Below are 56,240 nucleotides of genomic sequence, written 5' to 3'. Positions count from 1 at the left end.
AGTTTCTTTCCCCCTCTCTCTCTCTCTACCTTCTTTCTCTCTCAAACTTTCCCTCTTTCTCTCTCAATCTCTCCTTCCCAATTTCTATTTCATTTTCCCTGTCAGCGTTTCTTCTTTCGGTGCCTTAGAAATGACCACAAAAATAATTTTCATCTCAACTGCCCTCAGAAAAAAAAAAAACCGGAAAAAAAATCACAACTGTTTGATTTCAAATAATTATGTCAACTTTACTTCATGAGCACTTATTCTGTGGAAGACGATTTTAGCCCGTCGATTCGTGTATTCAAAAGTTCAACGATTCGCATCGCACAAAGATGTACATAATAGATATAACATTTGACGCTAGACACAGTTTTAGACAATTATTCAGATGTATTCAAATGAGAAACATTGACTCGTTCAATGGCTGCAAAAAAAAATGCATATTGTAAGGGCGCTGTAGAATGTTTAATTTTCATTTTTCTGATTCCTTTCACAGAAAATTAACAATTGAGAAAAAGAATGAGTGAAGAAAGTCTTGATAGTAATAGTTTGCAGATGGGAGGAACGGAAAGTATGACTAGTTCCTATCTGTTGGAGCAGGATGAAGGGGTGATAAGATCAAAGCAAAGCAAAAGATCAGCTTCTGTGGACATGTTTTGACTTTCATCAAATTGAGTCCATATACTGCAACAGACTGACAGAGTAAAATCATTACTGGTGGAATTTGTGATTAATTATGAGGAATAAATGCGTCAGTTATCAGTGGTGAAAGGTCAAAAGTCAACAACTGAAATTCAGGGATTATGTCTGCTTGTGTTTCAATGTAAACCGATGACATTTTCCTCTTGTGTATGACTACATTGTATGAATGGATTTCCTCTGAACTTCCACTGTTGTATATCGAAATAAGGTATGGAGAAAGAAAAAAATCAAGGTATCATTAATAACTTATCACGGGGACTTCTCTTTGTTCTGTTTCTCTTTTTGTCTCTTTCTTGGAAATTATCATTGTTATAATCTGAGCAGAAATTTTCCCGGCCCCCACTCAAGTGGTCATCTGTACCGTATCTGCGTACCCGATTTTTCGGGAAAAGGGGTATTATTTCAAGGTTTCAATTCGGTGAAAAAAGTCCGAAAAATCATTGGAAATATAGTGGCCTTTTAGCATATTTTTAAAACACCATGATATCCTCTCCGAATTACACAAACGTCATCAGTATACATGCGTTTACCTTGTGTCCACTCAAACTGCATTACTACTTTGTTCTTTAAAGCTTTGATGACAGTTTTGTTTTAATGGTTCAGCAGAGCGTTTTTAATAATTGTAGAACGTTCACAATGCAGAAAATAGTGTCGTTTGGCATAGCAATAACAAATATCATTAACACCAAATATCCATCACACCACTCCCACCTGTTGATAAGAAAATTACAATGATATCGTTAGACAACCTCATTTATATACATAAAATCGTGTATGTAAATTGTTATGTATACATTTACTTCGCAAGTATATATTATGAGTTGATTATGTTATATACGAGTTGATTACTTGACACAATGATTTAAGTGTTACAAATATACGTGATTGCCTTATACCTTTGCGTTGCGACCGTTTGAGTCAGATATTCAGAAGATTATAAAGGATAAATGAAGAAAGCCCTACCATCTTCAAAAACCAAAAGAAAAACAAAAGATTTGACATATCACAACTCAAAACTTGGCCAACTGGAATCACTAATCTTGGACGGCCGCGCGCAACATTCGAACGTGAGCCATGTCAGACTACAGTGTGTGGAGCTAAAGTATGCGTTACGATTTTTGTTTTGTATAATATGGATGTAAACTGGCGTACTGTCTTGTCGATCGATCGAGAAATGTTTTACATACGATGCTTTTGCTAGCGGTTCATTGAGTTTGGCAAAGGTACGCAGGGGTCCAAAAGCACTTTTTAACACTTTTGAACAAAACAGCCATGGAGCTACATGATTCAACCAAAGGTAGGTAGATGTTTTTACGCAGGCCCCATCATATTTTTTTTCGCATTATGATCTCAGTTTAACTCGCATGTATACAGACCTTGTGTATACCAAGACAAACTTTTGAACATTCCGGTGAAGTTCTATTTTGAATTATGTTCTGTATAGATTTCGTATCAATTTATTTTATATTGTGATATATGTGAGAAATATGAAAATAAATTGAAATGAAATGAAAAATGAAAATGTTTTGTTTCCACTTTCGAGGGGAAAAAAATAGATACGCCTACGTTTAATAGCTAGAGACGCTGTAGTGTGACAGGTCCTCAACAGGACTCCTTCAAGGCCGAGGTTGTAGGGCGTCTACGGAGCTTAAACTGCTGGAGGCGTTGTTACACCTACACCAGGCTTGTTCTTGCCGCGTCTTGATCCCTCCCGATGTCCCTGGCTACGTCCCAGAAGATTACGTAGTGGTTGGTTTCTTCCTCGGTGCTGACTTTGACCTCCCATGTGATTCCTTTGTCGTCGGTGAGGTCGAGACTGATTATGACTAGCTCCATTACGTGGTGCCTGGTTCGGATCTTGCTGACTATGTTCCGGCTGACTATGTCCTTGTTGACCTCCTCCAAGATGGTCACGCCGCTGCTGATTGCTTCCAAACTGACGATCTCCTGGTTGATTTCGTGGCCGATGAATGCGTCCTGTCTGGTTTCGCCCCGAGTCACTGTCATCTGGCTGATTTTGACCTTGATGATGAAGAGGTAGTTCGACATTCAAACTTCGTCCTAGTCCTCGGCGATCCGTCTGGCTGCCTCCTGACCTATCGCGTCCTGCTTCATCTTCTGCTTGCTCCCTTGGAGCCTTCGAGTTCTGCTGATTACGTCGTGCTTGATCTTTTCCTGGCTCTATAACTTCCAGCTGGGTTCGGCTTTCTTGATCACGTGTCTGTTGATTGTTTCCGTGAGAGTCTGGGCGATTGACAAAGATTTAGGAAAAAATTGATCTGAAGTAACATGTTTCTTACACACACGTCTCGAAACAATTAATTAAGACTTTCTTTCTTGCGTACAAACTGAATATTATTGATATTAGTTTTAAGTTTATGTAAATAATTATCATGCAAACAAATCTGCAAATCTAATTTATCATGGGATTGTAGTGAATGTATATATATATATATATACAAATATGTATACATATTTTATTCACTAATCATGGAATATAATGTAAAGTGATTCATTAAACAAATAGAAGCTCCTTAACTTTAAGCAGAGCTTAATAATTTTTTTTTCGGATTCAAAGAATGGTAAAGAGAAGACGGAGGAAGGTGCAATGTTTTGTCGCACTGGTGTGATAATGATTAATCATCCACTCACGAGAAATATATTTCTCGGTTCCATGACATTTTCTCCTGCGCTAGACATGAATTCTACCCACAAGCACACGTGTAATCCTAACCCTATAATCCTAATCATCAAACTAAACCTAAAATCCTATCACAACCCTAACCGTTACCATGAGACCCTGGAGAATATAAGACCAGAGCAATTATTCTCTTGCAGGAGCAGATGAAATGTCACTGTATTTCTCATTGCTCTTACCAAAACAATGTTTCTAATGCTATATATCTTAATGATTAATAAAATCGAAAGGATGACAGAAATTATGACGTTCTTGATGAATGGAGAGGTAGCGGAAATGAGTGCTTTTCGATGATTGGATGATTACATAAGATTTTCAGGTTTGAACCTCATACAATTAGCGTCTTCCCCAATATGGAGAGAAACGGACGCGTCAGGTGAAACGCATTAATAAATGTGCTCCCTGGACTTTCAGTAGTTTTGTTTTGGTAGTTGTTGTTGTCCTGTTAACTTATCTGTTAGCTTATGCAGCAATAATATGTAGTTAAGCAAACCTATAAAAATACATAGTACTAGTGACCTGTCTAATGAAGTAGTTAAACATGGGAAAAATACTGGGAATTTATCAAAATCATATGATTGAATCCTTTAAAGAAAAAAAATGAAAAATTAACCTTTTCTTTTATTGAAGTATTTCGTTTTTATTGCTTGAATTACATAAAATATCCGCACACCGTTACAGTTCAGTATCTTTTGGATTTACTGATTCAGATGAGAGATAATTGGTTTGAAGGCATCGATTACAAGTAATCCTTGTTAATAGACATGCTGATAGACATGTTTGCATTATATCGCTGTAAAATGATATCTAGACCCAGGATCTCAGGAGATATTCTAAATGCACACTAAAAAAAGACCCCCCCCCAAAAAAAAAAAAAAAAAAAACCAAAAAACCCCCCCAAAAAACAAAGAAAACCAACAAGAACAAGAACAATAACAACAACACAAAACAAAATAAACAAACAAAAACAAAAACAAAACAAACTAACAAACAGACAAACAAAAAACGGCAACCAAATAACAAACAAAAAGTTCACAGGAAAACTTACCGGAAGCGTTGGATTCCATGCACACCCTCAATCGATGCAGATTTCTGTGAGTACACGCAAAGTGCAAAATCTCACAGGTGTTGTTGAAATGTGCTGGCCTGTCATTACGGCAAACCCTGTCGGCGCCGATGCGGTCGATCTCTCGGCTCGCCTCGAGGAAGTCAGCGACGAGTTGCTCCAGGGCTTCCTTGGAGCAATCCTCCTTGTACTCCGGGGGAGCATTCAAGAACTCCTCGCAGACACTTCCCTGCTTCACGATCCTCCGAAATCCAGCCAACATCCTCCTAGGCTGGCCGTTTGGTCTGTTCTGAGGAGGGGGACATGCTGTGCAGGAGTTTCAAGCAGAGTTGGATCCATTTTACCCCATTGCTTTCGTTAAAGGGTGACTAAGCCCTATGCCAATTGTTTGTATGAACACCACAAAGTAACAGAATATGAGAGAGATTGGATCTCCGACTATATGGGGTCCCGGAATTCATTCTGATTGTACGCACACAAACTGTTATGGTTAGACATAGCGAGAGAGAAAAAAATAAAACAGAGAGAAGAGAGAGAGAGAGAGAGGGAGGGGTGGAGACAGAGATGCAAGTTTTAACCTCAAAGAAAATACATTACAATTACTTCAAACGATAGTAAACATTGCACTTACCGTCTCCACCAAGCAGAAGGCTTAGAAGCAGGATGCTCTCAACAAATATAACCACCTTCATCTGAGGAAGAGAGCAAGGAATAGACATGCATGACTGTGTAATCCATTTCATCTAGATCTGTCGTCATAGAGAAATCTTACTGGAAATGATGTCAGAGTATATTTCCCGGAGAATGTTCTTCTGATTTTCCGTAGTGCTAATTGCTCACTCCCTCGCCTTGAATCATGTTCAAACAAATAGAAAGAAAGAACAAATCTTTCTATCAGTTTGTTGACTCGTGGAGTAGACCTAGATAGACTCCACAACGGAACATCATTACCTTCACTTCATTCCAAGATGAAGAAACGACAGAGTAAACTGACCACGTTGAATACATACCATGAATATTGTGGTGCCACCTTAAAACTTCGAAGCTGCCGTAAAAGCGATAGTCCCCATTAAAAGCAAAAAGATACTAACCTTTCCGACTGCATAAACCGACTTCCGAGCATTCTTTGACGATGCGAAACAGTAATTGCATTATGTAGAAAAGTATCAACATCTGAGTAATATATCAAATAATTCTTTACTTCCTATCAGAGGCAGAGAGAAGGACATTATAATTCCAACTCCCACCATGTGTACCTGGTTGCATGGCTTTGACAATTACATAGGGCCTGGGAGACGTCCACTCTGATTCTGTTGACAAAATGTTCACTGTTATTTTCATCTAATTTGCATGTTTTTGTCCATTTCAAACAATTGCAATACGATTATACATAATAGAATGCCAAAAGAAACTAGTACAAGCTATAGCAGAATTGCCTGTAAAGGTATCAATCAACACATAGTTTTCCTACAAAAACAGTAGGCCTATTAGTCACATTTTTTCTTTACAGAAATAGCAGAAAAAAAGATGACGCCATCACAGTTTGTTTTTACGTTTAGTCAAGATTTACAGTAGCACGGAATGTTAATTGTCACATATCGAATATGAACTCACCATTCTCCGTGTGAATGACTGCCTGCTTGGTCGAAATGGTTTCTCATGGACAACGGATAATCTGATCCATCAAAAACTCAACTTTGATGGTAACTCTCTGTGCGTTGCGCTTGACTCATGTGTACCTCCTTTCACGTTGCAGCTCTATTAAATACGAGCTCTGATTTTCCATATGTAGACGATAACGAAACAAGCAGAGTCAGTGTGAGATACAGCTAGAGGTGAAAGTTCAAAAAACAGAACAGAATATCGCCAACCACAATCATGGTGAAAATGAAAACGTGGCATTGATTAATTTCTCCACAAAAAGGTTGAAAGATGTTGGTTGCTAAAGGTGGGGGGGGGGGGGGGGGAGGGTGGGCACCAACGCCCTCGTCAGCAAGAGCTGGTGTTTATTGTGCGCTGTAAAGTCGCATTGCAGGATGAATTAATTGTTCTGTCAATTAGCAGATACATTTGAACAGTCAATATGGTAGAAATTTAGGGTGATTAATGACCATGCCGCGACGTATTTCTACAGGTATATTCCATATGGTATGGAGTTAGAGACCTTTTTTGTTCAATCATCCTTTTGCTTTTTTTTTTTTTTTTGGGGGGGGGGTTTATTTTGGGGGTTATACGATGCTATAATCATGTCATTGTTTGTATAACACAGTGTTATGAAAGATTTCAAAGAGAAAGTATACTTGGCTTTAGTGGTACAAAAACGTTTTTAAACATCCTTGTTTGCCGTATTGGGGTCTTTGCATAGAGAGTTCTGCTGGATCAGAGTGTCATGCGGCCAGCTAAATGCTGTAGTCAAGCATCGACAAAAGATAAAACACAAACAAACAAACAAACAAACAAACAAACAAACAAACAAACAAACAAACAAACAAAGTGATTTCAACCGGATTTCATTTCATGATGCATTGATGATGACTTGGATGATCATTCATACCCCAATACTGTTGGTGTGTGTTAAGAAATATCGCATTTTATCTAAGCTTTGACCAGAGACTTGCCTTTTGACAGGATACCCATGTTATATCGGCAGAAATGAGTAATTACCGATTAACTACCATGAAAACTAACTTGAACAAGATATAAAGAGACAATTTGAGGGCGTTATGACAGCAATATCATTATAGAGGGATGATCACTGTTCACTTGCTTACAAAACAACCGGTCGTTTCTGTATCTATATCCGACATGTAACCTGATCGCTGTCTGTCTGTCTGTCTATTCATCCATTTATCTTTCCTTTATCCCCACTGGGATACTTATTATTCTACATCAAACATAATTCATATTCACCTGAACACAAAATACATCACAATGTTTCAAATAACATCATAATATTTTGAATAATATCTTATTTATCTAAATAAGATTTTATTTATCTACCTACCCATCTATCTGTCTCTCTATCTCTCGCTGGTCATGCATCATGGATGAGCATAGAGTCTTTAAAGGTATTGTTTGCCATTGGAAACAGTGATTAAAAAAATGTTTGAGTTATCACATTTGATGCATCCCTATGTTTAGGTCAGTTGCATCATAAAGGATCCAACCATATAAAGATTCGCAATAAAGCCTAAAATATGAGATGATATCACTATTTTTCAATAAACCGTAACTGTAGACAGTTTATTCTAGAAACAATCTTATCATAACTATTCTTCACATTTTGTATATTTAACAATACTTGACATCGACTGTAATGATTACAATAACATTGTTACATTGGTTGTTTCTATCCCTAACTGACATTTTCAAACTATTTTTTAAGCACTGAAACTGGGTTTTTGTTTCATCTGCTAATGAAAAAGAATTGCATGTTATTACTATTTTATATATACCGTATTGTGATATATTGCAAATATAACACAACTTGAAGATTGAATATACACGTATAACATGCAAAATATGTTTTTCGGTAATGATATAGGCCTACCAGTCAGTGTGATGGTTTTGATAGTTATAAGTTTAGAATCTTAAGCTGTAGCTTGTTTGTTTCAGTTTTTAATAGGTTTTTTGATTTTTTTTTGTTTTTTCCCTTTTGTAACTTCTTAACCCTTTCTCTCTCCCCCCTCCCTCACCCACTCATTTTCTTTTTCTCTCCCTTTCCTTCCCCAGTTACATATTGTTTTATAACATACACGGGCATTACGCGCATTACAAGAAATGAGCAAAATGAGATATAAATTTGATTTTTTGTGATTTTAAGAGGTCTTTTTGTTAAGCCTCCGGAATAGTAATAGCTTATTAACAAGCATTGCAATAATCAGAGTTAATAATGCAATGATTTGTTTTATATGTAGTATGTTTTAATCAAAGTATGTTGTTATTGGGGCGGCAAGACCTCGTATCTGCAATGTCAAATATTTAGTCTGCCGTGGTGGGCTTATATATTTGGGGTGGAGCAGCAAAAACTTGAACGGAACTTTGACTTAAATTGTCTGACCAATAGTTTGAGGAAGTCATTTTCACCAAAATTTGAGATACAAGGTCTTGTCGCCCAAGCGATCATAATGACATTGTGATTTATTGTTGATATAACACAATCCGTTAAACGCGGGATGGGATTTTATTTTCCAGTAACTACAATTTGTTGTATATTTATCTCATATTATTTTATGATATATGGTTTCATATATATGTATTTTTGAATATATAATTGGTTTTTAAATGTAAATGAAGTGAATAGTATTATTTTCAGTGTGATAATTATTGATATGTATAAATTTTAAATTTTATTCGGAAGTTTGTGTTTGGTCTCAAATAACAGTTCTACGCGCTATAAATTGTTTTCCTGTCTCCACCCTTCCCTCTCCCCTCCCTCCCTGTCCTCATTTCTCTATTTCTCTTTTCTCCAACTTCACACGAGGCCCTGCAACTTTCATGGGTTTTACGTACAGTATATACAGAGAGCAAAATAATGTTATGCATCTGATTTCAGTGCTGGCATTGGTTTGAATTGATTTGTTTGTTTTTGTATGTTTTCGTAATCAAGTACAGTAACATTTTCCTTGTTTAAATAGATAAACGGTGGAGGTACATGACATGACCTTTTTTTATGAAACTTAATTTCCATGTGCAATATCGTATCCCTGATATCTGTTGGTCATTGTATTTTTTTTCATATTTCTATGTCCTCACATTTACTCATGTAAAATATCTGTAATTCAGCCTACGGGCTGCAAGAGATGTTGCCAAATAAAAATACCTTTACCTTTACCTTTAAATGGTAAATAATGCCTTTAACTCCTGTATCGTTGGTGGAAAAGGAGGTGGCTTGATAAATCGTGACTGGTTCCGTGCCATTCTCTCTTAGATGCATATCATTCCATTTCTGCAAATATTTGAGAAATGTCGTTCTGTTTCACTCACTTTTTCTCTCTCTTTCCTTCAGAGTATGAGGTCAATATTTGATCCTCAACTTGCCGTTGTTTGTTTCTTATCATGTGACCACAGGAAACAATACTTTTCGTTTCCTAATTGTATGAACCAGCCTCTTGTCAGTCGCAGAACCTCTTCATTTGACTCGTGGGTCGTTCATTGTTTACACACGATTGCTGTCTGCACCGTCAAGCAGTAGTGGAAAACCGCAGACCCACTAAATGTTTCATGTAAAATAAAAACAAGTTACTCTTGTACATGGTTGTACATGCTAACTGAGAGTGAAATATTAAGTGGATATAATGCTAAATGTTTCGCAAAATCTTAATTCAAAGCATGTGAGTAACAGCAGTTATCATAGTCTAAAGTGTTAAATGGTAAACTAGTGATACGGCAAAGTCTCCCCCCTACTATTGTGATATTTGTCGTTGAGCCGTCACCACACTGACAAATGGTGTCCTAAAAAGGCCTCCTGCAATCAAATTTACTGTCGAGGCCTTCTGATGTAGACAGGTCGTCACATCTCAGATTCAGGTCAGGATAGATCATCTGATCATGACTTATCATGCTAGATTGTCACCTTATCTCATTTCAGTTTCTCTAACTTCCGCTAGGTTTCATCTATGATCAGTGAAATGAACAAATAACAAAAAAAAAAACCCAACCACACACGTTAATGAATGAGTAGGTAAAAATACAAATAAATGAATAGATAAATAGATATACAAACATATAAATATATATTATATATATGTATATATATATATATATATACATATATACGCTGTAAGAAAGATAATACAAACATGAAAGATCTGCCTTTGCTTTCATGATACCACTCATTATAAGTCAGCCAAAGAATGCTTGCCCGACAGTAGGCACCCATGCGCTAGTCCGAATCTTACGATAATCGGCATCAGAAAGGAAGGTTTATCTAACAAGGGAATTAGACAAAGGAATCAGCTTCCTGTACATTTCAAGATAAGTAATGTTCTGCATCTAAGATGTGTGTTTAGGTGTTTTTAACTGAAATGGTGTTATTTTATGAATTATATTTGACGAATGAAGGTACATGTTTTTTGAATATTCCATATTTTCTTATTAATGGACGGGAGAATGGTTAAAGTAAATTTTAGGATTTTTTTGTGTGTATTGCAATTTCTGTTATTGTGTAATGTATAATGATGTATATGTTTTTTTATTATAATTGGGCGCGGACCAACTGAAGAACAACTATTGGTTGAAGCAGGTTCAGTGTTAATATAAGATAAAATAAACTGAACTAAGCTGACACAGAAAGGAAATGTTTCATGTCAGTAATGAAACTGGGTGACATGCTCCTGCGTGCTGCGATATAAACTAGATGATTCAGGAGAAATTGAAATATGTGAGAAAGAATAATTACAACGATGCAAGAAATTAAAAATTCTTTATGCACCCGTGGAAACTACAGGAAATATAGATTTTTATTTTAGAAAATGGGAATTAGTTGCATGCGAATGATCAATTTTTATTTGCTGACTTTATGCCGATATTTCTATATTTGCCTGGATTGTGTGAAGAAGATGGATACATTTCAGGTGAACGTGAGAAGGCTATTATGCACATTTGACAGATTGAGAACATCTTATCAGGTACAAGGATGAGAGAGAGAGAGAGAGAGAGAGAGAGAGAGAGAGAGAGAGAGACATTTTGCAGTTGAAGGAGACAATCAAAGGGAAGGTAAGAAGACGAGTGACAAGAGTAATATTAGATATCTCATTTTATCTTGTGCTGTCAAAAAAAATATATGTCGGAAATAGAGGCTTTTAGAAAAGTAAGGGAGGACATAATTGTGTCACAGCAATATTCATAAGTGGATTGGATGTCATTGTGTTGAACTGCACCTTAAAGACAAGAATTAAGGGACCGAGAGAGATACAGGCGGTCGACTCTTCTCACCATGGATGAGTAAAATCACTTGAATGATTTCTTCCTTCTTAGACGTCTCTTTTTGGAAAGACTTCATCTGACTGAAAATGAAGCTATTTATTGCTCTGGTTACGTTCTTCTTAAAAATCAACACGGAACTGGTGATTTTGACAACTGGACAGAACAAAACCGTATATTCTTATTTTATTATTATTTTTTTTTACATAATTGCCCTGTTCCTTCATGAATTTTAGCAACTTTTGGTGATATATTGGTAAGTACAGCGCGGAGTAGTAACTTGAAGAAAAAAATATCATTGTTGTAATTCTGAAATCAAGCCATGTTTCTGCGTGAAAGGTGAGTTGCATTTTATGGCTATTTTAGAAATATAAGTCCTACATCTTGTCCTATGGCAGAATTTCAAATCTGCTTAAATTCAAATGAAAATTTTCCATGAAGCAAAAGGTGATACATAAAACAAAGTATATATATATATATATATATATATGTATATATATATATATATATATATATAGAGAGAGAGAGAGAGAGAGAGAGAGAGAGAGAGAGAGTATTAACAATTTAATGTAAGTAGTAGAAGTCATAAACTATATTACAAAATAGATGCAAAATCAATACAATGCAAACTTTGCAGGCATGAGAAAGTGAGCACAGCTATAAATCGAAATAGTGACGTACTGAAAAGCGGGGCTTGTAAGATGGGGATCACACGACAAATTGTGATATGCAAGTAACAGTAATTAATCATCTATGATATTGGCATATTGTAAATAGAACTATTTTAAAGTATACAGGAACTAATACTGTTAAATGAATTATCATTTGATTTTCGGCGCAGGCACTATGGTAAGTGGAAGACTGGTCTACACTGTACATGTTAGAACCATGACGACGGATGAATGTAAACACTTTTTTTTCAGGGTTGACAAAGAAAAAATTTGAGAATTTTGGAAAGATTATATTTTGTCAACTTGTTTGCAATATCATTTTTAATGAAATATTACATCATTTTAACGTTAAAACAAATTCAACCTGCAAGGTACTTTTGTCAAAAACTCATAATGTTTGAGCTTTATAAACAATGGGTCTGACTTGCAAAATGCGTTGATCAGATACATACATACAAAGTTCGTTAATGGCAATAAAGAAGTGGATCAAGATTGTTCTGTCTTGACATAAGTTGCTCATATTATAACAAATACTTATAGGAATATTAGGAAAATTGATGTACATGGATTACTACTATAATCTATGGACATGAAAATACGGGTACACTGTCAGAATTGTTTGGTACTTCCCCCTTTCTCTCTCTCCATTTCTCTCCTGAACAATAACGAAATTGACCAGTGTCATTTTTACATTGTTTAATTGACTTAACAGTTATTTTAATAATCATATCTTATAGCTTGTATAAATGCATTGTGGTAACATACCACAAGTAGGGGGACTGTATAATGCACGTTCGCTTTGTAGCAGCGCCTCAATTTTCATTTCCAGTCTTTAATGAAATAAGGTATGTTTCTATGTGATACTATTTTGCATGAAATTAATCATGTTGACATAATTTCTATGTAACATTAATTTATGTCGATTGGAAATTCATATTAAAAGAAGAATAAATAAGTTACTTTGTTATATTATATGCCACGTGATGAATGACTTTCTCTTCCTATATAAACCTCCTCTGCCTACCCTTATCTCCCCCACCCCCCCCCCTCTCTCGTGTAGGTCACGTCACATTGTAGCTATGTTTGAATGACTACCATCAAGACGATGGTATAGACCAATAAAGTGTTTGGATACCCCTAGATCAGAATTATAGTGCTCGCTCCTCTACGTACCTCACGCCAGCTCTTTTGTGTGGGTCACGTGTCGCATCGTAACTATATTTGAATGACTACCATGAAGACGATGTTGGACAAAAAAAAAAAAAAATGTTTTGATTTTTTTTAAAGGAATCGTACACTTTTGCTTGAGACCTAACTTCAGGTTCCTAACCTTTAATTATTATTTTTTCTGTGTGTGTGAGATAATGGAAACCTCTAATGAAATGATATTATGGAAGAACACGTAACTCCATGAGGATTTCGACATTATTTGTTGAAAATTGGTTTTGAAATTGCTGAGATATCCAACACAGAGCGATTTTAACTGTTGTTATAGTCGATATATTTTACTCTATTTTTGAAGTGTAAGCCATTCCAAAATCGATTTTTATTGAATAAACTTGGGATTCCTCTTAGAAACGTAATGCTCTGTACTATAAGTGTTTTCTTGGTATCTCACAAAAAGTTAAAAGCCCCATTTTCATCTCCACCAATACTGTAGCCTCCCTTTAAACTTCAATGTTGCAATTAGATCAGAATTACAAGTGTTCTGCTCCTCTTAGCGCCCCCCTCCCCCACACACCATCCCCGCCTTGAACTCCCTTTCTCTCTCTCCCGTCCTCATCACTCTCAGCGTTCATCACTTCCATCACTCCCCTTCCATCACTCCCTCTCCCTGCCCTCCCATCTCTCCTTCTTTTTCTCTCGTATCGTATTTCTCCTCTTTTTACACTTCACCTTCTCTCCGCTGCCCCTTTTCTCCCCATCCTCCACCCCTTCCCCTTCCAAACCCCCTTCCCTATCCGTTCCCTGCCATTTACTAGTACCCCACTCTTTCCTCTGCTTTCCAATTATTTCTTTCCAACCTCCTTCCATCTCACGTTGAATGAGCTTGAACAGTCTATGTTTCAGGTTAAAGGAATGTTGTAGTATTTATTGAGGTGAGGATTCAGCTTCAGATGCTTAGAAACCACTTCATGAAAATCCTAAAAAGACCATACAATTGTGAGAGGAATCAAAAGTTCATTTGATGAAAATAGGTTTGGAAATGACTGAGATATGAAGAACAAAGTAAACCAAATTTATCCCAATAAAAGGTTGGTCCGACCATTTATTAGGATCGCCTTGATTTGGATAATATATCCGCCATTTCAAAATCATTTTTTTTTAAATCAAAATAAACTTTGAACGTCTCTCGCTATATGCTCTTTCATTATTTCGTAAGAGAATTCTCGTCTAAGAAATCATTATACACAAAATTTGAAGCCTAAAACCCCACTTCAACTGAAACTGTACAATCCCTTTAGCCACTGTTTACTATTGGAGCAGCGATTAAAAGAAACGTTCGAGTTTTCATATTTGATGTATATTCAGTTGTATCACAAAACATCATACCATATAGAAATTTCGCAAGAAGGCCAAATATAGGAGGAAGCATATCACTTATCTTCTCAACAAACCATAAGAGTAGACGGTTAAATCTAGATACAATTTTAATGAAAGTACATTTCGCATTTTGTGCATCTAAAAATATTCTACATTGGTTGTACTGATTAATATTTTTATAATATACCGTAGTTGCTTCTATCCCTGAGTCACTTTTTAGAACAATTTTGAAGCTATAGAGCTGGGTTTTATTTTTCATCTGCCAATGGAGATAGTGGCTTTAATCCTCAGTGCACTATTCTATCCCTTTCTATTCCCTTCTTCCGGAGGGGGGGGGGGGGGGGGGGGTAGGAGAGAGAGAGAGAGAGAGAGAGAGAGAGAGAGAGAGAGAGTAATGTCAATAATGCTGTGATTGACATCTCGTTGAGTAACTTTTCTCTTTCCTGATACTGTTATAGCCAATATCTAGCGCGATGTTGTTCAGAAAGAGGATATGCGTTTATTACGGTACATCGCACGTATACATCCCTTTCGCATTATCAAACCTCCGTCCGTGCGCCTCCATTTCTGTATACATTTCCCGCAGAACATTTCTTTGAATTGATATCTTATAGTCCAGCAGTTGACCTCTCACTAACTTGCGTTTGATAGAAGAAGGAAAAATATGAATACCGTATACTCTCAGGTAATATATCGCACTCTATCATGCCCACGTTCGGTTATATTCTGCTTTTTCCTGTAATGGAGACGTAGTTGAGGGTGATGAAATATCATGCATGCATAATGGATGCACTATAGGTGTCCTCTTTCATTATTGAGCGAAAGTGCATAGAATGGGAAATGGAGTGTGATCATTTCCACGAGTTATATTTGCAGTAATTATGAAAGAAAAAAACTTTTCTTACTAACTTGAATTTATTGCCAAACGTCTGTGTGCCCAGGGCACGTGATAGACTCTCTAATTTTCTCTTTCTTCATACAGTGTTCTTGGTTTGTTGTGACAGATGCATTATCAAATTCATTTTCCCGGAAGAAAAAGAAGTACTCCTCAATGCATACAAATACAAAAAAAAGCTAAGGTCTAAGTTTGGATGTCAAAATATAAAGACTAACTAAATCTTGACGTTTTAAACGAATGCCGCACTTTCCTCAAAGTTGTCATCAAACTGTTTAACATTCTACATTCAATGGCACAGTCATTATTCGTGGCACTTGTCATGTCCTAGTATTTGGTAACATTTTAGTCCATTAGCGTGAGTTCCGTTGATGCGCTACCCTGACAATATGCAAACGGAGTCTTCTTTTCTCTGGCGGTGTAATAGCCGACGCCCCTTTTGTTTAACCACTTTGTGCAATTACGACAGTGGACATCAACCACTCTGACTTCTTTATGATACTATTGTAGTTACGGAATATTTGGACGAGAGTAAAATGCACGACAGTCCACATGAAATATAAAACAAGTTGTGTGCAGAAAGATTTCCCACATCTTTCAAGATTTTTTTATGTTCTTTACGAAATCAGTCTAGATATTGCAAAGCGCATGCTCAACGAACGTCATTGTGGTCCATGGTTGACATTAATGCCATGTAATGATTTTCTAATGAGCATGCGCATAGGTCACCTTTAAGTCCCTCTACTTCCGAACCTCTTTTATACCCCTTCATTTATGGAGCCCCTATATCAGTCACGATCGCTGGATGCACGTTTTCACTGTGACATACCAAAGTTGACAACAGGCCTGCAGTTGCATGAAGAACAGACGGTCAGAGCAGAGACAACTTTAAGGTAATACTTTTCATTTGAAAACCTTATTTGCTTCTTATAGAAAATACTCAGTCTTACTTTAATACATGTCAATTTTCGGTGCGCATTCGGTTTTCTTCTTTCTTATGATCGATATAAGATATTGACCCTGACGCAATCGACACGAATGTGTCAAGGCTTTTAATTTTTAATGTTTAGCATTTCTATTTTGGCATGATGTTTATCTGATTGTATTGATAGGAGATGTGTGTGCCACAGACCGGTTTATTAGAGCAGCACACAGTTGACTCCAAGTATACTTCACATGTTAGATTTAACATAGATTACTTTGCTTTCCGTCGTGCTAGCCACCAAAATATTTGTATCGTCATGGCTTATAAAATATTCTACTTTACTATTACTTTAATTCATATGCCTGTCAAACGAGTTGTAAGAATAATATTGTACTTGACCATCTAAAAACAAAGCAAACCAAAACAGACTGCCCATAAGATTATGAATGATGATTCCTCTATGTTTAGGGAAAAGTAGTTCATTTTTAGTGCATAAGGAATAAACTCACGATTTCAAAATACGAATTGCTATTACGAAATTTAATTCAATTCAATTGTCTATTTAATTTTATCAATTATAGAAAATACAAAATACAAGGTGATAATTTATCAATTCGAGTGCTCGACAATTTGAAAGGGAAAATCATTGAGTATGATGCAAAATATAATTAACGAATGATAATGTAGTGAGAAACAGAATGCATACTTTGCAATATTGTAACAAACTGATTTGTCCGTGAGTGATGTTGTTGGAAAGAATCGAGCCTATGAACTCTATATCTTTTCTCCGTATTCAGATGGAGGTGAGAATGAATGAATGATATCATGTGCATTGAAAGACACCGCTCCTTAAATGATTCTTTCATATCGCCCCACAGCGTGTCGAGAGAATTTACTGCGCCAAAGCAGAGTCAATTTTAAAAGCAGGATCAATTCGTCGGAATTTCCAAATAAACTGATTTTGCAGGAAACGCTGGAAAGACGCGAAAGATGAATACATGAAATGCTGTCTTAACTTATAGAAAATCAGCACCATTTTGGTTCAATTGTTGTGCATTCCGCAATCTGGCGAAACTAATATTTTTTCTTCACCGGAATGTCCTCTAGGTTCTTTGCGGCTTTTCCGGTTTATTCTTTAGCATCAAGGAGTTAACAGTGAAAATGGACTGCCAATATAAATGGTGTCGATCGATTTCTGCTTAAACTCTAAGCATATCAGTCTTCTTTTAAAGAAGCTAATAGCAAACCCTCTAAAGATTTACGATATCTAAAGAAGTTAATTTTGTTAAATTGGTGGAATTAATTGTCAAAATAACTGGTAAAAGATGATTTAATGAAAGATAGGCTTCAATTAGCGTTTAGAAAGGTTGGCGTAGTTTTCTATGATATGGAGGTTAAAGTTTCTGTAACTAGTTTCCTTGTCTCCTTACACTTGGCAGGACCACTGGTTACTACTGAAGATTAGCGGAGAGACTGAATGCGCTCACGCGGGACAGCAATTTGTCCTGCTGTCATCTGAGATTCAAAGCCTTAAATCACTCAACACCAAAGTTCAGTTTCAATGGAACCGCCAACGCATGCTGATAATTCTGGCACGCTGTCATACACAGCGATGACAGTTGAAGTGGATACGACAGAGGTTGCCATAGGAACCCTTCCAAGGCTCCAAGAGGAGACCAGTGAATGGATGTGGAGTATGACCTGGTCCTGGACAAGCCTGCTCCAGCTGATGTTTTCATTGGTAGGAAGTGTCGGTAACTTTCTAGTGATTCTTGTCCTGGCCGGGCGACAGACGGCCCGGTACTCAATGGATGTTTTCATCTTGGCGCTTGCGGTGGCCGATTTCTTGACGTCCGTGGTAATGATCCCAGTTCCGATGGCTCAGCGCGTGCCAGATACGATTGCAGGTTCTTTATACTGCAAGGTGATATACCCAAGCTACCTGCTGTGGATATTCGCCTTCTCGTCTGCCTACATCCTAGCAGGCATGTCCGTGGAGCGTTTCGTGGCGGTGGCATATCCTCTACACCGTCACCATGTCATCACGAAGCGACGAGTGTACATTTTCCTGGCCGTCGTTGGCATACTTTCCATACCTTCTTCTGCTCATAATATCAAAGTTGAAGTCATAGGTAACAGGTGCCAGGACACAAAACCGATGAATGTGAAAATTGACATTGCTATCTATCTTTTCTTTGCCCGCGTGGGTTTCCCCGTGCTCACCATGGTCGTTACGCAGGTCCTGACAGCCTTGGTTCTACATCGACAGCACAAAGAACTGAATAACGTTTTGTCTGCTCAGAAAGGGGGTGTCCCATCCATCCACCTCACAGCTCGCAACAGCATAGTGAAGATGACCGCTACTATAGTAGCAGTTTTTATCCTGAGTCTGGGTCCAAACCACCTCATGTTAATGATAACAGGCCTTCGAGGAACCCTCGGATCGTATTTGTTCAGCCCTATCTACTACGTCTTTAACTTTCTTGCTTTCATCAACTCGACAGCTAATCCCTTCATTTACGCAGCTCGGTACCCTAAGTTTCGCACGGCCATCAAGGACGTCTTCACCAAAGGACTGTCCAAGACGAAGTTGCCACTTTTTGATCAGGCCATCGTTCACCGTTCGGGGGTTAGTACTCAGATTACCAATGCCTCCTCTGTGAGTGGCTTAATCTGAGAAAGTAGGATTAAGCCATCATAACAATCAAAGAATTTACATAGCCTGCAATATTAATGTTATGATTTTTAATTGAGAAAAAGAAAATGATTTTCGAGTATCAGTTACACGAGTTGACTCTGGACATAGTAGCGACCTTTCATATGCAACAATACGAGTATCAGATGGAAATCACACATTGCCATAGAATGAAGGCCTTCTCTCTCTCTCTCTCTCTCTCTCTCTCTGTCATATGATATGTCGTCTTGAGTTTGTGTCTTATACATGTACATATGTGATGTAGGTAGCCTGTATATAAAATTATGTCGTACATTATGAATGTTTCATATAGATATGATAAATTCGGAAACTAGTAAAAAGTTAGTGTTATTTATATAGTACAATGTATATATGGAGATTTTCATTGGAAAAGAAATTTACTTTTGAGATTTTGAGATATCTTCAACTAAACCTACTCGAAAAAAACACAGACAATATTTCAGCAATATGGGATACTTGTAATCATAACTTCAAGAAAAAGATTGTTAAGCAAGAAGTGAGCTGTCTAAAGCATTTGAAAGGTTTCATTGTGCTCTGGCTGATGGTGGACGTTCTTAAAATGTTTAAAATTGGGGCTCCAATTGTGTTGCGATCAATCTCTTCTTATAGCCTATGTCTATGGAGTTTTTCTTTTTTCCTCCAGAAACTAATTTTCGAGATGATGATGATGGTGATGGTAACGGTTTCTTGAATATCGCCGGTTGAAGGGCGCTCATGGTGCTTGAACTAGAATGCCTCAACAACTGTTCAGTCACAATAGGGCCTACGTGATGTTGCGATATTTAATTCCCATTAATTTTATATGGTATTTAAAGCTTTAAATCGAAAAGTAATTTGCCTATTTTTTTTTTTTCAAAAATGAAATGATTGATAGTCACATAACTGTAATGCCATCTTTTAATGGCCAAAATCGGTTTTCTAGTTATTTTTCTTTCCTTTATATCTGACTTTACACGGACGGGTAACGTGATGAAGCACCTTATGTACATAATGTATGCAAATCATAAAAGAGTGACTGTATGTGTGTTTGTGTGTGCATCTACATTTTATGTAAATTAGCAACTACGTTTATCACTTACCTTCACATCAATAAAACATCTGGGCCCCATCTAATTCAAAAAAATATGATATGAAAGTAACCCTTCCTTGCTAGAATGGCAATCGTCATGGTAACAGCGAGTTTCCAGCTTCCTGATTGGCTGTTGCTATTTGCAACAGCCAATCAAAAACAGCTGCCATTCGAGCAAGAGGTGCAATCCTAACATCTTTTATGAAATGGGGCCTAGAAAGCACTGACTTGGATAGGTCTTAGTATGAACGTGACCTCAAATACCTGAACGTGCTCAGACTAAACATAAAACATACACTCTTATTTCTGCGGCGTCAAAAATAACTCGGAAAGTGTGAAATGTGACTCGGAAATGGCGCCAGCTGGGAGTCAACTCCTTCCGAGTCAAATGATTTCACTCGGATTCCGAGTCATTTTCCGAGTCATTTCTGTGGCGCCAAATTAACTCGGAAAGTGTCAAATTTGATTCGGAAATGGGGTCAGTTAGGTGCAATCTATTCCAGCAAAATGACACGGATTTCCGAATCAAAAGATCACAATTTCACTCTGATACGGTGTCGTTTCCCGCATTGTAAGTAACCCATTTTGGTGTAGTAATGACTCGGATTTGGTGTGCACTTTTCTAGAGGAATGCGGAATGGAGGAATACATAGGAGTTTTCATCGGTGAGTACCCACCTCATTCACAACACTCATATAAATAATTGCCTGAAACATGGTCTAAACAGTCAGTTTTATTTAGGGCAAAATGAACTTTCGACACGGACACATTGACTGGTAATGGCGTAGCCGTAGGCGGCGTACGGTAGCTCGAATTAGCAATCAAGATCGTATATATGTGTATTGTATGCATGTACAGTGGAGGTGTAGCTAGGTAGGTTCACATCTATTGTAGATTGGTTCTAACGTATGGCATATAGCCCAAGGCTACGTACAAAAGGTACGAGCTACCGTACGGCCGCCTACGGCTACGCCATTACCAGTCAATATGTTCGTGTCGAAAGTTCATTTTGCCCTAAATAAAACTCACTGTTTAAACCATGTTTCAGGCAATTATTTATATGAGTGTTGTGAATGAGGTGGGTACTCACAGATGAAAGCTCCTATGTATTCCTCCATTCCGCATTCCTCTAGAAAAGTACACACAAAGTTGTCCATCTTGAAGACAAAAAGTTGCAAGACATCTCGCGGCCGCGGCGGATCGTCGAGAAATGACGTTTTTTTTTTTTTTCGCGGGGGTACTACGTCACATAGGACACATGACATGTTTTGTCCAATTGTAGCGCGCGTATGTCACGTACACCGCGCTGGGTATTTCTGATGTGACTCTGCGCAGGTGTAAAAAGTCCGATAACCAAAATGATAACTCGGATTTGAGTCAGAAAGTACACGGTTGGTATTAAATTTACACGGATGGGAGTGAATTTTTTTTGACTCGGATTCAGAGTTGAAATTTTGACTCGGCAGAAATAAGAGTGTAGGGTGACTTAAAGGGGTGGTATACTATTGGTGGAGATGAGAATTGGCCTTTTAACTTTTTGCAAGATACCAGGAAACCACTTATGAAATTGCACAGAGCAAACCATTCTAAGAGGAATTCAAAGTTTGTTTGATGAAAATCGGCTTTGGAATCCCTGAGACATCAAAAAACAAAGGAAAACAAAGCAATTGTAATAAAAGTTGGGCTCCACCTTTTATTCGAATCACTGTTTTGGATTTGTCAGCCATTTCAAAACCTATTTTCATCAAATAAACGTTAAATTCCTCTTGGAATTACATGCTGTTTCATATTTCATAAGAGGTTTCTCATTATCTCACCAAAATATTTAAGAACCTGAAATTACATCTCAACTAAAATTATACAATCCCTTTAAAGATAGATGGTAATTTCATGATGAATTTGGTTGAATTTCTTGAAATAAGAACAACGCACTTTAGACTAGGGGGTTTCTCGAGCTTGAAATACCATCGAAATAATTGTTGGTTTGTAAATAGCGTTAAAGAATGACACATCAGCCATTTTACATGCAACTGAAATCTTGAATGTGGAAGCAGGTTAGTTTGATTGTAATATAATCATAATAATTATATTGATAATAAAATTGATTAAATCAAATACTAATTTTGTATCTATTATGCTTTGAAACGAGTGACGGTGGAAGAAGGATTTATGCTAGCTGGAATATGACCTCGTTTACTCGAAGTAGTTTTTTTTTTCTTCGTATCATTGCTCTTTAAAAGGGACATCTAGCCAAAATATATCAATCAAATAAAAAAGAATAAAATCTTACGAGTTCAACTGTAAAAGAATTAGACTGAAATCGGATGACAAATAAGGAAGATAATGACGTTTTGAAGTTTTGCTAATTTCTGCAAAACAGTTCTTGTGCTGTGGATATGAATATGCAAATGAGTGAGCTATCCATGTCATAACCTCATAATTTTCCGTTGATCCTGTACAAAAAAAAAAGAGAAGAAAGTTCAATTTTTCTGCCTTTGAAGTCTGAAACATGATGTTATTTCTGGTTGAATAACTCCAGAATAGTGATCAGTTTCCATATACGAGGAATAGAGCCTCCGGCATATAATTGCGTTTGAACGAAAAACTGGAAATTTCAAAATTTTATGTACAAACTACATGGCAGTTTGTGAGGAAATGACATGGTCACTTTTTCATTTGCATGTTCATATATCAACTGTTCAAACACTTTTTTCCCGAAAAACATTTAGAAAATTTAAAATGTCATAACATTCTTATTTTACATCGGATTTCGATCAAAATTATACCGTTGAACTCGTAATAATTTACTCTTTCTTACCAGATTAACTTATATTTGGACCGGATTTCCCCTTTGAAAGGATCCCCCCCCCCCCCTATGTTAGTGTCGATTGAGCAATATTTATATGTGTGATATTTCACAAAATATAATAGGAAATCATATAAAAGAAACTTACAGATATAATTAATTTTAAAATTACCGCGAGAGAGAAAATGCTCAAAACAAATTGTTGACTAGGACGGTGGCCCTAATTTATTTCAATTCAATTACATGGAGAAACAAAATGATATTCATGGAGCACATTTGCCTTGGACTCGATGCGACGTACAGACGTAGGAAAATGATAACTTGTCAGTAGTGCACAAGAAAAAAAAAAACAGTGTAAGGAAATTTGTTTACAAGGTTCTTCTTGATGACTGGGTTTTCGCAAAGTTTTGATTAATTCACTTTTTTTTCTTTCAAAAACAGCCAGTTTACAGCCATCTACGAGTTCTATAGCTTAAACATCCACAGACATTGCCTTGTCCTATTTGTGCCTCAAGTAAAGATAAATGCAATAAATATGAGGTGAATGTGCCAATTGTAAATTATTACAGTCTCAACATCATACAAACGTCTGAAAAGCATTCGTACTTAGAAATAAGATTAGAATATGACTGATAAAGAGCTAGTGTGTGCAAGTCATCGTATCTTCCCTGCTGAAACCAACGAATGAGATATTGTTTGATGTCCACTTGAATAAAAAGATATCAACATAATTATATATTGAAGGATACACGCAGAAATCTATCAGATTTTCTCACAGTTTCATGTATTGTTTAGAATATGTGAAGTCAAAGAAAGTGGCTGTGAGGAATGTCATGGAATCAACCAGGGAATCATTTATGCGTCTTAAGGATGTTGTTAGCTAAGTTCTGAAATATTGATTGTAAATTGCACGCATCAGAACTCAGTTCTGCAATTGATGTTAGCTGTATAGGCCTACTCTTACGCGAAGAGAGAAATTCGGTTTAATCACCATACATTGCGTTTATATTTTGGCATGATCTTGTGAATCCCATTCTAAGTCATATCAGCAGGCGCCACTGTCATATAAGCACTAATTTTCAAAACTCTTCTGGATTGAAAAATACGTGGATTTCCGGATGACTTAAGCTTATATGTCGGCAGAACATTGAATGATCGACAAAAATCATTCCCTTCCTGTTCTCATGATACATTCATAAACAGAGCAATGTCAGGAAGAAAATCAAATTCATGAAAGTTAAACCTAAACTGCTATGTTTAAATATGATAAATCAAGAATCAAATTACGACTATCAGATTAGGGCACAAAAATATCTTAAAAGTAATCCCTTTGAATGGGTACTTACATGACTGTGCTAGCAGCTATCTCATTTCATTGTTAGCACCAGTGGTCAGGTTAGTTCAAAACAATTAACATTTATATGGCAATAACAATAACAACGATCTGCAAAAACTACACAAAGTAAATTTTCGTTAAATTCTCCCCACTTTGGATACATTGTAATGTTTAGATATCGCTTTTAGCGAAATTATTCATCAACCTGAAAAGCGCATGCCCCAAGTATACCTCAAAATGGGCGTTAGTTGACATTAGTACTATGTCATGATTTTCTAACAAGGTGAGCATGCGCAGGGGTTACCCTCCCTCCCTCCCCCTCCCCATTTTTAGACGGTGGCAGCTATATTAATGATGTTCGTTTCCACTGATTGACATGTCAAAAATTTCAACTCGTATGCAGCTGCTTCAAGAAGAGACGGTCAAAATCAGAGATAACGGCGAGGTAATACTCCTAATCTTGACTTCTTTCACCGACGAAGAGAGAGTCTAAATTCTCCTCAAGCACATTCATTTTCGATGGGATTTTTTCCCCCGGCAATTACCATCCAGATCGGTAAGAACGTGTCAGGGCTTCGCTTTGCACGCTGATACAGAATTCTAACGTTTATCATGTCTGCTTTGCTATGATACTTATCTAATTATGTTAATCACGTTGATGGCAGTAATGTAGGTGGTGTTCTTTCCTGGAGACGAGTAATAACCTGCAATACGGGTTGCTGAATTCAACATAGGGTACATGCAGGTAATATGAGACTGCAGGTAATATGGCACGCGTGACTTAAAAACCCTTATTACTCCACCTGAACCACTTCCAAAATGCATATAGCGCCATCTATAGTTTTATATCATCACTGTGCTTAGTTCTTGATGATTTTCCTGCTCGCTGACTGAAAGTTTGGTGAGAATATCACCAAATACTGAAAAGATATGTAAAAATTACAGTATTTTTTAGCCTTGATATAAGATTTGACATTTCACCAATTACACTGGTGTAAGTAAAGTTATTGTGTGTGAAATCAATTCTTTGCATTTTACGTAAGCTCATTGATTGGTTTCACCAAAGAAAGTGTGTTTTGGTCTATGTACTGTACTAAATATGTGTTATATGGCTTCAAAGGGGACCAACAAGACCCAACAAGCTGCAGGTAATATGAGACGTCAATATGGCGGACAAGTTTTATTGACATCTCTGATTTCAACTGACTTGCCTAATTAGATAGAAGCCAACATCAAAATACCTCATTTTCTTCTCTGACAGTTTTTTATATTCAAAGTATATAAAAAATGTATCACAAAGCACAACACACAGCTATATGAACATGTATGTAAATTAATATTTGTGTACTTTAGATAGGGTGCTTCCAAATTAATGCCACAATTAATTTGGTGTGCTATAATCTTTAGTTTAAGTGTTATTTTATATGTGTTAGATACTGTACACGATTACTTCAAACATTTGAATTCACAATTTTCATAGTTTTAACCATAAAAGACTGGGGTCTCAACGTTTTGTGTGATATTTCCGCGGTTTTTATTATTTTTTTATTCAATTTTCTTTTTGCAACTGAGGTAGGCCAGGCCTAGCTCAGTTGCAAAAAAAAAAGAAGAAAGAATAATAAGATATAACAAAATGCCCATCAGGATTATCTTTTTTTTCTTTGAACTTTTGTGCAACATTTGATACCTATTTTGTAAAAATAAAAGTAAAAGACCTTTACGTAATAATCTCATGTCGGTAATGAAATCTCATGTCGGCGTCAAATTTTAGAATTTCTGAGATTTGTGTACAAACACACGGAAAATGGCGTTTCATGCTTAAAATCAATTTTTGGCTTAAAATTGTGTTATTTGTCTCAGTTTTAGATAATAATCACATGGTATCTATTAAAATTAAATAGTCAAACAACACCAATAGAAAAAAGTCATGAATTTAAGACATAAGATTGTCGTTTTAACATTGACACAATGTCTACCATGCAGAGTCTCATATTACCTGCACATGCAGGTAATATGAGACTTCTGCGATGATGTCATAATTTGCATATTAACTGTCAACAAAAATATTTGATTGGTGCAAATGCTATATAAAAGGAAGGATGAATAGTTGCTAATTCCCGAAAACAAAGTTTGATGGGTTTCTCTGTATGCATCTTCATGCCATTTATGCAAATGAGCTTAATAGTCTCATATTACCTGCATGTACCCTAATAACATCTTATTTAGAATCTTTGCAAAGTAGGCCTATCAATATTTATTAGAAAGTAGAACTGCCGACAAGCTGTCGGTCTCTGCATGATTAAATCTGGATCACGCTGTGTTAGAACTATGCTAATTTTATAACTATGGTAGTTCTATCAACGATAACCACTGGTTATAGAATACTGTTTTTTAGCTTATGATATAGATCATTGCTATAGAATACTAGTTACCATTGATTGTAGAATTACCATTAGTTGTATTAAAGGTACTATAGTTTATACGCCGGGACCCAGTTGTATCCAAAGCCTTCAAGCTATATATTTTACTAAAGACATATCGATTATTCCATAGTACTATCTATTTTTCCGTGTTATGATGTTTTAACTAATCAAATCACTTATATCAATCAGTAGAGCTAATTGTTATTTACCCATTAAACTTGACGAAACGTCATCTATTTGCACTCCGTCGTGCAAGCCAGCAAAATGTCATTGTGTGGTCGTGACATTTTATTGTATTAAGGGTAAGTTTGTAACACATTTTTATTTAGATAACAACAAATCATGTATGTTGCTAGAAAACAGATATTTTTCGCAATGCAATTTCTTTCAACCAGATTAAGTTACTAGCGACTGATTTTGACTACTGATAAGCAGAATTCAGCCTCTTCAACTTTTTCTCACTTTCGCTCATTTATCAGTGTTTATGAAGAAACTCTCTTCTCGAAAGCAGAGGATATCTAAAAAACAGGGTCACGATACGATATAAATCTATAAACCTTTGGAGCTTTATGATTTTTATCTAGAGACAACTTTAATTAGATTAGCTGCTAAAAGAGATTTCAATGGAACAATCACTTTTTTTTCAGTGTCACGAAACAGCTGTATCATCCTCAATATTTTTTGTTAGTGTTTATGTAACTTGTATGCTATATTCCTTAACACCCATCGCAGGACAACAGATACAACTTTACGTCTTGGGGTGGAAGAGTGGATGCTTTCACTTGGCCAACATTTCACCTAACCGTCACCAGAGATTCAAAGCCTTAACTCACTTATCACGGTTGTTTAATGCCAATGGAAGCACAAGCGCATTCAGATGCTTCTTACCCGCTTTCATACACAGCGATGATGGTAGACGTGGATACGACAGATCCTGACATAGTAACCCTTCCAAGGATCCCCGAGGAGACCAGTGAATGGGTGTGGAGCATGACATGGTCCTGGACAAACCTGCTACAACTGATATTTTCATTGGTAGGAAGTGTCGGTAACTTTCTGGTGATTCTTGTCCTGGCCGGGCGACAGACGGCCCGGTACTCAATGGATGTTTTCATCTTGGCGCTTGCGGTGGCCGATTTCTTGACGTCCGTGGTGATGATCCCAGTTCCGATGGCTCAGCGCGTGCCAGATACCATTGCAGGTTCTTTATACTGCAAGGTGATATACCCAAGCTACCTGCTGTGGATATTCGTCTTTTCGTCAGCCTACATCTTAGCAGGCATGTCCGTGGAGCGTTTCGTGGCGGTGGCATATCCTCTACACCGTCACCATGTCATCACGAAGCGACGAGTGTACATTTTCCTGGCCGTCGTTGGCGTTCTTTCTATACCTGCTTCTGCGCATAGTGTAAAAGTTGAAGTAGTAGGCAACACCTGTAAAGACACAAAGCCAATGAAGGTGAAAGTTGATATAACAATTTATCTCTTCTTTGTCCGCGTTGGTTTCCCCGTGCTCACCATGGTTGTTACGCAGGTCCTGACAGCCTTGGTTCTACATCGACAGCACAAAGAACTGGAGCACGTCTTGTCTGCTCAGAAAGGTGGTGTCCCGTCCATTCACCTCACAGCTCGCAACAACATCGTGAAGATGACGGCTACCGTAGTAGCAGTCTTCATCCTCAGCTTGGGTCCAAGTAACCTGATGTTTATGATAGCAGGCCTTCGAGGAACCCTCAGATCCTATTTGTTCAGCCCTCTCTACTACGTCCTGAACTTTCTTGCTTTCATCAACTCGACAGCTAATCCCTTCATTTACGCAGCTCGGTACCCTAAGTTTCGCACGGCCATCAAGGACGTCTTCACCAAAGGATTGTCCAAGACGAAGTTTCCACTTTTTGATCAGACCGTCGATCACCATTTAGGGGTCGGTACGCGAATAACCAATGCATCCTCCGTGAGTTGCGTAATGTGAGACAGCAAAATTAAACCTCACTTCGGCCTACAATAAAAAAAATTACGTACCAATTAAAAGTAAAATTATGACATAATTATGAGGAAGAAATGCATCAATTTGTAAAGTATTAGTAATATCAGTTGATATCTTTGCTGTCACTGTAGGATATCAGATGGAAGGTTTAGTTTAATAGTGTATTCTTAACAAAACATAAAGTGGAAAGGTGTAAGGAAATATCGAATCATGGACAATAGATTCCGACGGTTTCATCAGCCATTCTGCTTTTTGTAAAACATGGACAAAGATACCTCAATATGTTGAGATTTATCATGAAATATATCATTCGCAGCCTTTCCTAAAATAATGCCAACGTACTTTATCTTCCGTTTTATGGTCTTTTAAGATACCTGAAGAGTTTGCCTGCTTTTGAATTAAAGCCATTATCAAATAGAAAATAAAAGAGCTTTTCATTGAAATGCACTTGTTACATAACAAAAGGTTATTTTGGATATTTGGATATTGATTTTGACTTTGGATATTGATCTTAATTGTCACTTTTCACTTTTAGTTATTTCATTTTTCAGCAGATTTGATGTCATATATTTCAAATCGATAAAAATGGATATTCCGTGGGATAGAGTAGGACGATTGCTCCTTGAGATGTAATGGAGATCTTGTATGTGGTATCGGGTTAGTCTAATTATTAGAAATAGACAAAATGACAGTAGAATGTAGAAATATTGAAGTAGAATTAATGACGGTAGAATTATTTATGCCAGTTGGCTAAAATATGATGTGACTTATCAAGTTTTCAATTTGTGTAACTTTTTTCCCCTTTAGCATACAGCTATATACTCTGTAAGAGGGCGCTGACATTACTATCACAGCATGACTGTCTTGCCAGATATCAATTTACACACCTGTGTGAAGAGAACATCGCACATATTATGTTACCTTGCTTTATAGAAGTTAGCAGAAATTAGGTAGAATTAGAGCTTACTACCTCCGATGGAAAAATGAACGTAAATTAAACATATTAAGTATTAACTTGAGTAAATGCACTGTTTTACATGTATATTAACTCGATCTGTATTAATTTGTTGGCTCGTATAAGGTTCCTTGAAAAACAAATGCATTGTGATTTGTGTTGGTTCATAAAACTCTCAACATCACTTTTGCGGTGAAACGAAAATCTAGAAGCATTCCATATATTTAACTCTAACGATTAATCGCCATGTATTTTGTTAGTCACACTGATATTACAGAAAAATGCATGTTATGCCGAATCGAGGGGAAGGTGCATTCCATTGTCTTTTGTTAAACATAATATGTTGAACGAAAGACATTAATATTATCAATACTTTAGCAATGATTGACAAATGAGGTCACAACAGGAATATTGGTTTGGAAGGATTTTTTATGGGCGTATCCAAGTAAAATGAAGAAAAATGAATCCGAAAAATTAGTTAAAAATATATGGAATGTTTCATTTCATCGCAAAAATGATGTTGAGGGTATCATAAATCAACACAGATGAACATGCATTTTATATTTCAGGAAACCTTTATAGAAAGGTTCGGTCGAGTGCGACGATGGAAAACCACCTGCATACTTTAATGATTAAAGTATGCTAGCTTATATATAGATCAACGTCCGCAGGTAATAATGCTTTATCCTATCTGTGTCTTAGGTGAACATAATGGTGCATGCTGGTTTTGTCGTAAACCAATTATTGTATCAAGTATGAACACTCAGAAAACGGATTCATTGTCATACAAACTTCAGAAAACTACTCTTGCTTAGACAGGTGTTAGAAATAAGGTTCATATCATGGATGGTGAGATAGTTGGTACAAGACATTGCAAATATTAAAGGACAAGTCCACCTTCATATACAACATGTAGAGTGTCCATGTGGTTTAGGTGAATGCAGCAATATTAGCAGAAAACATCGGTGAAAGTTTGTGGAAAATTGGACAATCCGTTCAGAGGTTATTGTCCTGCTGGATGAAAAGAGTACGACAGCGTTTGATGTCATATGCGTAGAACAATATAACAAAATATAAAGAGAATTTCACAAAATTTTACTCTCTGAAAAAAAGAAGTGCTCATTTGCTTGTCGTTGACATAACATGTTAGGGGCAATATTATTCCCCTTTGCCTTCAAAAAGAGGGAAGTCAAATGTTCTTTTCTTGTATGAATTTCATGTTGAATTTCCTTATACTTTTATTAGATCGCTGTACGCATGTGACATCATACACTGTCGTAATCTTCTTATCCAGCACTGACTGCGCTGATACTTCAACAATTCATAACTTTTAAATGGATTGTCCCATTTTCCCCAAACTCTCTTTGATGTGTTCTACTAATGTTGCTGCATTCACTCAACCCACATAACAACATGAAATTGTCCTTTAAGATAATCTTTAAAAAACAACAACTCCAACAACAACAACAAAATGATGAAGTATAGGTTGATGCCCTCTATTATGAAAAAGCAACGACATAACGTGTAGAGCGAGAGAGTGAGAGAAAGAGAGAGAGAGAGAGAGAGAGAAAGAGGGGGAGGGGGAGAGAGTAGGTGTTGGCTATATCTATTTCAACATAGTTTTTTCTTTTTTTTTAATACTCCTTTGCCGTCCAAGATGAAGCAACAATTAGAAATAAATTTAGATGAAGTGTTAATAAAGTATGATAATTTCCACTGCTTAAGTTTTCCACTGATATTTGCGGTCTGGGTATTACGAGAAAGTTGTTGCTCCAATTTGAACTTAATGATGAATCGATAGAAAACCAAATGAATGTGGCAATATAACTTGATAACAAAAATCAATATTTTCAAAAATCTATTCTCAATTTTACTTTAGAAGGTACATAGAATAGGGGCGGACCTAGGAATTCCGTAAAGAGGGGGTGCCTTTACAAAATTAAAGGGGGGCTCACAACCCCCATTTTAATTTCTTTTGTTTTGAAAAAAAAGGATCCCTGGATCCGCCCCTGCAGAATACATACTCATACATGAACCGAAAAAAAAAAAAACAAAATGGACGGATTGCCAATTTTAGATTCACTAATCATAATGATTTTGTTCTTCCATAGGATCCATTAGTGGTTACGTCACAATGAGCTGTGAAGTTGATAGGTCTAAACGAAAGCCATTATTTTTTTCTTAATACGGTGTCATGTACGCTATGTACCGTTGTAGACCTTCAATGGCACATGTGCATTCCGCCACGTATTCATCCATTAGCTTTAATACATTAGCTTTAGCCTCGTCGATGCTTATGATATACATGAAATAGGTAAACGAAGACTCAGTCTTTTCTCTCTTTCCCTCTCTCTCTCTCTCTTCTGAAATTCGAAATCAACGATTTTAAGTTTCTTTATCATCCACAGTGCTGTTTTCATGGAACAACCCCATAAAGATTGAGATAATACAAGTGTACGTAAGTCATGAAACGTGTGTGTGTGTGTGTGTGTGTGTGTGCAGGAAAATGTCATACACTATTGAAATTACATGGAACAGAAATCAGGTTTGGTAGCATACCTTCGCGAAAGATTTACACGCATCTTTATGCCTCCGCCACGAAGTGGTGCCGGAGGCATTATGTTTTCGGGTTGTCCGTCCGTCCGTCCGTCCGTCCGTCCGTAATGAATTTTGTGGACAGGGTAACTACCAAAACCTTTTGAGGTATCCTAATGAAACTTGGCATGTATGTGTATTAGGGGGTGAAGTTGTGCCTATCAACTTTTGGGTGCACATGCTCAAGGTCAAAGGTCAAAAGGTCAAGGTCAAATGATTAAAATTTCACTATTTCCCCCATATCTATGCAATGCCTATAGATATTTTCTTGAAACTTAGTGTATACATGTATTACCCAATTAAGATTCTCTGGTGAAAGTTTGGGGTCATAAGGTCAAAAGGTCAAAGGTCAAAAGGTCAAGTAAAGTGTCAAAATTTTACTTTTTTCTCTGTATCTTGGAAATTGTTCAAGGTATCTTCATGAAACATAGTATATATGCATGTACTGACTGGCAGTGGTTATCTAGGGAATTCAGGGTTCATTGGGTCAAAGGTCAGGGGTCAAAGGTCAAGGCAATACTTTAAAATTTTACTATTTTCCTTATATTTATGCAATGCCAGCAGGATTATTTTGTTTAACTTGATGTATGCATGTATAACCCAATAGAAATTATCTGGGATTTTTTTTTTTTGCCAAGAAGGTCAAAGGTCAAAAGGTCAAAGTGAAAGTGCTGAACTTACTTCTTTCTCCATATCTCCGAAGTGGCTCAAGTTATCTTGAAACTTAGTACATATTTATGTATGTTCTGCCTGACAGTGATTCTCTTATAAATCAAAGGCCAGATGAACATGATAACAATTTACTGTTCAATACAGAAATTGCACTTTTTCTCCATACCTTGAAAATTACTCGGTGCATAAACTTATGAAAGGGTCAAAGTCAAGTTAAAGTTCTTAAATCCCCAAATACATGCTCTCCTCCAATTCATCCAATTAAACATACACGTGTAGGTCAAGGAAGGTAAACATTCAATACATTTGTGACAAACATGTCATTTTGATATTTTGCCAATTTTGTGAAAATGTAATCACACATTGTCCACATGTACTATAGACCCATTAGGAGAATCATGCATTATGGCGGAGGCATACCAGTCGCCATAGCGACATTTCTAGTTTAAAACTTATTTACAGTAGTTATATACCTTGGAAGTACGAGATCAAAAGAGTAATTTCGCCTTCTCCCCAAAAGTAACCCAAGATATTTTTCTCCGACCAAGAGTTAGAACTCTTATACCAAAGCTTGAGGAATTTCAGTTTAAACTTCTTCATAGTGCACTTTATACAAAAGTTAATCTGTTGAGATTTGGGTTTGTTTCGGATGATCTCTGCATGTTCTTTTTGCAAAAAAAAAAAAGCACTGAGACATATTTACATTTATTTTGGGAGTGTATTGAAGTGCAGGAATTCTGGCAAATCAATATTCAAAAATTGAATTTAGAAGAACTAAGAAATATGAACTGGGAAGTTGTTTATACAGTTATATCCGGAAACTCGTTATAAGTCAAAGGATGGAATACAATTATATCGATAATTAAATATATTTTATATTTAGCGATATCAGAAAGGGAGGTACCAAAGTTTAATGATGTTATGAAGTATTTTAAGATGTGTAAAGAAGAAGAAAATAAGATAGCGAGTAAAAGAGGAACAGTTGCAATGCATTTGTTACAGTGGGAAGATGCATACCGAGGATGATATGTGATTTTCTTTTTCTGTCTTGATTTTGCCGTATCTGCGAGTTATTATCATATCGTTGTCGTTTTTTCTCTCTATTGCTTGTACCTTTTCCACATCATTGCCACTTTATGATTATAATGTATTTTATTATAAGAGAAACAAAATGGCAATTTACACGCAGAGTTATTCAAGTGTAAATAAAACCTGAGGGCTGAAGGCACGTGGGGGTGGGGGGAGTGCATGCTGGCGTTGCGTGGGTGTGTCTGTGTTCATGTGTGTATGTTTTCTCGCAAATGGCCTCGGGGTTTTTTTTTTTTTGATAAGCAATGATATATAGGGCTTAACCCGTTTTGTTTTTAAGCAAATTGTTTATTATGTTCCCGTTTTGCGGGCTTTTTGCGAGAATTATGTGCTTTAAAAAAAGGCAAAAAGCGGATTTTGTTTCCTTGGTTAAAAGAGTTATAATGTAAGTTTGACATGAGTTTACACAATGTTGGTGTTACTGCATTTTGTCCTTATATAGTGTAAGATTGACGTTATTTTGTACAATGTTTGTGCATAATGCAGTTTGTCTTTGTATGATGTTTTGTTTTGTTTCTGTGAACGTTTCTGTTTCTGTGATATGAAATTGAACGAAATTCTAATACAGAATTATAAAAAAATACACCTCTGCAATAACTACATAAAGAACCTTTCGTTAAATTATCTTCACTTTGGATACATTGTAATGTTTTAGATATCGCTTTTAACGAAATTATTCATCAACCTGAAAGCGCATGCCTGAAGTATACCTCATAATGGGCGTTGGTTGATATTAGTACTATGCCATAATTTTTCTAACAAGGTGAGCATGCGCAAGGGAAGGGTCACCCTCCCCATTTCATTTATGGTTGCCGCTATATTAACCATGATTACATGATGTTCGTTTCCACTGACTGACATGTAAAAGATTTCAACTGGTATGCCGCTGCTTCAAGAAGAGACGGTCAAAAGCAGAGACAACGTTGAGGTAATGCTCGTAACCTTGACTCAGTCCATATTCTTTCTCCGACAAACAGAGAAGTCTAAATTCTCCTCAAGCACTTCACTTTCGATGTTTTTTCCCCCGGAAAGTAAACCATCACACGATTTTTATGAACGTGTCAGGGCTTCGGCTTTTCGCGATGATACAGAATTCTAACGTTTGGCATGTTTGCTATGATACTTATCTCATCATATTAATCAGGTTGATGGTAGTAATGTAGGTGCTGTTCTTTCCTGGAGACGAGTTATAACCTGCAATAAGGGATGCTTAATTCAACATAGATTACAATAACATCTAATTTAAAATCTCCTGACAAGCCGTCGGTCTCTGATTAAATCTGGATCACGCTGTGTAAAACTAAGATAATTTCACAACTAATGGTAGTTCTGCAATCAACGGTAACCATTGGTTATGGAATACTGTTTAATACTATAGGTTATAATAGATTATTACCATAGAATACTAGTTACCATTGATTGCAAAATTGCCATTTATTGTAAAGGTACAACACAGTCGTATCCAAACCCTACAAGCCTTTACTGAAGACATGTCGTTTATCCCTTTGTACTGTTTATGTTTTCAATGTTATCAAGTTTTAATTAATTAAATCACTTACATCAATCAGTAGAGTTAGTTGCTATCTACCCATCAAACTTGACGAAAGTTCATCTCTTTGCATTCCGTCGTGCAAGTCAGCAATATGTCATTGTGTGGTCGTGACACAGTATTGTATCAAGGGTTCCGTTTATATTATGACTATCATTGACTATTGTAAAACGTGGAAATGAGGCTCGATCGGAATTTTGAAATAGTGGGATTGCAGATAAATCCATATTCAGGGAATCACCCAATAGAAATGAGTCTGTTTGTTTCCAAAATCACAAAGGACAGAATGTCTGGACAATGCATGAGGTTTTCTCGCTTCTTAATGCCTTCACATACGTTACTTCTAATTGTAATTCAACGTTTTAACAAATAAACACATACCTAAATGGGCTCAAAACTTGTGACGTATTTTCATTTATATAACATCGAATCGCGTTTGTTCTGAGAAAACAAATAGTTTTCGCAATGCAGTTTCTTTTAACCAAATTAATATACTAGTGACTGATTCTGACTACTGACAAGGAGAATTCAGCCTCTTCAACTTACCCACTTACGCTCATTATTATCAGTGTTTATGAAGAACGTCTCTTCTCGAAAGCAGAGGATATTTAAAAAACAGGATCACCTAATCGTATTTTCCACTCATTTGGTAATGTACAATGTAGGCTGGGCCGGAAAGATCACGCGAACGCTAACTTCATGGGATGATGCCTTCAAAATAAGAAGTATAGTTGCATTTCCCCCCTAACCACGTATACATCGTTCAGGGCAAACAAAAAGTTCTTCCACAGAAACTTAAGATGTTTGTTTTTGTTTTGTGTGACTGTTTCTTATTTCTACTTTAGCACATAAAGGTGTAGTCAGCAACTGCGGTCATTTGTCCAATATCAATAATTTGACATCAATATTATTGAAGATGGTTAACGCTCTTAAGATGTAAATCTCTAAACCTTTGGAGCTTTATGATTTTTATCTAGAGACAACTTTTATTAGAAAGCTGCTAAAAGAAAATTCAATGAAACAATCACTTTTATGCAGTGTTACGAAACAGCTGTATCATCCTCTATGTTTTATTTTATTTTTTGTAAATGTTTGTGTAACTTGTATGCTGTATTCCTTATCACCCATCGCAGGATAACAGATACAACTACAAGTGTTAGGGTGGAAAGTGGATTCTTTCACGTGGGCGAACATTTCACCTAACCGTTACCAGAGATTCAAAGCCTTAACTCACTCATCATGGTGACTTCATGCTAATGGAAGCACAAACGCGTTCAGATACTTCTTACACGCTTTCATACACAGCGATGATGGTAGAGATGGATACGACAGATCCTGCCATGGCAACCCTTCCAAATATCCCCGAGGAGACCAGCGAATGGGTGTGGAGCATGACATGGTCCTGGACAAACCTGCTACAACTGATATTTTCATTGGTAGGAAGTATCGGTAACCTTCTGGTGATTCTTGTCCTGGCCGGGCGGCAGACGGCCCGGTACTCTATGGATGTTTTCATCTTGGCACTGGCGGTGGCCGATTTCTTGACGTCCGTGGTAATGATCCCAGTTCCGATGGCTCAGCGCGTGCCAGATACGATTGCAGGTTCTTTATACTGCAAGGTGATATACCCAAGCTACCTGTTGTGGATATTCGCCTTCTCGTCTGCCTACATCCTAGCAGGCATGTCCGTGGAGCGTTTCGTGGCGGTGGCATATCCTCTACACCGTCACCATGTCATCACGAAGCGACGAGTGTACATCTTCCTGGCCGTCGTTGGCGTACTTTCCATTCCTGGTTCTGCGCAAAATTTAAAAGTTGAAGTCATAGGTAACAGGTGCCAGGACACAAAACCGATGAATGTGAAAATTGACATTGCTATCTATCTCTTCTTTTCTCGCGTGGGTTTCCCTGTGCTCACCATGGTCGTTACGCAGGTCCTGACCGCCTTGGTTCTACATCGACAGCACAAAGAACTGGAGAACGTCTTGTCTGCTCAGAAAGGTGGTGTCCCGTCCATTCACCTCACAGCTCGCAACAACATCGTGAAGATGACGGCTACCGTAGTAGCAGTCTTCATCCTCAGCTTGGGTCCAAGTAACCTGATGTTTATGATAACAGGCCTTCGTGGAACCATCAGATCCCATTTGTTCAGCCCTCTCTACTACGTCCTAAACGTTTTTGCTTTCATCAACCCGACAGCTAATCCCTTCATTTACGCAGCTCGGTACCCTAAGTTTCGCACGGCCATCAAGGACGTCTTCACCAAAGGATTGTCCAAGACGAAGTTGCCACTTTTTGATCAGGGCATCGATCACTATTTAGGGGTTGGTACGCAGATAACTAATGCTTCGGCCGTGAGTGGCCTAATCTGAGAAAGCAAAATTAAACAATCGTTACCTCACGTCGGCTTTAAATCAAAGAATTTACACAACCGTTAAAAGTAAAGTTATGTTCTTATAAGGAAAAAAAAAGCTTCAATTCCTTAAGTGGTAATAGTTAAATGAGTTAACTTTAGAGATAGTCTCCTTTCGTTTCACTGTGGGCTATCAGGTGGAAGGTGTATGTAATATACTTCTGTATAAACATGTGCATTCTTAACAAAAACGAGGGCAGGTGTAAGGAAATCTTGAATCGTGGACGAGAAATCTCGACGGTTCCATCAGCCACTCTGCTTTTCTTAATAGCCAGAAGTTCTCTGGAGAACGTGGTCTTAGATGTTCCAATATGTATATGCTCAGTTTTTTCTTAAAGTACATGATAACTTAGACTAAAAGATAATGATAGAATTGCTCCCCGCTGTGAAATAATTACAACATACGTTAATTTTACTATTATTTTTTTTTTGGAAATACCAATAATTAAATAAGATATCTGAAGAGTTTTGATAAAAAAACGCCCTTTTTAACACTGCTTTTAAATCAAAGCCATCATCAAATAGAGAGAGAAAATAAGAGTTTTTTTTTACAAGAAGTATTTTTAGAGATTTACTGAAATTATGTTATAATTATATAAATTATATTTTCATCATTTTTATTTTTCACAGCAGATTTGATTTTACATATTTCAAATTGATAAACGGATTATACATTATTTGTTTTTACATTTTGAACTCTCCATTATTTTGTTGGCTCATAGATACCATTATTCCAAAGCAAGGCCCGGCGGAGTGGGAGATAAGGCCTTGAGATGCAACTGAGATGTTGTATGTAGTAGCAGTTTTCTTTCGTTATATCGAAATTTCGTTATGAATTTATTTAATAAACAATAAAAAAACAAAACAAAACAAAAGAAGTGTAATGTTCCAGCCTGATTTTTTTTTTCGTTGTAATCGAAATTTGTAATAACCGTGTTCGTTATAACGGTAGTGCACTGCATCAGGTTAGTCTAAAATTGTTAAAAAGATAGAAATGACCATAGAATGTAGAAATGTTGAATTGGTGGTATGGAATGGTTTATCAGACTTGGTTAAATATGATGTTGATACAGTTATTCTGTTTTAAGTTTGTGTAACCGTTTTAATATGAGCGTACAGCTATATACTCTGCAAGAGGAAGCTGAAATCACTATCACAGCATGACTGTCGGGCCAGATATCAATTTACACACGTGTGTGAAAGGAACATATCGCATGAATTACCTTGATTTATAGAAGTCTGCACCAGGTAGAATTAACTACATTATACTTGAAGTATTAACTTGTGTAAGTGCACTCCTTACATGCAAACTCTCCATTATCGCGTTGGCTCGTAGATATCACTAAAGAAGGACTTGGCGAAGTGCGGCGATGGGCCCTTAGAACGAATTTTTGCATTCATTCATCAATACCAGCTGAATAAAAGGTAACACATACTTACAAACTGTCTGCATTAAACTCATCCAAGCTGTACAAACATGGAGCCATTTCTTACTGAACTCCCACTGTGGAAGTGGAAAACTCGCAGAGTAATGTCTTAAGAAAGAATTAAAATTAAAGACCATTCTTTTAGAAAGTGGAACTTATCTACGAAGATGTCCAGAATTTCATTTCATTGAACTCGAGTGTCAACGGAGGCGAAAAACAATCGTTTGGACTCACTTGTCCAGGGGTACATGAGGTGTATAGGGAAATGATAACATAACTATTAATATTGTACAAGAGAAATGAAATGGTGTGAACTTGTTTGCGAGTCTCTATTTAATTTCCTGCTTCTCGCCAAGTTTGATTAATTCACATTCCCCCCCCCCAAAAAAAAAAAAACCCACCCACATTCTTCAATGATCTATGCATGCCAGCTTAAACCTCCGCTGGTAATAATGCTTTGTCCTATACCTGTGTCTGAAGTTACCATATGGTGCATGTTGGTTTTGTCGTCAACCAATTATTGTACCAATTATGAACATTCAAAAAACTGATTCATTCTAATACAAACTTCAGAAACTGATCGCGCATAGATATAAGGTTCGTATAGTGGATGACGATACAGTTGGTGCAAGACACTGTATAACATCTGCAAAATAAAACAACAACACCACCAACAACAACAACAAAATGATGATAGTTTGATGTTCTCTCTTTATAAAAAAAAAACGACATAAAACATTTAGAGAGAGAGAGAGAGGGGGGGGGGATAGAATTAGGTGTTGGATATAGATATTTCAACAAAGTTCTTTTATTTGATTGTATACTCCTTTGCCGTCGTAAGATGAAGCAACAATTAGGGTCAAGAGACAGCCGTTACTGCGGACAATGGGCATTATTGCCAAGATAAATGTGTCTCTGTCGCTGTGTGTTTGTGTGTGTGTGTGTGCGTGTGTGTGTGTGCATTATTTTGAGTTGATCAATCTTCAGGGGCGGATCCAGGAATTCCGTAAAGAGGGGGCGCGTTTACAAAATTAAAGGGGGCGCACGCACCCCTCCCCCAATTTTTTTTCTTTTTATTTCTTTTATTTCAACAAAAAATAAGGGGGGGGCGTGCGCCGGTTGCGGTCCTCCCTGGATCCGCCTCTGATCTTGTATTTAATTCAAAACCTTGTTAACAAGTAGGCCTATTAACAATAAGACAACGAACACTCTGCTAGAAAAGAGTAGTAAAACATGTGTATTATGAATACAATTTCCAAATCATTATTTAACTTAAACATGATATTACTATATATAAAAAGGATAGACAGTCGTTCAATATCAGTGCGTTATTACTGGTGGGGATTTCACTCGAACAGGTCTGACTCCTATCTATGAAAGACTCATTCCAATCTGTTCAGCATTCTGAATCGTTAAAAAAACACCCAACAAAACAGATCAAAACAAATATGTCAGACTGAAGAAGGAAGAAAAGAAGAAAGGATGAAAAAATATTAATGTAAATTTAATTAATGTTATATAAGGATCAGGTAAGTTCATTCGTAGTAAAAGTCATTCGTATGATGAAGAAATAGAATGAAATCAGAATAACAGAAATGATCGTACACAATACATGTATGTATGTATAATAAATTTATGTATTTGTGACTAGGGTCAGTCAGGCTACTACATTGCGCGGTACTAGTCCACGCAATGTTCATGATGTTCGCTTAGAATTTGTCAAATGAATCTCAGAACCATGACAACTATTGAATATCAAATTGCCGATTGATTGGTACTGAAATGGTAATTATGAACCCGCCAAGAAAAACGTACACACTTTCATGCATTGAACACGTTGAACCTAGATAGCAATGTACCCATTGTGAGTTTGTGTGAGCGCGCGAGCACACATAACGCACTCCCACACACGTACACGAGTATGGGGCCTGGACTATAGGTCTGATACGAGTAGCAGATGTATAGCAAAAGGTGGTTACAAGAAGGAAAACCGAGGGGGGGGGGGGGGTTATGCTCAATCTTCTTTCATAGCTTGTGAAAGTAAATAACATTAATCACATTAAAGAATGCAAGGATTTTTTTGGGCTTGTTTGTTTGTTTTGTTATGTTTGTCCATTTGTTTTGTTTAATTGCTTGTTTGGTATTCAGGATTCGTTTAGGGTCACGACGAACTAGCCTGATACAAAAGTCTTCTGTTTAGAAAATATCAGGGTCCAAACTTTATTGCAGCGTGAGCTGACAAGTGAGGTAGTAACATTAGCAAGACATCGGAATGAAAAAAAAGAAGAAGAAGAGAGAATTAGATGCCATGGTGTAATGTATATCTATCAACTTTGTGACATCAAATTTAACATTGAGTCAGATGATCAGGGACTCATATTGCTGGTTATCGGTATTGATGTCAAGGCGTTGTCGGAGGAAGATTTAAGTTGATATGAAGATGATCTTTTTCTTCTTTTTTTTTTCCGGGGATTAGCGTGCGATTCCCAAAGCAAAGTTAACCGCCACAGGGAAATGAAAGATGCTATAATGATGGGAAAGTTGAGTAGGCTATTTAGAATCGATTTTTTTTTTCTTCCGTCATTCCCCTTTACTCGAGTAACGTATGATCTTTCATAAAGCAATATTTCTCCCGAAATATACTCCCGTCACAACTGGTTTTAAATATCGATAACACAGCAGGGGCACGTATTCTGGGAGACCAAAAAAAAAAAGAAAAAAAAAAAGACGAACAGACAGACACAGACACAGGAAACATACGTTCCGTACAGAACATAACATGTGTAGATATTCAAGGTCGTTTAAGATATCCCTGTAATGTCATCTAATATATAGAGAAACAGTAATGGAGGTTCTGTCGGCGTTACAAACGAAAGCAATATCATAATATCTCTCTATCTCTCTCTCGTTATCTTGGTCTTTCTCCACAAAATATACCACTCTCTCTTTCTCATTATCCGTCTCTTTTCCTCTCCAACTCCCCTCCCTCTCTCTCCTCCCCCTCTGTCCACCCCGGTCTATTCAGCCGTGGTATGTAGCAATACTGCTGGAAATAGTTACTGAGCCCTTCGCTTCTAAAGCCAATTCTTTTACTTCAGACCATTAGATGAGAGCATGATCTCAAAACAAATCGATAAACACTGAAAATCCATTTAAAAATCGATGGGAATTTCCTTGCTTTCCTACCACACATGCACTAAGGAAAAAAATGAAATAGACTTTTTAAAGGAACTATCACTTCATATTGCTGTTCACCTTCCGACGTCAGCTTCTGTCATACCTTTGAAATAATCTTGCTCTGATTGGAAAGTTACTTGAGTGTTCCTTTTTCTCTTGTGTGTGTGTGTGGGGGGGGGGGGGGGGGGGGGGGGGTGTCGTTTTTCTCCCGATCTTTAAATACATGAAAACTACAAAATAATGATGAAGAGGCTTGTCAATGGTTGCCAATATTCAATCATCACTGTGATAGGCCTATGTGAAAGAGATGTATTCTATTACACATAAGTTATAAAAAAGAACTGTTTTCGAACAGAAATGAACTTTACAAACAAACTTTTCAAAAGCAGACAAACCAGAATTAATATAACTTATTTATGCCAATTATAAATGCAAAAACCGGTAATTGCAGTTTTGTTGTAGACGGCGAAGCATACTCATTGTCTTATGTCACAAAATGAGAGCTGACTCGTATAACAAAAAAAAAAAAAACAAAACACACACACACACACACAAAAACAAAAATATCATTCAATGGCCATGGAACTCATTTTCCATTTGGATAGTGCAAAACGATATTGCGACCACAAGATGCTTTTACCCACCATGTCCTTCTCGACCCAGGTGTTGTACCTGGTAACGCTAGGGTAATAATAATGGCAGGGCCCTCTGGTATAAAGCAATGGTAACACTGAAGAGGCTACCCTGGGTAAATAGGACCTTATTTTCATTATTATTACTGGTGACAGTGACAGGAATATACAAGTGGATTCATCAACAAGTGAAGTAGAAAAAGGCTAAATGTATTGGTTCAGCGTTCCAATTTGAAGTCAGTTTAATGCGTTTAGAGAAGGGAGGGGCACTAAAAGGCAACATTTCTGTCGGCGGGGGGGGGGGGGGGGGGGGGGGGGTTATATTTACATGTCAACTTAATACACCTTTCCTTCTCTTGGGTAAAACCTATGAATTGAGTACAGAGCTGATCAGAATCTTATCATCCGCAAAAGATATGAAATAGACATATAAGATACAAACAGAAAGATAGAGAAACGGAACGTCCGGTAGGAGCATGCGCAGTCTTACTATAGGTTTACTACTAAATCTTGTAAGCAGAGACGTTGTTTCTCCAGCCAAACTTCGCCCTCTGTTCGGTCAGGACACAAGGTATACCTCGCTGCGTGTCATGTTCAGATTGAAACCTAAGGTAGGTGAATCTTTGTTGTCTTAAACTTGATTAGAGAATGATAACTTGGCACAATTATCACCTGTCATAGTTAAATTCCTAATCATAATTTACTATACTTTATCCCAAAGTTAATTTAATCATATTCGGCATGCTTGTGACATTTCTGAACATATAATAACCAACTTATGAACAAAAATGCCAAATTTATCAAAATTGTTTATATTGGTTGTAGAAAAGAGGAGATACTGGTTTTCGGACTTGCTTATGCCACTGTGGTAATATTGAATATGATGCAAATGGAGTATTGTCCACATTTGTGGCATCCATGCCACAAATCTTAATCTTTGTATAAAATTAAAGGCATCTCAAGAATGCTGTTCCCCTGTCAAGATGACGTAACTACAAAGAACTGGTTGCAAAGCACAAAATTGTGATGGAATGGGGTGGGGTCTATATAGAAAGTTTAATCATTTGGAAAGCGCAATTGAAAAATAGAAAGCTCCAAATTGATGATATAAAATCAGATGCCAATGAATAAGTAGTTGTGAAGATGTGCATTTGAATGTACTCTCATAGTCGATATATTTTTCAAATAAATTTTGATAAAAAGTAACTGCATTGGTTGCACATTGCACAGGATTTTGACAAAAAATTCCCCCAAATCAACAAAAACCTTCTGTTGTATGGGCTCTTTTAACTATGAATTTTGATAAAAAGTAACTGCAGTGGTTGCACATTGCGCAGGATTTGGACAAAAAATCCCCCCAAAACAACAAAAACCTTCTGAACTATACGGGCTCTTTTAACTATTTGGTATCGCTTCTTGAATCCTCACATAGTTTGCCGCCGTTTACTCTTTTCTTCTTTCAAATCATTTTCAAACTTATTGAACTAATCTGATCTGATTTTATATAATGTTCCTTTGAAAGAAATACATGTAATCTCTGTTTTCATGAAATCAATATATTTTGATTTATTATAATTGAATTGCTAAATCTATTTTAAAACTTTTCAACTTATGATATCTTATTTGCAGACTCGCATCTTTTGGCAAACTTGAAGTTTGTTTGTTGTCAAGTACACATTGTCCAGCTGTCAGAAGTTTAGGAGTCCTTTTGTAAGCGGCTTTGTGACATAAGAGTGAGGATGGAAGCGCAAACCTCTGCAACTACCTTTGGCACCATGATTTACACAGCCACGCTGGAAGATGTCGGAAACTCATCGACATCCACAGTGGAAAGTCGCGATGCCGCCGGATGGGCGTGGGGTATGGTGTGGTCCTGGAATGACCTACTCCAGCTTCTCCTTGCTGTTGTGGGGATCGTTGGCAACCTGTTGGTGGTTCTCGTCCTTGCTGGGCGGAATGCGTCCAAATACTCCACTGACATTTTCATAGGCGCGTTGGCCGTGGCTGATTTTCTGACATCCATCTTCATGATTCCCATTCCGAATGCCTACTGGGTTCCGGATACACCCCTCGGCTCATTCTACTGTAAGTTTGTATACAGACCCGGCTATCCGCTTTGGGTTTTTGTCTTCGCGTCCGCCTACATCTTGGCAGGGATGTCTGTTGAGCGATTCGTGGCCGTTGCCTACCCTCTACGCCGTCACCAATTGATCACAAAGCGACGAGTCTATATTTTCCTCACTTGTGTTGGCTTTTTCTCTTTACCCGCTTCCGCACACAACCTAACTGTGGAGGTTATTGACAACAAGTGTAAAGACACTAAATCGAGGATGGTTAAGGTTAAAATATCAATTTATCTCTTTGTTGCCCGCGTGGGTATCCCAGTAATGATCATGGCCGTTAGTCAGGTTCTAACGGCTTTATCGTTGAACCGCCAATATCGAGAACTTCAAACTATTCTCGCTACCAAGAAGGCCGATGCTCCATCAGCTCACGTCACGGCCCGTAACACAATCGTGAAGATGACTGCAGTCATTGTCATTATCTTCATCCTCAGCTTAGGTCCGCACAACCTCACACTGATGGTCACGGGTCTGACTGGACGTATATCCGACTACTTATTCAGCCCTCTCCATTACGCCTTCACCTTCCTGGCATTCATCAACGCGTCCGCCAACCCGTTCATCTACGCAGCACGTTACCCCAAATTCCGCAAAGCCATCAAAGATGTTTTCACCAAAGGTTTATCCAAGGCGAAATTGCCTCTCTTCGACCATGGCATCGATCACCAGTACAGCAACGACACCCAAACGAAGAATATCACTTCTGTGATGGACCTATCACAAGTGCCATAAATAGAGCAACACTCACAGTTCATTTAGTGAGTTGAAGAGGGAGGGAAAAAAACCCTGATTTGTGATATACAATTCTGACAATACTGATATAGCTTTGTTTGAGTTTGGGCTTCAAGTTTCCAACTTTTTTTTTGGATGAATTTTTGATTTGCTGATGAGAAAATGAGAAAGCTCTTTTTATGAAATATGAAAGACCACATAATTCTAAAAGAAATTTAAAGTTTATTTGAGGAAAATTGGTTTTTGTGAGTGGCTGAGATATCTAAACAATGCGATCTAATAAAACGTGGTTCTTACCTTTTATCAGATCGATTTGTTTTGGATCGCTTGGTTTTACTTTGTTTTTGGATATCTCACCCATTTCAAAACCGATTTTATTCACATAAACTTTGAATTCTAAGAATTGTATGCTCTTTGACAATTTCATAAAGTGGTTTCTATGTAGATCGCAAAAAAGTTAAAAGCTGTATCCTCATTTCAGCCAATCCTATACCACCCCTTTAAGGTCCTGTGTAGCTGCTCTATAGAGATAGCATGACATATCAGAGGACCCCCAGCATCCCCAGCATTACAGGTAAGCCAATCTATTTATACACCTGGGTCAAGAAGAACATCGTTGCGAAACGTCCCAGGATAAACGCACTGAGGGATTCGAACCATTGACCCTCTGTGCAAAATTCAATGTTTTATCCACTACAATCCGATGTACTCACAGTCGGACAGTGTAGTCATTGCTACCACATAACAAGTCATGAGGATATCTAGTTCTTTTAATGCCACTGAAAATACGAACATGAAAGAAACATAATAATAAACAGAGAGAAGAGCACTGACTTTCGTTGGGACAATGATATCGAAAGGATGATCTACTGAAAAAGTAATGGTGTATCTTGTTGGAATGCTAACTGTGATTCAGTAGGATTTGAAGTTGTTGAAATTGTTCAGACTGTTACAATGCTGTACTTATACCACGGTATAATAGTGAGATTTTATACGAGCGTCATTCCCCTCAAAGGAGAACTGGAATCTAAGTTGTCTTGGATTGAGAGTGCTTAAATGAAAGTATCCTTAGTAGAAAAAGAGCGTAAGGATCAAGTTTTATCTACCCTACACTAAATAAGTTACAGCAACTATACTTAATTATAAGTTTATAGTCATCAGTGGGTTTCGTCACGATCTGAAATTATTCTGTAGCTATCAAAATACAGTTTTCTTTCATTGTATCGAAATTTCGTCACAACCGAACAAATAAAAAATAAAAATACATAGAGTGCATAATGTTGCGGCCTGAATTCTTAATTCGTTGTAACCGGAATTTCGTTATAACCGTGTTCACTATAACGGGAGTGCATTGCAATCAACTGAAATTTCAAATTGCTGACAGATGAAAATTTTAAACTCTGTGGAGTAAAGGGTACATATACAGTTCGTTATTCCGACGGTTTGTTTTTTCCGGAGGTTTTGTAATCCGAAAATAAAACAAGGTTCATCATTCCGTAGGATCTTTAATCATAAAGAGTTCGTCATTAGGAAGGTTCATTAATCCGAAAATGGGAAATAGTCTCGTTATTCCGGAGGTTCATTAATCCGAAAATGAGGAAAAGACCCGTTATTCCGAAGGTTCAGTTTGAGCTTTTGATTGCCGAAAACGAACTACGGTTCGTTAATATGCATTTCTTAATTTTATTTTATTTATTTATTTATTTATTTCTTTTTTTTTGTATTAACAGCACTTATTCCATTCTTGGATAAACGAACCCTCGGAATAACGAACCTTATTCAAATTTTAGAGTAACGAACGTGTGGAGTAAAGAACATTATTTCATTTTCGAATTTACCAACCTTCCAAATAACGTTACAAATGTTGTGATTGACGGGCCCAATTTCATTTTGGGATTATCGAACATCTAGGCCCACGTAAACTGTGTCTTTCGGATAAAAAAAAAAACAACTTTGGAATAACGAACATACGAAAGTACTCTTGACTCGATGCACTCATGTGGGCCTACATCATCTGTTCAAGAACATAGGCCTAATCTGTTGTATATTGTAGTTTTAACTTGTAGTATGAAAGTAATTTGTTATAATAAGTGTTGATGGATCTCGGCTAGATGGCTAGATTATTCAATATGTAGTCTAACACTCGACAATGCTGAATGAGAAAATACCCATGTCATCATCGATGATGCTCATTGTTGCACCAAAGCGACAGTCATTCTCGACTACTTGTATGCGTATTTTTTTCCTACTAACACATTATGTGCCCATTCTGAAGAATAGGCACATACTTTGGAAAATAGTGTAATTTCTAATACTTTTTAAATTTTTCCCTCAATGATCAGTCCAAGCAACTACCCTGTGAAGGATAACGCCGAAATACCCTATAGAGGATAAAACGGGAGAACCGAGCGAGCTCGCCGAACTTGGCTCAGTGCCAAGAGAATCGCCTTCACGTGTAAAGTCTATGGGAACCGACAAAACCGGTTCGACATGCGTGTGTTTAAACACACACCGTGTATTTTGCTCCCCGCGGATTGCGCTCGTTTTCCCTCAGAGAGAAGATTATTAGTCTTTCCTTTCATAGACCCTTTTGCAGGATAATCCGCGGGGAGCAAAATTCACACGCTCTCTGTCATAGCACAACATGTTCGAAAATTTTGTCCACTTAGCCTCATTCAATCCGGCCTGAATTTGTCAGGCTATCGCTACTGAAACAGAAAAACGCGCACACACCGCGTGCCTCCGTGCAGTTAGCCCACGTGGAATGGTGATCGTATTGCTCTCTGGCTCGCCTTGCTTGCTTGGTTGCCGCTTTCGTGGGCTAACGTTCGCTGCTGTACGAAGGAACCTCGCTCATCTCACATTCGATATAATGTACATGTAATCACAACTGTAAATTTTGGAAATACATTATGTAGGATGAAATCAATGCTTACATCTTTATAGTATGATCTTCAGGGGACATTAAAAGATGGTATCAACGCAGTTTATCAGAAAAATCAAATGTGCATTGATCACGTCCCCGTCGATCTTGAGAAAGTGCTGTGACATTGCACTCTCGCTCGGCAGAGTGTCTGCTGTGGAAAATCACTGTGAAACACATACACATACCATCCAGGCCCTACGGTGGGGTGGGGGAGTAATGTTGTTTTTGTGTTTTTATCTTAATTCGTTAGTCGGGTTTCCTCGATACCAGTCAGCTGCCACTGAGACCATACACTGTTCAGTTTATCCCTGTGCACTAACTAGGCAGAATTATTCAATTCTCTTTCCACCTCCCTGATGGTATGGAATATACGCTGTCATGACTGCATCGATAACATTTTTTGAAGACTAAGATGGCGTTTTGTGTTATATCTACTTCGGACTGTGATAGTGTCATAACTGAAAATACAGCTGTAGTTCCAGTTGAGGAGATGTGTGATACCATCGTCTTTACAGTTCGGCGAGTGTACCGGCCACGGGCAGGTAGGAGAACGAAATCCATTCAGTTGCCAAAACTGGGTTTTGAAATTGCGTTTGATCGTCTATAGAAGATGTTCTTACTCTTATATTATTGATGCGTATATATTAATATGTCCACACTGCAGATGGCTGTTTTCTCAGTCACAGAGCGGTACGTTTTGATACTGGATGTGACTATTAAATACAGATTTAATAATTGATACATCATGAACATGATTTGAAAAGAAGAAAAAAATGGTTATACGTTATTCTCAAGATACAAGTCACAACTGTATCTTGAAACTCGAAATCAACACGTTCTGAACGATGCCAGTTTTCGTTTTGTTTTTGCTTTTGATGTTGTTGACACCCTTGTTTTTGCCGTGGGTGCTTGTGCTTGTGTATGCGTACGTGAGTGTGTGGGGGGGGGGGGGACTGTGTATTTTGCTTATTTTTCGTGGTATCATCCTGCAACGACTATGTGCACTTAGTGTAGTTTTCGATTTGTGCAAATTGTTAAAACCATCTTAGCGCGGGTTACTACAATACTTGGTGGATGTGAAGACTGTGTGTGGTACGTCTCCCCGGCTGGTATGTGACGCTGCGACTTGTCCGGCCTGCATGTGGGTGTACAAGGCCACCCAGCTCACGGCAAGCGTGCAGCGCTCGCACGAGCCAGCAAAATCCGCAGAATTTCCAGTCATAAATCGGAACGACCGGCAATGAGAATAGAGATAACGATCGCAACGCTTCGTTGAGCCGCTGAATAGCCCTGAGAGGGTATTTCAGGTTTATCCCTCACAGGGTACTTGCTTGGACTGATGATCAGTTTCCTTATTATCAATTTCCTTTGGTTCTGATGAGAAGAGTCGGAGGTACGCGCTGTCTTGTTGAAGTGAAGAAAAGTACTTTGCAAAGTATTGTTTTTTCAAGTTATGTTCTTTTTCAGTGATTTCTATTTCTTTAATGAAAGTGAGATTATCTTGTTTGAGAATAACTGTGGCACACTCATGCTGAGACTTCTTGCACTATGTATCGTTGCATGAAGAAAATGAAAACCTTCCTGTGTGACTGGAATTTATGATGCAGTCTTCAAGGAGAAACCGCTAATTTTAATCAAACTGACTTTATGACACAAAGACAAGGGAAGATGATGAGTGAGATTTGTGAAGTAAAAAGGCTGCTTTCCATGTAGGGCCTACCTTATGATAAATGTATCAAATCAATGTCAATATTAACATATGTGAAATGATTTTGAAAATGCAACTTGTTGTTTTCAACTTTTTTTTGGCTCAAATATTCATAGGTACGTAATAATGTCAGATAGACATGAAGTCTGAAATAGTGTTAGAAAAACAACTTGTCGTTTCCGACGTTAAAAAAAAGAACAAAACAAAACTCATAAAAGTACACGTCGCGTAAATCTACAACCCTTAATAGGAAACCTATAGATTTGACAGTTCTACCTCAAAATTAATTTTTGGTACGCTGTATGAGTTTTGATATCAGTGCCTCTCGAACAGACGAGGAATGCAATGATTACAATACCGACGCCTTCTCGATAGATCTGTTGATTTGACTCATCGTTTGTGCACACGTACATTATTTTGTATAAGTCTCCTCCACACTTAGCTGCACCTGAACTTCGGAGCCAATCTTGTCGAAACTGTGTTCATCATAGATTCGGCTGACAAGAGTTTGTGTTTCTTTGGTAAGTTTCTAAAAACAGGATATCATTACAAAGCGTACAATTGGAAGGTTTAGAACAAGACTGCACAAAAACCAGAAAACATTTAGAGTATAAAAACGCTCATTAAGCTCAAATAATACTGTCGAACTTTTCTTGCTGAGATGTAATTATACTATGACTATTTCGATGTCAGCAAAATCACAAAAATGCTATCACCGCCAATCTACAGTTGTTTAATCTTTAGATATCCTCGTGCCGCCGCCGCCGCCGCCGACTCCTCCTCCTCCTCCTCCTCCTTCTTCTTCTTCTTCTTTTTCTTCTTCTTCTTCTTCTTCTTCTTCTTCTTCTTCTTCTTCTTCTTCTTCTTCTTCTCCTTATCATTATTATTATCATTACGATTATGATTATTATGATTATGATTATTATTAAGATTTAAGATGCCGGCAGGATGTTGTGGGATCATGCTATAGAAAGTTTTTATTTTACGTGCTTAAACTCGAAACGATGTCTTTATCAAGAATTATTCACCGTGTCTTATTGAGAGTAAACATCACAAGTTACAAGCAGTTTCTAAATTTGTTGTGTTGGACGATTCTGTTACTGAACTAGCATTTTGTACTTAACTGGGTGGGGGTGGGGACCCAGCCCTGTGCAGATTGAAGCAAATGAAGGTTACTTGGGGAGTGTCTACAGCGTTTTTGAGGAATAGGATATACTTGGCGAGTGAAAGTAGTAGTTTATGAATGCGTGGGTGCGTGTGTATTAAACTGAGACCTGGGGGTAGCTATCAAGGAAATCTGTGTGGCCTATTGTGTGATGCCAGTGCAGTTTAGGGTGCTAAAATGTAATACTTTTTAAATTTTGAACACGTGCACTTGCCTCGAGTATTTTATACACAGAAAGAACACCTTAAATTAATTTTCCAACTGTATCATAACATATATTATTACACTTATAATGATATATTTTTTCATATCATGATATGTGACCGTATATCACAAAAACCAACAAAAAGCCACACGCCCTAATTTTACATGAGGACTCAAAAGAGATGAAACGGGTCAACCGAACCCATCTGGACTTTTTCTTATTTTCTGAAAGAGCAATTCTTCTTCTACATTTTTCTAAAGTTTGGGAGCATAGAACGAATATAGGATATTGTATTTCGAGCAATTTTGTAGAACACCTTTTTTATGTACATGAATCGTGTGATTAGGTAATGTCTTCACAATTTCTGAGTTTGAATTCCTTTCTTGTCATTGGGATGACTTCAGCCAGCCTGCCATGTAATTTTGTAAAGAGTTATCGATTTGACAGGGAATTTTGTTGTTGTTGTATGCGTGTCAGTGTGTGTGTGTTGTCTTAAATGATCTCATCTAATACAGAATACCGAAGAAACCGATGTGAATGTCAAAACATCCAGTAAAATGAAGCAGACCAGTTAGCCAGTCCATACTACGAACAAGTCACTAGCTCAGCAAAAGGGATCATGCATGTGGTATTGCCATTTTACCCAAGTTCTTTAATCATAAAGAAGGACGTATGAAAGCCGCCAACCAGATAATCAGATGAATGATAATAATGACAATGAATACACCTAAAAAAAAGGAGAGAGAATGAGTAATTGATATAAGAAACTTCTCGAAGGGGCTCATGGAGATTCGTTTTCGTCTATCTTTATCGGCCTTAAAAAGAGGTTGCGATAATGCTGGTGTACATGGTGAGTCTTTTCTTTGTGTCCACGTCAGAATGGAATTATTTGTTTGTTTGTTTGTTTCTTTTTTTGCTTATTTAGAAAAAAAACGTGATATTAATCAGACAAACATATTCGACGCAAATACAAAATCGTCATATGCCGACGCACGCCCAGCAATTGCATTAGGTCAAGACAAGTGATTTGGCATAATGACCACTCTGTATTTTCTACTGGCCTCCACTATGCAAACAGAGCTTTGAAAGTCACTTCACACATACAGTCAGTGCTTCTCTACTCAACGCTTAATGACTATGTGTGATGATAAAAGGCATATTGTAGACACATAGTATTATCCAAAGTTTAGCAGGAAAAAAAAAAGAAAAGCACATCTCATATTCAAGTTACAACAGAAAATTTTAATGAAAGACATTTTGCATGAGTTTGTTACATGTACATTGTACATCAAAAGTTCAGCAAAAGAAAGGAAAAGCACATCTGTTATCACGTTATTACGGAATGCTTATGAAAGACATGTATACAAATATTACCATCAAAAGATCAGCAAAAAAAAAGCACATTCTGTTATTCAACTTACGATAGAATGTTTTAAGGAAAGACATGTCGTTCACACTTATTAACATCAATACTTGAGAGAGAAAAAAGAGAAAAAAAACCATATACTGTATCTCTAATTTCAGTTATGACAGAATGTTTTGAAATACAATAACATATTACACATACCACCATCAAAACTTTCGCAGAAAGAGAGAAAAAAATATCTCTGATGTTCTAAAAGGATGTTTGATTGAAAGACATGTCCCATACACCAACATCAAAAGTTCAGCAAAAACAAAAAACAAAAACAAAAAACAAAAAACAAAGTAAGATTGCATCTATTATACACATGATGCACATACTTGAGTGGATTGCCTTGAATGGTCAAAACTTGTATGGACAGCCATGGGTATTTTGGTCCATTTCCACAATATAAGAAGTAATACTATTTCATTGATTCATGATAAATCCCTATAGAGAACAAAGTGATAATATATGTTTATGATGTCACACTTCGGTATTCTATGTATCATTTGTTTTACAAAAAAAAAAAAGTAATAACAATTTTCCAAGGTGAGTCAGGAAACACTGAATTAAAACATCCAGATATTCCTTTTTACAGCTCTTATGTAGGTAAGCATTATCGATGAGCAAGTATAAACAAATTGGAATGTTTTAAGGTTATATTCTAAAGAGAACTTGTTTTAATCAAAGATACAATTTATGCCTTTATATCCACCTTCTGACACTAAGGGAAACATAAGCAAAGTTTGTCCGATACACTACGCACAGAAGTCATTTACATCAGCGTGTTCATTGCTGAAAATAAGAAATTAGATTTGACTACACAGAGACTAAGAAGATAGCCACAACCAGTATTATCCATTAGAGATGCAAACAATAACAGATATAGTTACCAGGTGGTTTGTGTACAAGGTAGAGGTGGACTTGATATTTACATTAAAGAACATAATTAATCATTATCAACCATTTAAAAAAGAACTCCACATAATAAATTATCAGTTCTCAAGTCTAGTCATAAGGTCACTCTTCTGTCAACATTGATTTAAGCTTTAAGTTGTGGAGCTATTCTTGAAAACTGGTGCATACTTTCAAAATATGATAATACTACGCCTAACATATTCTACAATTAGTATATTGTATATGAACATAATGATTTCTGTATATCACACTGTACATGTATGAAGATGGTAATAAATGATGCATATACTATACTATACCCTGTCACAATTTCACACACTTAATGCTCACTGCGTCCTCTTCACCATCGTGAATACTTCAGCACATTTCCCACACACAGTATCGGCACTTCCTGAAACATTTCAGACATATCTTTATAATGTTTTTGACTACAGACAGCACTCTATGTGACTTGTTAGATAATGTTGATGAAAATTTCTACTAAGTTAACAATCAACACTTTCTAAAGGAAAATGTAAACAAACTATGTGGTCATTTTGCCAAACAGGATCATAATTGACATTACATTGATTCATAGCTCATTTTTTCACAGCCTTCTATCCTTTTCAGCTAATCTTCATATTTTGACTCCACCATACGTAATGTTGATGAAAATTTCCAACAATACTTTTTAAGGTAAATGCAAACAAGCTATGTGGTCATTTTGCCACACATCATCACAATTGACCCTACATTCATAGCTTAACTTTTTCACAGCCTATAGATATACGTGTCTTTACCCTTTGGGGCTTATCCTCATATTTACAATATGTGATGTTGAAAATTTCTGACAAGTTAACACACAACACTTTTTAAGGTAAATGCAAACAAACTATAAGTGGTCATTTTGCCACAGATGAGCACAATTGATATTACATTCATAGCTCGCCTTTTCACAGCCTATCATATATATATTTACCCGTTTAGGCTTATCTTCTTATTTCCACTGCACAATACCTTTATTCAGTTAACATTAAAGACATAGGGTGGAACTACTATAATGTTGGCTTCAAACAAAACTTTTTACAGGTCTAACATTTTCAACAATGTCAAAACAGTCTACATGTCAAATTCTTGAAGATTGTCATATTTCCTTCAGCAAGTTTTGGAATATGTTCAAATGCTCTCAGGTTTTTAGGCATAACCTTAATCACAAAATATTCTCATGCCATTCTGATTCAATACACATGTGTCAGCCTTACATGACACAAACAATTCATGCCTCAAGGTGGAACAGTTTACAAAAAAAAAAAAAAAAAAAATGCATTACAATGTATGAAAGACAATGGTTTATCAACCCGTTGAGGACGGATTGATTTTGCAATAATATGCATTTTTCCATAGACACCTGTCCGAGCATTCTCGGGAATGTCTTCACTGGGTTGAATGCCCTTTTCTATTCAAGTTCCATGCACGTGATGCAGAACTTATAATACACATAAATACTTGCCAATAAAAGGTTTAAAGTCTAGCACGAATCTGTGACTTCTTCTCCATTTTTTTTTTTTTTTTTTTTTTTTTTTGGGGGGGGGGGGAGGGGCATTCAATATTTTGATACTGTATATAATTTCCCAAAACACAATGGTTACGGTATATTAAAACATGCAGTATTGTGATATGATAACATGTAATCTAATATTCACAGTAGAAAGGAACTATGCATTATTTGTTATATAACTTTATCCTGTAAGTGTTTAATATTGCCAGATGCTCCGAGATGGACCATGCACACACAGTGCTTCTTGTTTGATTTGAATTGCTATCTTC

At 37.1% G+C, this 56,240-nt stretch overlaps 4 protein-coding genes across 4 annotated transcripts; all 4 read left to right on the top strand.

Moving 5' to 3' along the window:
• The first annotated feature begins 18,019 nt into the window (after positions 1-18,019).
• Positions 18,020-19,084, top strand: LOC139716927 (allatostatin-A receptor-like). The gene has a single exon (XM_071628455.1). It carries the CDS (start codon positions 18,020-18,022, stop codon positions 19,082-19,084), a length of 1,065 nt encoding a protein of 354 aa, XP_071484556.1.
• An 8,582-nt stretch (positions 19,085-27,666) lies between these two features.
• On the top strand, positions 27,667-28,728 carry LOC139716918 (neuropeptide receptor 15-like). The gene has a single exon (XM_071628442.1). The coding sequence runs from the start codon at positions 27,667-27,669 to the stop codon at positions 28,726-28,728; it is 1,062 nt and encodes a 353-aa protein (XP_071484543.1).
• Positions 28,729-36,913: 8,185 nt separating this feature from the next.
• Positions 36,914-37,975, top strand: LOC139716907 (allatostatin-A receptor-like). Its single transcript, XM_071628431.1, has one exon. The coding sequence runs from the start codon at positions 36,914-36,916 to the stop codon at positions 37,973-37,975; it is 1,062 nt and encodes a 353-aa protein (XP_071484532.1).
• A 7,016-nt stretch (positions 37,976-44,991) lies between these two features.
• LOC139716896 (galanin receptor 2b-like) lies at positions 44,992-46,107 on the top strand. The gene has a single exon (XM_071628422.1). It carries the CDS (start codon positions 44,992-44,994, stop codon positions 46,105-46,107), a length of 1,116 nt encoding a protein of 371 aa, XP_071484523.1.
• The last annotated feature ends 10,133 nt before the right edge of the window (positions 46,108-56,240 follow it).

The sequence above is a fragment of the Diadema antillarum genome, unplaced genomic scaffold (genome assembly GCF_040938485.1).
Source record: "Diadema antillarum isolate AM-2024a unplaced genomic scaffold, OU_Dant_1.0 scf00000007, whole genome shotgun sequence".
NCBI lineage: Eukaryota > Metazoa > Echinodermata > Echinoidea > Diadematoida > Diadematidae > Diadema > Diadema antillarum.
The sequence above is the reverse complement of the archived record's forward strand: the minus strand, read 5'-3'. Positions and strand labels throughout refer to the sequence as shown.

Excerpts from the sequence above, each read along its gene's own strand:
- LOC139716896 (XM_071628422.1), top strand. The coding sequence starts at position 44,992 with ATGGAAGCGCAAACCTCTGCAACTACCTTTGGCACCATGATTTACACA.
- LOC139716927 (XM_071628455.1), top strand. The coding sequence starts at position 18,020 with ATGACAGTTGAAGTGGATACGACAGAGGTTGCCATAGGAACCCTTCCA.
- LOC139716918 (XM_071628442.1), top strand. The coding sequence starts at position 27,667 with ATGGTAGACGTGGATACGACAGATCCTGACATAGTAACCCTTCCAAGG.
- LOC139716907 (XM_071628431.1), top strand. The coding sequence starts at position 36,914 with ATGGTAGAGATGGATACGACAGATCCTGCCATGGCAACCCTTCCAAAT.